Source organism: Triticum urartu, chromosome 3 (assembly GCF_003073215.2).
Source record: "Triticum urartu cultivar G1812 chromosome 3, Tu2.1, whole genome shotgun sequence".
Classification (NCBI taxonomy): Eukaryota; Viridiplantae; Streptophyta; class Magnoliopsida; order Poales; family Poaceae; genus Triticum; species Triticum urartu.
The window spans coordinates 553,009,654-553,081,742 of record NC_053024.1 but is presented as its reverse complement, the minus strand read 5'-3'; the positions used below and the strand labels follow the sequence as shown (position 1 = coordinate 553,081,742).

Here is a 72,089-nt window from a genome sequence, read left to right as displayed (position 1 = left end):
TTTTGTCAAGGGTGACCGACGCGTGGCATCAACCGTAACGGAACGCCGTTAAGCTATCGGGTCGGATTTTGGATCCGATAACCCGTTAACAGCCACGACCAATGCCGATTTTCCACGTGTAAAATTCTCATTGGCTGACGGATCCATGTGTCAGCTCCGCGTTGGCACAGGTGTCACTCATCCAACGGTCGAGATGGGCCTATGATATGTTGATACGTGGACCGGCCCAAAAGTGGCCCACAAAGATTAAATGGGCCGGCCCAACCGAAGGCCCATAAGATTTAGCGGACCATAATGGGCCGGCCCAGCTAAAGGCCCACAAAATTTAGTGGACCATAATGGGCCGACCCAGCTAAAGGCCCACACGATTTTGCTGACCATAATGGGCCGGCCCAGCTAAAGGCCCACAAGATTTTGCGGACCACAATGGGCCGGCCCAGCTAAAGGCCCACTAGATTCTGCCGACCATAATGGGTCGGCCCAGCTAAAGGCCCAACATTCTCTGTCAAATCGGCCTATCAACGGCCTGTCCTAAACTTGTCATCAACGTGGCCCATGGTCACTTCTGGCCCGTTAACAGTCCGCTAAGTAATTGGGCCGAATTACGGCCCGGTGTATTTCCGGCCTGTTAAAGGTCCGGCTTCATTTGGTCCCATTTACAGGCCATCAAAACTTTTGGCCCATAAATGACCGTGAAGGATTTGGGTCATATTCGGCCATGTCTGACATTCGGCCTGTTAGAGGCCCACTATAGCTTTGGGCCACTTTCGGCCTGTTGTCATTTTCGGCATGTTAACGCCGAACGTAAACCATGGGCCATATGTGGCCCAACGTCATATCGGGCCCGTTAACGGCCCATATAAAAATGACGATAATCTAGCCCGACCAAAGTTCCGGCCTGTTAAAGGCCCGTGTATTAGGTCGGCGCATTTACGGCCCGTCCGAATTTCGGCCTGTTAAAGTCCAGTGGGTTATTTGGCACAATCAGGGCCCAATCTCACTTTCGGTCTATTAAAGGCCCATGTATTTTATGGGCTCGAGATATTTACACCTGTAAACAGCCTATTTTTACTGAGGGCCCAAATTATCTTTAGGCCTGTTAAAGGCCCACTATGGGCACAGGCCTACCAGAAAAATATGAAAGCTTATGCTGATTTAGGCCCAGATATTTTTAGTGGGCTACATGCCAATTTCGGCCCGTAATCATTTTTAGCCCAATTGGAATGGGCCCAACGAATGTTGGCATGTTGGGCTCCTACGAAGGTTCCGGCTGAATACATTACTAAGATAAACCTACACTATACAAAAATAGCGTCGTAATTACTGCAGCCTGAGGCAGCATCATAAATGTTGTATCACAACAAAATAAATTCCAACCATACAACAAAAGGCCTGTTGGCATAAAGTTTACAGTCCTTCCAGATAAAAGCACCATCAGATGTATAGAAGCACAGATCATTTGACCTGAGTGCTAATGTTTCAGGCTGTAGAATCTGATGGAGCAGCACGATCTCCACCTTTTTTCCGCCATTGCTCTTGAACAACGAAGCGAATGTCTGATAGTCTGGTTTCAAAACCATTCATATCTTGACGACATTTCTCAACCACTATTCTTGTTTCCGAAACAACGTCCATTAGGGATTGGACTTGTGTCTGGAGCACAGATATATCACTCTATCTAGCAGGAAGATTTTGTTCAGTAGGCGATTTGGACGAGGTTACCTTGACAACCAACCCAGAATTACGCAGGAAGGTGCTTTTTGCACTGTTAGTGGAGAGATACTGACGCACTGCAGCAAGAGGTGACATTGTGCCTGTAGTAGCCTTGTCACCTTTAGGTGGTTGTGGTTGTTCAATCATTTGTTCCATAGCTTCCTGAAAGATTGAACTTGTAGATTAGTGTACCAGATAAGTTACTAATGAGATAAAAACAAACAAAGTAGGTTAAACGTTTATACATAACTTATTTTGGTGAACAATTGTAATACATTAGCATGTATTGTAGTGCCAACTACATAATAAAATCACTTTCGGAACATATGTCCATGTAGCATGCCTACTGTATTGTCTATTTCCTCACATTCATTGACATCTAAGGATAAAGAGACATGGTTTAAAGTAGGATGAACATAGTATGGCATCATTCCTATCATGGGCAAACAGATATAAAACAAACATGCTATTTTACCATTGTGTGCGCACGCGAACATAACAACTAGATTACAGATCAAGACCAAAAGAATATCCTTCATCTCTTTTAAACCATGTAAGGTGAAATGATACGTTAAGACAACTGTGAATAAAAGTGAATAGAGTAACTGACATTGGCTGCAAACCAAGTAGTTAAATGAACACATCACAGTACCAATCAGTTCAAGGCAGGAGGAGTAAGGACTTACAACAGCGGCTTGAACTGGTGTGCTCATGCCCTTCATCTTGCTGGTGTGGCAATCCTTGAAGATTTGCACTGCATTCGGTTCAGGTTCTTTTTGGTCCGCACGAGATTTCCTCTGTATTTGGAATAAGTCAATATAGATACGATAATATGGCACAAAAAAAGAAGTAGCAGCTATTTACAAGAGCCTCGCAGTGTGTAATATAGCTACGAGATCATGTGGTCTGTTGGAATTTCACTTTAGAACGGTTGGTTTTATTCTTCAAGCAGTTAGCCTAGAAGAAGATACACTTGTAAGGCACATACATAAATACAAGTTCAATATGTGGTCTGATCAAATACATATAGCCTACCTGATACTTTGGATCAGACCAGTGTTTAATGAGAGATGTCCAGTCTTCATCTGTAATATATTCCACTGGAGATGTTTGGGCGATTTCATTGTTAGCCTTACCTTCAAAGTGAGATTTTCTAAGGTGGTACCGATACTGTCGCAGAGCAAACAGAAAAACATGAGTGCATGCTTGTCTAGTTGCACCATCTTTTGGATCCAACTTGAACCTCATCTGTTGAAAAAAGAATGTGAGTCTTATTAGGAGGAAGCTAGAAAGTATGGGACAGAGCAAGACAATATTACTAATTGCGATGAATAACATTACTTACGGATAAATGGTCAAGGAAGGTGTTAAACTAGGTATTGTCTTTCTCATTCCTGTACTGGATCCACGTTGGGAGGATACGTGCATGACACCTAACGGCAACGGCTGCCTCTGATACTAACTTGGCTGACTCTGTAGCATCACGTGGCCTTTTTAAACCTGCCTCAAAATGGATCTCCATTCTTCCTCCTTTAGATTTTGTTAATCTGTCAAGCATTATCCCTGATGTCTGTTTCCGCTTGCGCCGTGGTGCTAGTTCAACAACGAATATGGAAAGTGTTAGTGTACATCAAACTGTGAGAGTACATATAAAGGAGCATGCAACTGCAACTTGACTCGGTCAGGTACCATCTTGGTGTTGATGCTCATGAGTTTCATCTGATCTTGCCAAGTCCTGTTGTGTCAGCAGTGCTTCGGAAGTAGTGTTAGGTGTGAAGGCAGCTTGGGAACTGGCCAGTTCCGGAGCAAACGAACGAGTAACTGGTTGAGATGCAGGTACAGTTGAAGCGGATGCTGCAGCTGGTGGAGCAGGTGATACTGTGTTTGCAGATTTAGCCGGTGGACATGGACCTTCTACTGCACTATAAGTACCAGCAGAATCTCGACGGCAGAACCTTTTCCGTTTCACCCGACAAGTAACAGCACTCCCTACTATATTATTTTCCTTGCTCTTTTTTGACTTTGCCATGTCAAGCTGTACCCACAACACAAAAGAATAAAATCACTCTTCAGAACTCATTGATGCATGATACAGACAAGCAATACTTTGATGTAAGACGACCATATGAGGATGGAATATGTAAGAAAAACAGGACGGCATGACATATTCACAGCTACGATGTGCAAACTAAGCAGAAGGATTTTCAAGAAAATAGAAGTAATACAAGCTAGACACCATATGAAAGATGCAACCAATATTACTCTGCCAAGTTAAAAGTGTCTTGTCATAAGTGGCAACTCGAAAAATTAGAAGCAGTACAACGTAGAAATCAATGCAAGATGCAACCACTATCAAACTGCCATGTTAAAAGCATCCAATCATGAGTGACTGATGCGGGATACACAACAGCAGTACTTTGATGTAAGAACATGGTATGATAGATAGATGCAGTGTATTCTAGACACAGAAAGTCATGTCATATGCACATGTATAACGTATAAACTCAGCAGGTGCAATTTAATCAAAATAGAAGAAATACAGGCTAGACAACATATGCAACATGAAACCAATTATCACACTGTCAACTTAGAGCAAGCACCTGCGATGGTGGAGTACGGGAGATGAACTCATCATGTAGACTTGGGACTTCAACTTCATTAGCAGTATCAGTGGAAAATCTAGAGAGTCTCTATTTGCGTCGGTGCGGAGGACCACCAACATCCCCTAACTTACTCTTTTCCTTCCTATTTTCTGATATTGCCTTATGAAGTCAAAACCACAAGAAGATGAATAAAATTAGCTCTGCATAACTGGTTGATGCATGATACAGACGAACACTACTTTGATGTAAGGCAAGCGCAGGATAGGAGGATGGAATATATACAAAAAAAGACAGTGTTTCATATTCACACGTACGATAGGAGGATGGAATATGTATGAAAAAACAGTAAGCGGAAGGCATTTCAACAAAATTAGAAGAAATGAAAGCTAGGCACCATATGAACATGCAACCAATATCACTCTATCAGGTAAAAAGTGTCTCGTCGTAAGTGCCATCTCAAGAAATTAGAAGCAGTACAAGCTAGAAGACAATGCAAGATGCAACCTACATCACAGTCCCAAGTTAAATGTGTCTTATGGGTAAGTGATTGTTGCAGGTATAAGTTGTAAGCTACGCAGATGCAATTCAACATAATCAGAAGCAATACAAACTAGACATCATACGGAAAACGCAACCACGTATAACAGTTCCAAGTAAGAGCAAGCACCTGTGATGGTGGAGTAGGGGAGATGTGCTCATCATGTACACGTATGTTCTAGAAACAGGAACACGTGTCATATTCACAGGCATTATGTGTAAAGTAAGCAGATGCAATTCAAGTTAGAAGCAATACAAGCTAGACATCATACGCAACATGCAACCACATATAATAGTGTCAAGTTAGAGCAAGCACCTATGATGGTGGAGTAGGGGAGATGTGCTCATCATTTACACAGCTACGTTGACTGTCCAGCCTTGTGTTGTCTTGCGAATATTGTTGGGAGGATGGCAGAGTAGAATCTGTAGAGACCCCCTGTTTGAGTTGCTCCGAAGGACCACCATCATCCACTGCCAGACTAATTTCCTTGAGCTGTAATGATTTTGCATTGTGAAGTCAAACCGATAAGAAAAAGGAATAAAATTCGCTCTTCAGAACTCATTCATGCATGATACTGACGAACACTACTCGGATGAAAGGCAAACACATGATGTGAGGATGGAATATGTATGAAAAATAGGATGGTGTGACATATTCACACCTATGATGTGGTAACTAAGCAGAAGGCATTTCAACAAATTAGAAGCACTGCAAGCTAGACACCATATGAAAGATGCAACCAATATCACTCTGCCAAGTTCAAACTGTATGGCATTTTAACAAATTAGAAGCAGTACATGCTAGAAATCATATGCAAGGCACAACCAATATCACAGTGGTGACTTAAAGGTGCCTTATCATAAGATGTAGTATGTACCAAAAACAGGAAAGCGTGTCATATTCACATGTATCATGTGTAAGCTAAGCAGATGCAGTTTACACTAATTAGGAGCAATAAGAGCTAGACACCATATGCAACATGCAACCAGATATCACACTGCCAAGTTAGAGCAAGCACCTTGGATGGTGGAGTAGGGGAGCAGAGACTTGGACCTTGTAATGCACTATCAGTACAAGGAGAATCGGTACAGATGCTCTGTTTACGTTGCTGCAGAGGACCACCATCATCGCCTTCCTTACTCTTTTCCTTCCTCTTTCTTGATTTTGCCTTGTCAAGTCAAACCCACAAGAAAAAGGAATAAAATTTGCTCTTCAGAACTCATTGATGCATGATACTGACGAACACTACTTTCATGTAAGACGAACACTACATATCACACTGCCAAGTAAGAGCAAGCACCTGCGATGGTGGTGTGGGGGAATTGCGGTGATCAACCAGAGAGCTACGTTGACTATCTTCATTTAGCCTTGCTGTTTCTTGAGAATCATGTGGGGAGGATGCCACTGCACTCTTTAAACGAGTATGGCATCTCATAGAAACCCACCCGGGTGACTGTCTCATCATAAGTGATTGACGAGGGATACAAAAGAGCATTAGTTTGATGTACGAACATGGTTAATAGACATATGTAGTATGTATCAAAAACAGGAAGGCATGTCATTATCAAAGGTATAATGTGTAAAGTCAGCAGATGCAATTTAACCAAATTGGAAGCAATACAAGCTAGACACCATATGCAACATGCAACCACATTTGACAGCGCGAAGTTAAAGCAAGCACCTGGGATGGTTGTGTGTGGCAATTGAGATCATCAACTGCAGAGCTAAGTTTACTGTCTCCAACTGCTGACACTGCACCAGTTAGAGCGCTGGAACACTTAGTGCTTATCTTCGAATTACACTGGAGCGACTTCTGTCTTTTCTTTTCTGCATTCATCAACACTACTTCGGAGTCTGAAATACCCATGCATAAAAAAACAATAGTGTGAGTATGGGTGAAGTGTGTGCACAATTAGTACAGTGTAAAGGTAGCAGATAGCAGGTCGGTGAGAAATAAATGACGGGAGACATATGATAGCTCTACAACATGCATGGCACACTAAATTACTACAGGACTCTATGAAAATAACAGTTAACTGAAAGCAAATAGGTCAGTCCATTTTTTCTGCACCGCCCGATGTACAAAGAACGGGCAGATCGCCTTCATCTACCTCCAGCGAGTCAGTGTTGACGATCTTCCTCGAAACTCCAGCGACCATCGGCCTAGTATTCCTCCCCTGCCTGCGCCCTCCCCTCGACCTCACCACAGTGATGTGCTTGGCACCGCCCCCCCCCCCGGCCATCCATTCAAGCCCCGCCGACCTCCAGATCGGGGGCAAGCAGCTCCTGCGCCCCACACCCCTATGATAGACACCGATGCGCCGCTTCCCCGGGGAACAGGCGGACTAGGTGCTCCGCGCGCCTAAGTGGGTGCTGCTTCTTTTAATTGCGGTTCGACTGACCCTGAATTGAAATCCAGGCAGGCTACTGACCTCTAGCAAAGGTGAAATAGTAAAAGGGAGGAAACCTTGTGCATTTAGTATCACGAAGAAGATGCAGTAAGAAGCGCTCAACTAGTTTCTTTCATGGGATGAATACGGTGTGAGCGGAGACGTAAGATTTGCACGAATAAGGGAAGAGGAGTACCTCTTTCTGCTGGCAGTGCTGTGTCCTCCTTCTGTTTTTCCGACGATCTTCTTGTTGTTCACCGGAAACCAGAAGTTGTGGAGGACGAAGCAGCCTTGGACGAACCCATGGCCAAGTTGTTGAGTGTGGTGCAGTGGCCGTCTGTCGGCAGCGGGGAAGCAGATCCAAGGCGGCAAACGACGGCGTAGCAGGAACAGCTCCGGTGCGGTGGATGGTTGCGACAGTGGAGCCGCAGTAGTGAGGTGCAGGACGGAGTGATCGGAGTGGTTCTGGTACGGCGCACGTCGGCGTCGGCGTCGTGGAGGCAGCTCTGCCTCGGCTTCAGTTGCTAAGTCCTTGAGGGCGTTGCGGTTGCGGTTGCGTTGGACGACGACGTCGGGGTACCGGCTCCGGCATGATGGAGGAGGGCGGCGGTGGATTGGCCGCTATGGGGTGGAGGACGGAGGAGGCTGGGGTTTCGTGGCTAGTGGAGAGGGCCTTTTCGCGCCCACGGAGTATGAATGGGGAAATGTAGGGAGGCGGGGAACTAAGGGGGAACAATGTTTCGGTTTGAGACGCGCTTGTTTGAAATTTGGGGAAAGTTACAAACTTTTCCCCCATCTAAAATTTCGGACATATTGCGGGTTGGGGGTAGGACAGTCATGTCAGGTGTCCCAAATGTGGGCGGGGTAGATTTTGGCCGAGCGCATGGGTAGGCGCCCACGGCGTATGAATGCTTCTCTGGCGTCTTGGTGAAGTTACAAACCTACCCCGATTTAGACCTTTGGACATCGGGCCGATAGGCTACACGGGCCAGAGTCAGGACAGTAATTTCCTACCACCAAAACATTAGTCTCACGTGGTTTCGGGTGACCAGAGGCCTATTTGGCGCTTCGTTCAATATTTGGGAGGCCTCCTTTGGTTTGTAGGATTTTTGTAGGAATTCTATAGGATAGGATTTGCAAAGGAAAAATTCCTTTGAAGCCCTTTGGTTTGTAGGAATGGATTCCTATTCCTATGTAGGATAGGAATCAATCCTTCATGTTTTGGAGGAAAAAAACATTAGCCTAGACTCAATGGAAAAAATCCTATCCTATGCACCAAATGACATCTCTTTCTCTATAGGAATTGACATGCATGTCATCTCACTTCCTATGATTTTCCTATTCCTATAAAATTCCTATCCTATGAACCAAAGAAGGCCTTAACGTTTTCGGTGCTCTTGAATTGAACTTTCAGGATTTGTCAAACTTCACAAATCTTTACTCTTGAAAATCCTAAAGCTACAATTATTTTGGAATGGAGGGGGTACATTTGAATATACATTGTACACGAGTATATATATTAAAAAATATGCAACTTACCTCAGTTCATGCATGGTTCCAGATATAATCTCCTTGGTTGCAAAAAAAAGTTAGATATGCGTATGAATATATATAGCATGTTCAAACTCACAACAAAGATTGATGCCCCCTTTTACATCTGATTTACAAATGCCATTATCTCGGGTTCAAATAGATGAATGCACTTCCTATGAATTCGAATCTTCGAAACCCCCTTTATGTTGAATTCGACATGTATTCTATTTCGTAGCTAGCAATTTGGAATGTATCCATGCAAGTGACAAATGTATAAAGTGCTTCACACTAACAACATGGAGTGCACTAATTAATGTTTATATATGAATTGCAAAAGCATCCATTGCCTGTATTTCAAACCACTCTCACTCTATGGATCGATAATATGAAATAAACACATGCACATGCTAGAATTCAATTGCAGTTGAAGAAAGAGCCTACTCCTGGTACTGTATATTAGTGATAGGGGTGTGTACAAAGTACACGTGAATACCAGGCATTGTGCGTGTGTGTATACTATCGACGAACTAGCCCCCAAGCTTCTATAACATACTAAGGGCCTAGGGTTACAAATCATATATAGTCAGCTTATCACCAGTGGGGATAGAGTCCTCCGTGACTCTGGTAGCTTCGTGTTGTACGCCGAGTCCTACACATGGGTCTTCGTATAACACGTCTCGGTCCAACCTATATGTGGCGCAGGATGGAACCAACCCATGAGTCTTCATGTTGACCCACCACAACTAGAAATGATGTGCCCACCACACCACACACGCAATTGGCCACTAAGAAAATAAGCATATACAATAGTACAACGGTATCTAGCTCACGATACGTCTCCATATTTTGTTGATGACACTGACGGACTTTGCATTTGATGCGTGCTCCGTATTTTGTTGACGACACTTACGGTCATTGTATTTGAAGTGAAAGCATGATATGGTCACTGGACTTCAGAATAAGCTCATCACGGTCACCACATACATTTTGTCGTGCTAACCAACATGTGGTTGGATGGTTAGAGGACAGTGGTTTCTCGAGCCCACCAAGGTTAAAGTCCCGGTGCTCGCATTTATCTTGTGTTAATTTCAGTATTTTCCGGCGACGTACGTTCAGTGGGAGGAGACGTTCCACTCGACTACGAGGCACCTATGGTGACTTCGTAAAATCTCAAGATCATATATGCTGGCCCACTCTCTCGAAGGTGCTCATAGGGGTAGGGTTCGCGTGTGTGCGCTTATAGCAGTGAGTGCTTGCGCGTATATATGAGCCCTTGCGTTTGTACCGTGTTAAACAAATACATATCATGATTATACGGTCACTGGCTCACCCGTACAACTCCGTATTTTGTTGATGACACAATCAATTGACCAGTCAAACGTTCCATGCGGCGCAACTAGTGTTGCACCATTGGGGCGCATAACCGTGGGGCCCACCTGTCAGCCCGTATATGAAAGAAAGAAATGGTAGTTTGAGTCTGTACTGTGTTAATAAAATAGGAGTACATTTTAGGGTGATCATACGGTCACTGGCTCACCATACAGCTTTGTAATTTGTTGATAACACGATCAATTGACCAGTCAAACGGTCCACATTTAGTAGCGCACATTACCATAGGGCCCACCCGTCAGCGCGTATATGAAGGACAGAAATGGTAATAAATTAGTGGTCGGTGGGTATTCGAAGTTGTGAGACCTCTGGTTGGCAGTCACCGGCGGTTGGGGACGTTCATTGGGCGGTGGGGTGGGGATCCCCGGAGAAAAAGCTCGGCGGGGGGGGGGGGCTAGAGGGATGGCCGGTGCGGCGGCGGACCGGCGGTGGGGAGTGGTTTCGGGGGGGGCGGGCCGGCCGCGGGCGGCGGGGGCTGGCGGTTCGGCCGGTGGTGGCTGGCGGCTCAGGGGGGTGGAGTTTGATGATAAACTGGAGGCCCTTGATTTCGTATCCAACGACTGGAAAATCTAATGACCAGAGATGAAGAAGTCAGTCAACTGACGTGTAGCCTCACCCCGCACGTACCCATGCACGCACGCAAGACACGCACGCATGTAGGCGTGCAACACTGACATGTACACACGCACGCATGCTGGCATGCAACACTGACATGTACACATGCACTCACGAACACACGCACGTACGCACCCATGCATGCAACACTGAAACGTACCCTTGCACGCACGCAACACTCACGCGCCTGCATGCACACAGCACACGACGCAAGACACACGTTCAACCTATACGTGCATGCACCCTTTGTTAAGGACATGGATTGTTACGGGTATTAATCAATCTTATCTGTGATAAGCAGAACATTGATGTTTGCAGCGGACTTTATGAATCACAACATATCAAACGGGCTATCAACATAGTAGGCTTATATACATGAAAAAGATGACGTCACACTCAATGAACAATCATCGGTTTATGAAATGACCGCTTCTGACCGCCCTGGCCCACCAAAGGTTCCTCTGCTGTGCGCTGCCTGCGTTGGGTCACTGACATGCATGCCATGCACCCAAAGAGCCCACATGTCAGTGGAAGAATGGCGCGGTGTCCTAGGTCAGAGTGGAGGGCGCCACTCGCGGCACGCCCGGCTGAACACGCCTCTGTGCCGCATTCAAACGCCTCCATGAAACCCGCCCGTGTGGAAGCCGAGAAACCCACTCTGGACACAGGTCCGTTCATGACCGGGCCGCTCCCCTATCTCCTCCACCATTTTTTCCACTCTTACAATGGCTTACGAAGAGTAGTTATTCAGCATCCAAGCCGGCTGGGTAGCCCGCCGGATACGAGCTATGCAGCTCGCTGATCCACCTCCCTCCCCTCGCCCGATGAAGCCAGTTGCCGCCCCAAGCCGGCGCGCGGTTCAGCAACTCGCCGCTCCAGGCCAGCTCGACGAGGAGCGGCACACAGGCGTCGTTGCTGCCGTCCACGCCGCCGCCTCGTACCACGTCTCCCGCTTCTGTGGCCGAGACTCCCATGCCAGCAGTCGCGCCATGCAAGCAGCGACAGAAGTCGGGTGCACGGAGAGCGATGAGTCGGTGGCCAGCGCCTCTGCGTCCGCCGCCATCATCAAGGAGAAGTAGAACACGGGAGGTCGCCGCCGCTTGGGTCCCATGAAGGCCACCGCGGAGGCGACGCCGGCGTACACAGCAGGTGTCTTGCTGGATCCTTTTTTTGCGAGGACCTTCGTCGACCCCGCATGGGCTCCACGGAAGAGGGGAATGTTAGGATGAACTCGAGCTGGTGCCGGCCATGGCGAAGTAGTGGTCGGTGATGAACTCGAACCGGTGCCGGCCACCATCATCTTCGGCACCAGCCAATGATATCAGTTGGGCAGTGGGGAAGCGAGCCGTCCTTTGCGCTGAAGCATATACCTCCGGGGCTCCCGGCAGTCCGGTGATCATGCTGCCGGACATGAGGAACACAAATCGATCGGCGGGCGACCATTTAGGCCAGGTATTATATACCTGTGCTGTCCAGAACTAGCACCGCGTAGTTCATTTGAATGTAATGAAATCCGTCATGTTTGTATGAAAATCCGGTATTTTATATGATTTCCGTTGTTGTTTATATGAAATATCAGTTTGTCTACGTGTTTGCGTGAATTTTGTCCGGTTGGTTGAGTTGTTGTCATAATGTGTGTGGCTACGGTTGGATGGCGTAATTTGTGGGTCGCCGGTCGGTCTGCAGGCGGCTCGGGCGGCGTTGTGGGACAAAAAAACACAGCTCGTGGGAGCTCGTCTCCAACGTGTGCGCTGGAGGATGCATGACAGCATGAGCACCCGAGCCATTCCTCGTTCATCGGTGGCAAAGGCACCGGTGGACAAAAGGGTCGCCAATATTTTGGCTACCCCGGGCAAGATCCAAACAGCCCCTCCCAATAGATTCAAATCCCTCATTCGCCGTGGAATTTTTCCATGTGTTGTTTTCATGGACTAGCAAGATGCCCGTGCATTGCACGGAACATCAAGATGCATTTTTTTTACAAACTCCTGCATGCATGCAAGGGATAATTAATGTCCTCATTTGCTAGTACCACGAGGCAAACACCATTAATATTGCATCGATTAGTGTTAGTGGCCTTGTATATCTGCAAATTGTAATTTTGATAGTGGCCCCTTGTATATAAAAATTGAGGGAGAAAGATGAGAGATAAGGTGAGGAGGAGTGGGGTGTGGTGGTGACTGGTGGTCGGACTGGGCGGAGGCATGGGGATGGATGGCGCATTATGTCTAGGTTTGTATCTCTCTCACACACACCCACGTAGGTGGGGGATGTGCACGAAGAGAAGAGGTGCACGCACGGCGCACGTACTGCCGTCTCTTTCCCAACCACAACCGCACGGGTACACGGTGGAGCTCATTTCTGTACGAAAAAGGCAGCCCACGTGGTAATTTGGCATGTGTACTGGTTGTCCACTTGGTGGAGGGAGGATCGTCTACCACGGGTGAACAAACAAATTGCGACTTGACGCGTTATGTTAAACTAAAAAAAGAGGCAAACCATGTGGGGCCTACCTTAGAGGCAAGGCTCTATACACTGGAGTACTTTTGATGTGTCCCATCAACTCGCAGAACGAGGAGAAGCTTGCTTAGTACATCGTCTCCCCCGCCCACGGGCGCGGTGGCTCGTAGAATGAGGTGAAGCTTGCTTACTATGCCTTACGCCCGCTCCCTCGCCCACGCACGCGATGGCTCGCAACACGAGGAGAAAATTTTACTACTCCCTCCGTTTACTCCTCATCCCTACTACGTACTTTGGTTAGTACTCCCTCCATTTACTTATACAAGGCCACTATAAAAAAATACATTTTGCATCTATACAAGGCCACAAATAGTAATCGAGACAAAAGTTACTACTCCCTCCTTTCCAGTTTATGGCCCAATTTCAAAATCTCTCCAACCAAGGTAGACGGTGAGTGGTCGAATTAATTTCGTATTTTGCACAAGTAATCAGTACGCTCGTTTTTCTCAAGAAGTTATGTTTACTGAGGCATTAATTAGAACGAATGCATGAATGACCACTAAATTTCCATGAACTTGTACATGCATTGGTTAGTTTCCTCTTGACACTGCTTGCGTCGGGTGATCTAACGCACCTCGAAATCCCACATGTAATGGTACTACTACTAGTATAGTAGAATTGAGACTTATCAAATGGAAAAACGAATGTTTTTTAGATGAGCCCTATAAACCCTAGTGGGTACGTACTCCGTAAAAACAGATTTTTCCAAAACTAAGTCACTCCTTTTCATGAATTCTGTAGTATACTCCTCCGTCGACGCTCCCTTTCATGAATTTTGTACTTCCTATCACCGACATGTGGGACATATAGCAACTGGGTCAACGTGTCAAGCACCAAATAACAGTGCAGAACAGCAGGGGGGACGCACCCCACTCGTACCGGCCCAGTAGTAGTAATGAGCAATGAGACGTCAAATCACAATGCCGCACTTTCCCAGACGGACGAAGCAACCATTATTTCATACTTTGGTTCGCCATCATCTCAAACCACGTACTAGTATTGCTTCTGCCTCAAGAGGGACACGCGCATCGCCTTGGTACATCATGACACGTGGGACCGCATGACAGGCCATGCTTCCCCGCCGGTCGCTCGGTAAAATCACCTCATTTTTACTATACTTCCTCCGTATCGGTTTACTACATGGCATGCACGTCGTTTGAGGTTGAGAATTTAACTGGCTATATATGTGATGAACAGTATTCTAGCCTTCTAAAAAATGTATACTTTTGTATGGTAGTACTATCGACGGATTGCGCCATGGAGCAAAAATTGAAATTAAAAAAAAGACGGTACATATAGAGAGCGCTCGTCACCAAATTATGCATATAGTACTATTAAAAAGGCTAGTCACAATAATGGTGTCCAGCACAACCCACCCCTCAAATAAAACTAAGAGGGTGCTTGGATACGTTTTAGTCCCATGACTAAAAGTAGTGGGACTAAAACATGCTAGCCTCACCCATGCTTGGATCCAAATACTAAAAAGGCTAAAATCAAGTTAATGAGCATTTATTATCCTTCAAACCCTCCAATCCAGAACTCGTCTGTGTTAAAGGAGAGGAGTTAAATGAGTAGAGAGAGGACTAATCCACATTTTAGTAGGGGTACCCCTGACTAAAAAATTTTAGTCTCAAGACTAGTTTTAGCCCCTCTTTAGTTAGGGGTGCTTTGAACTTTAGCCTCTTAAAGAGACTATTTTTAGTCAGACTAAAATAAGTCCCTTGGATCCAAGCACCCTCTAAGCATCCTGGAATTCTTTGACAAAACTAAGCACCCTGAAATTCTTTGACAACTAAACTGCTGGCTATATGATGTTGGCCATATATATTGTACGTATATAATGTTAAGAAACGAGTGGTAGTACTATACCAACTAAAAGATGAAATGTAAGAAATACTAGTATGTACGTACTGAAGAGTTAAAGTAACGAGAAGAAACATAACATAGTTCTGCTGGGGGCTCAGCACAACACACCCCTCAAATTAAATTAAGCACACCTGAAATTAAACTTTGCAGCTATTCTGATAGACACTGCATTAGAACCACCATGAGCAACGACACTGCCACCTTACTCGGAGTCCTCGACCACGTCCTCGACTTCGTCCTCGTCCCTCTTCCTCTTGGCCGATACTTCTTTGCTTGAACTGCACACTTGGCTGTTGCTCTTCATCCAACCCTTGTAGATATTGAAGCAAAGGTAGCCATCCATTGCAGCGTAGTGGATGTGGTCTATATCTAGTACATTTCGCTGCCATGCATGACGATGAAACGTGTAATGAGGTTTCACCAGTTTACCGTATGAAGGATGAACCATGGCTCCTGCTAGGGTCAGCATTGAAGGCTGACGAGAGGACACCAGCCAATTCTTCTGGAGGTCGAAGGTGTTGCCTACAACGAGGCCTATCCGACCCAGGACTTCTTTGTTTACCAAAGTCTACAGTAACGAATTTCACTGTTTTGTCCTTGAGGAAGTTCTTAAAATCCTGGCAGTCAACGTCGGCATGGCATATGTGGTAGACCAAGCAAACATTATGTACGCAAACCTGGATCACGGCGGGCTTCTTCCTCTCTTCGTCCTTTAGATCCTTCTCTTGTCCCAGGACTATGGTGTACTCAACATCTAGCCTAGCGACCCACTCATCATCTGAGTTTTCGAACATGCGGCTGAAGCGAGAAAGGCATCCTTTCACCGTCGCGGAAGAACGGGTGTAGATGACGTCGAACTCATCGCCGGTGATGGTTCTAACCTTGTACTCACCGCCGATCGTGAAGATTTGGGACGCCATGGATTTGGGAGGAGGGTTAGGATTAGTGGAACTGCCATAATGTGAATGGATGGGACGACTAGGAGCGAACCGCCATAGTATTGAAGGACGTGCGGGGACGAGTAGGAGCGAACTGCCAGCGTGCGAACGGCAGGGTAGTGCCTTTCCATTCTCCCATGATACGGGCTTCCGAGAGCCCTTGGATCTGAGATCGAACGGTTGCATGGCGTGATTCTAGACCTATGGGTGAATATCCTATCCTGGAGGGTTATTCTGCAAATTTTCAGCAACTTAGCATGCGACCGTTTGATCTCAGATCCAAGGGCTGCCAGCAGCCCGTATCATGGTCGCGCCTACCACGACCGTCGCGTCGCTCGCGCGGTCGCGCCCTTGGAGATTTAACACGGTGCGTTAGGCTATCTAATGTTGGCATGGAATACATAGTCATTGAAAGTGCTAGTGATCGACTAGAGGGAGGTGAATAGGCGATTTTTATGAAAGTCTTCAAAACATGGAAGTTTCGAAGACAAACGATAGACATAGACCTATTACCATGCAGCGGAAGGTAGACTACACTAGGCAAACCATAGTCAAGTATTCAATGAAGTGAAAGCACAATGACTAATAGCAGCTAGGCAGTAAAGATCAGGTAGGAAGATATTGTGAAGCCAATCAGAACAAGCAGTCACTTAGTGAAAACAAAAGATAATGCAATCATACAATGTCTTCACAAGGACCAACAGTAAGTAAAGGGAAGGGAAGGATGAAACCAGTGACTCGTTGAAGACAATGATTTGTTGGACCAGTTCCAGTTGCTGTGACAATTGTACGTCTGGTTAGGGAGGCTGAGATTCAACTCAGAAGACCTCGTCTTCACCTTATTCCCCTTGAGCTAAGGACACCCAGTCCTCGCCCAATCACTCTGGTAAGTCTTCAAGGTAGACTTCCAAACCTTGACAGACTTCGTTCACCGGTGATCCACAATGACTCTTGGATGCTCAGAACGCGATGCCTAACCGGCTGGAGGATTCACAGTCCTCAAGTGTAATAAGTCTTCAGATCACACAGACAGGAAGACTTAAGTGATGCCTAACACTCTTTGGCTCTGGGTGTTTAGGGCTTTATCCTCGCAAGGAATTCGCTCTCAAAGGCTTCAAGGTGGGTTGCTCTCAAACGACAAAAGCCATACTCTAACTCTGAGCAGCCAACCATTTATAGTTGTAGGGGGTGGGCTATTTATAGCCACTGGGCAACCCGACCTGGTTTGTCCGAAATGACCCTTGGTCACTAAGGAACTAGCACGTGTTCCAACGGTCAGATTTCAAACACACATGGCAACTTTACTTGGACTACAAGCAAAGCTGACTTATCCAACTCTGGACAAGATTTGCTCTCATAGTCTTCACTCTAAGACATAGGATTTTTGTTAAGCATCACTTCAGTCATTCTGACTGGTTCTCTTGGATCCCACTTAACAGTACGGTGGTTCCTATGACTCAACAAAGAAAAACACAGAATGACGAAACTGCTAAATCTTCGCGCTCCATAGTCTTCACGCGATGCCTTCTCTTATCATAGTCTTCAATGTGAATGTCTTCACATACCACCTCTGACTTCAATGTCTTCATACATTTTTAGGGGTCATCTCTGGTAGGAAAACCGAATCAATGAGGGACTTCTACCTGTGTTATCCTGCAATTCTCACAAACACATTAGTCCCTCAACTAGGTTTGTCGTCAATACTCCAAAACCAACTAGGGGTGGCACTAGATGCACTTACAATCTCCCCCTTTTTGGTGATTGATGACAAACTAGTTGAAGTTTTCAACGGGGAATATAATATGTGAAATTGTAAAGGATAGGGGATTGTCTTCATAAGTGGCAAAGGCTCCCCCTGAAGATGTGCATATAAGTAATTTGCTTTTGGTATGCAAATGCACATGGCGGGTTGTACTTGTGGAGATCCTCTTCAACTTATGATGACAATTCATCATGCATGAAAAGTGTGTGAAAATAATGACATGCATAATGAAAAATGGACGTCTGCAAAATGATCTAAGTGCGGAATTTATCGTCGCACATGCGGAATTTATCATCGCATCACAGGAAAGCAAATAAGTAGCAGACGACCATCGAGTTTGAGTGTTACAACTCAAAGAACCAAATATATCAAAATGCGAGAGTTGTAAACACTAGGCAAAAATATAAAGCCGCCGCCCATATGGACCCGCTTGAAGACTATCAAACTCATATGCTTCTCCCCCTTTTGTCAGTAAGGACCAAAAAGGTTTGAAGACATAGAGCACCTACTCGTTCCCATGAGGAGTTGGTGAAGCAGCGGGGTCGTCGGAGTTGGTTGGCGGTGCAGACGAACTCGGTGCAGTGGTGATTCGCACCGAAGGTGGTGAAGTAGCATCGTCTTCATCATCGATGACACGTGCATTCACTGTTGCAGCAAAGGGGGAGAACTCAGAGTCTTCAAGAGACGGAGTTCGTCGCAGCACAGTCCTTCTTGGAGGAGTTGAGTCAAACTTGAAGCGTTCAGCGAAGCCATCCTCTTGAAGATCATCTTCAGAACACATAAGCGTTAGCCCTTTCCATGTACGCCGACAAGTTTCATGGGCAACAAAGGCATTCTTGGTGGCAAGGTTGTGAATCATGTTTACGTCCACCAGGAGGCTTTGCATTTGGCGCTTCAGCCAGTCATGATGCTTATCCTGTTTCTGATGAAGGGCAACCAGAAGCTCTCGGTCATTGAGAACACGGGATCGCTTCTTGGGCCGTTGTGCAATGGTGCTTTCAGTGGCTTCAGTGAGGGCACGATGAGGTGCATGGGTAGTACCAGCCAGAGGATAAACATGAGCGACTGCTGGATCTCCGCCAATGTGTTGAGAGAAACTTTGCTTATCAGCATTCTGAAGACTAAGGGGCTCCTTGGCAGGCTCTGGATAGATGGCTTCAACTGACATATCAACGTCAGGCATAAAGATCCGATGATTGCGAGCAGAGGGCTGATAGGTGACAACTGAGTGTAGTTTGATCAGCCGCATAATCCATGGAGCGTAAAACTTCAAGCCAAAGATATCAGAGCCTGATGCAGCAAGTTGGCGGATGAAGAAGTCTTGTGCATTGAAGATTTTGCCATGAAGAATATGGAAGACCAAGGTCTTCATTGCACCTTCCAGCTTTGCATGTGGATAATGTCCTTTGATGGGCCAGAGAGTTCGCCTTATAATGTGATAGATAGTGTGTGGCAGATACTCAAGGTCTTCAACAAAGAACTCCTTAGGATATGTAGCATCTGGAGGCAAAGGCTTCATCATGCTAAGCATCTGACTCATGTTTGGTGCAGGCTTGTGAAAAATGCTCTCCATAGCTGCACTGTGAAGCTGACAACCAGGTTCATAAAGATCTCCTGGAGTGGGCAGACCAGTGAGCTCAATGATATCAAAGGCTTTGGCTTCGTGATGAACATTGTCTGTCATCCACTCAAGGACCCAAGTCTTTGGATCTCTGTTGTAGCCATGAATATGAAGAGTGGCATAGAATTGGAGCAGCAATTCTTCGTTCCAGTGCTCCTTGTCAGTGACGAACGGCAACAATCCAGACTCTCTGAAGCAATCCAGAGCTTCTTCCAAACAAGGCAGACCAGTTATGGCTTCAGTGTCAAGACGCATATGTGGGAAAATGCGACCTTGATTGTACAGAATGCATGAGTAATAACTGCGCTGCTAATAGCTCCAGAACCGATCAGAAGATATTCTTGCCTTGGTGTAGGGGTTCTTGGCGCTATCAAAGAAGGTGTTGTGTGCCTTGAAGCCATTGATATTAAAAGATCCGGGTGCAGATGTAGTACCTGGAAACCTGGGCAACCTTGGCATTGGCTTCTGAACCTGAGGCCTATGCTCAACGTGATAGTCAAACTGAGGACCAGCAGCAGGCGGAGGAGTCAGAAAAGGCCATTTGACAGTGATAAGTTGGCCATTGTTGAATGCTTGCTCGATAGTGTGTGGCCTTGGTGGCGAAACAGGAGCAGTGGTATCAACAGAGGCGTCAGGCTGCACATCTGTTGCAGGTGCATCATTGGCTTCATTGGCCTCTGGCACAGTGTTAGGTGCAGGCTCCATAGTGTCTTCAGCCATGACCACGTCATTGGCTTCAGTGGTGTTAGTGGTGGCAGCCTCAGGATTCTCAACCTCCACTTCAGAAGCTGGAGGGTCAGTCACGTTCTCCTCGAGAACAACATCTTGGTGAGACGGGGTTGTAGCAACTCTTGGGGCTTCTTCTTCATCGGCTGATGCAGTCGGAACATCTTCAGCCATTTTGGCTTCGGATTCAGAGACAGTCACAGTAGGAGTGGCATCTAGAAACACCTGACGTGCAACAGATTGGTGGTGCACTTCTCCTTCTGAAACGCTCGAAAGAGGGACTTGGGGCCTTGGTCCTTTACGAAGCCTGCGTAACGCTAGCGACGCCTGTGAAGATGGAGTTGGCTGGGCCTCAAAGTCATCCTCTTCTTACACTGATGGGGTTGCCTGCGGTTGGGGAGAGCTTGGAGTGTCTTGTCTCTATGGGTGATCAGCCCACGATGCATCCTGAGCAGTTGGCGTCAGAGGACGACCAATGCTGATGAGTTCCATGTTCGTGAGAACAGGCGATGATACCAGGTTGTGCTCGATCTGAGGAAGAACTACATCATCTTCAACATTGTCATGGTGACCAGTGTCTTCAGCAGCGGTGGGATCAACTGCTGGAATGTCTTCAGCTTCATGAGCCTCTGTGGAAGCAGGCTCATGAACAATCAGTTGGCGCTCTTGGTGTTCAGATGCAGGGCGAACAATTGAGATAGGTTCAACAACTAAGGGCTTTGTGGGAGCAGCCCGATCCTTCTTGGTTTTGTGATTCTTCTTGGAGGGAGCAACATCAAAGGCTTCAGGATTTTTCCTCTTTCTGGCTTCAGCCTCAGCAGTCCTCGTCTTCTTCAATTCTGAAGCGGTTGACCTGACCTTTGGCTTCGAGCCAGCCATGTTGCTTGGGAAGACTATGTGAGGTTCTTCCTGCCTTGAAGGTGCAGATTGGTCAGTTGAGGGCTTCTTCTTCTTTGCAGCCATTCTGGGGTCGATGCCAGGACGACCAAGAGCCTTGCGCTTCTCAGCCTCATTGTAGGCTTGCACACACTTGTTAGCCAGGCTCTTCATGCGCTCACAAGAACCTTTAGCTTCTTCACGCTTCTTGAGAAAGGCTTCCTTGAGCTCGTGCAGCATAATCTTGAAGTTTTTCACATCTTGCACGCTGAGCTTGGCCATGTGCTTCTTGAACTGAGCTTTCTCATAGTCGATCTTTTGCTTCAGTTCAACGATGCGCTGAGCTAGAGTTAGCTCAGAAGTAATGGCGCTAGTGAAGGCGACACTGAGGCCAATTGGAAGTTGCAGATCTTCAAAGCTGAGGTTGGGCGTGTCAAACCACTCATCAATGAAGTTATGGATGATTGCCACATCAAAGAGAGGAAAATCATTGAAGATCTCTGCTTCTTCCTTGCTCTTGATCAGTTGCTCAAGAACGTCATCTGCAAGATCTTCATCGCTGGACAGATCAATGGCGTCATTGCGCAGAATAGCAGCCGCAGTCAGTTCTTGGCTGGTGGGTTGCAAGGGCATCTTTACTCTCGAGGGCTTGGAGATGCGTGATAGATCTTCAGAATGCACACTGTCTTCAGGAGGTGCAGTAGCCAGTGGCTTCGCCCGTGAGGTTTTTGGTGCTGAGGCAGGCTTTGAAGCTTTAGGCTTCTTCAGTTTCTTTGGCTTCGGCGGTGCAGGCGCTTCATCAGATTCAGCGTCATCTGCAGGCTCATCCACGGCTGTCCCTTGAACCATGATATGAGTGATGAGACCTTCCAGGTTGTAGAAGGGCCCAACAAGATTGGGTTCAGCTTCGCGGGTACATCGGCACGGGGAGCAGAAGGACCAAGGTTGAAGTCTAGTCCCAATGACTTCTTGTTTTGCTTAGCCGAATTCTTGGCAAACTGGAAGTTGCGCTTGAACAGATTGTTGTCACGACACCATAGCAATGACGATGGATCTGCATCCGCAGGCTGTGGTCCACGGACCATGCAGGGATAGAAGCCTTGTTCAATGGCTTCATCTCTGGACCTGGGTTGAAGATTTTTGTATAGGATGTCTCCCCATGGTCGTTTGATGGCATTCTTCTCAGCATATTCCTGGGTCACAAACCTGTACTTGAACCATTGTTCTGCCCAATATCTTCGAATCCATTGGATTCGGGTCTTGCGCTGATTGTAATCCTCTTCTAGATCTATCTTGTAAAGCTCTGAGAGGTCATCAGGCAAATCTCTTGACGTTCCCCCACGACGCTGTCTGCCACCCTTCCTTACTGATTTCTCTGCAGCCATGAACTTCAAACTGAATGGCTTCAACACGTTCAAAGGTTTCAAAGGCTTCCGCTTGCTGGTCAAACAAGAACTGGCTTCGGGGGAGTTAATGTGATGTTGTAAGAATTCTGCAAACGAATGCAGACTATGAGAAAGACAATCAAATCAACATAGTGAAGATAATCATGAAGACAAGTTGACATTGAAGCCAAACCAAATGTGAAGACATACCAAACGTAACGCCATGAGTGAAACACTTCAAACAGAAAAATTTGGTGGTGGCGTTACCCAACGTATAGGAAGTATTAGACCCAGACACGGCGCACAATTATCGTGGCGCTCCAAAGTCAAATTCCATATTAATGTATTCACACTTAGAATGTAAGTCTTCATTGATTGAAGATATACTTTACTTTGTGTGTTGCACATCTAAGTCATCAATATGCATAAGTGTTAGGATGTGTGCCTGATCACAGGACATTTGAGGATTCCAAGATATTTAGCTCACACCGTAACTTGCAAAACCTCTTCTCATCCAAGGGCTTGGTGAAGATATCTGCCAATTGCTCTTCAGTGTTGACGTGTATGATATCAATATCTTCCTTCACAACATGATCTCTGAGAAAGTGATGACGAATTTCAATGTGCTTTGTCTTCGAGTGCTGAACTGGGTTGTTGGCAATCTTGATGGCGCTTTCATTGTCGCAGTAGAGTGGCACTTGCTTCAGATGAATGCCATAGTCTTTGAGTGTTTGCTTCATCCATAGAAGCTGCGCGCAGCAAGATCCAGCAGCAATGTATTCAGATTCAGCAGTGGAGAGAGATACACAGTTCTGCTTCTTTGAAGACCAACATACAAGTGATCGTCCCAGAAAATGACATGTGCCTGATGTAGATTTGCGATCCACCTTATCACCAGCATAATCAGCATCCGAGAATCCAACCAGATCAAACTCTGAGCCCTTTGGATACCATAATCCTAATGTTGGGGTGTAAGCCAAATATCGAAGAATTCGCTTCACAGCTAAGTGATGCGATTCCTTTGGTGCTGCTTGGAATCGAGCACACATGCAAACACTAAGCATAATATCTGGCCTAGATGCACATAGATAAAGTAAAGAACCAATCATGGAGCGGTATACCTTTTGATCAAACTCTTTACCAGTGTCGTCGGGACCCAGATGATGTTTGGCTGGCATTGGAGTCGTGAAGCCTTTGCAGTCTTGCATCCCAAATTTCTTCAGGCAATCTTTGAGGTACTTCTCTTGAGATATGAAGATGTCGTTGCGTTGCTGACGTATTTGAAGACCAAGGAAGAACTTCAGCTCACCCATCATGGACATCTGATATTGCTCTTGCATCATATATCCAAACTCTTCACTGTATTTCTGATTGGTGCAGCCGAAGATAATGTCATCCACATATATTTGGCACACAAACAGTTCACCATCATATGTCTTCGTGAAGAGAGTGGGGTCGAGGGAACCAGGTTTGAAGCCTTTGCTCTTCAGGAAGTCTTTGAGTGTGTCATACCAAGCCCGAGGGGCTTGTTTTGAGGCCATACAGTGCCTTGTTGAGCTTGTACACCATGTCAGGATGTTTTGGATCTTCAAAGCCAGGCGGTTGTGCAACAAACACTTCTTCTTCAATCTTGCCATTAAGAAAAGCGCTCTTCACATCCATTTGATACAGAAGAATGTTATGATGATTTGCATAGACCAGCAGTATGCGTATGGCTTCAAGTCTAGCCACGGGAGCAAATGTTTCATTGAAGTCAATCCCTTCAACTTGAGTGTACCCTTGAGCAACGAGACGAGCTTTGTTCCTGACAACTTGACCATGCTCATCTTGCTTGTTGCGATGTATCCATTTGGTGCCTATTATATTGTGCTTGCGAGGATCAGGACGCTTAACCAGTTCCCATACATTATCCAGCTCAAACTGTTGAAGCTCTTCTTGCATAGCTTGAATCCATTCAGGTTCCATGAAGGCTTCTTCAACTTTCTTGGGTTCAGATATTGAGACGAATGCGAAGTGCCCATAGAAATTTGCTAGCTGTGTTGCCCTTGAACGAGTGAGTGGACCTGGTGCATTGATGCTATCAATTATTTTCTCAATCTGTACTTCATTTGCAACACGAGGATGTACAAGATGAAGATTCTGCTCTTGCTGATCATTGTCATCGTTAGAAGGATTGTCTTCAGGCTGAGCATTGTCTTCAGGTTGATCATTGTCTTCAGGTTGATCAGGTGCGGAGATGATAAGTTCCTCTTCAGGCTAAGCTTTAGAAGGTATGATTTCTCTAGTTCCCATAAGTTTGATTGATTCACTGGATGGAACTTCATCTAGCACATTTGGCAGGTGCTCTCTTTGTGAGCCGTTAGTCTCATCGAACCGCACATCCACTGTTTCAACCACTTTATAGTGAAAAAGGTTGAAGACTCTGTAGGAGTGTGAATCCTTTCCATATCCAAGCATAAAACCTTCATGTGCTTTTGGTGCAAATTTTGAAGTGTGATGTGGATCCTTGATCCAGCACCTGGCACCAAATACTCTGAAGTAACTGACATTTGGCTTCTTGCCAGTAAGGAGCTCATAGGATGTCTTGTTGAGAAGCTTGTGAAGATAAACACGGTTGATGATATGGCATGCAGTATCAATGGCTTCAGGCCAGAACTTTCTTGGAGTCTTGTATTCATCAAGCATCGTCCGGGCCATCTCAATAAGTGTTCTGTTCTTGCGTTCCACGACGCCATTCTGCTGCGGTGTGTACGGAGCTGAGAATTCATGTGTAATGCCCAAAGTATCAAGATAAGTGTCTAGACCAGTGTTCTTGAATTCAGTGCCATTGTCACTTCTAATGTGCTTGATCTTGACGTCATAGTTGTTCATGGCTCGATTGGCGAAGCGTCTGAAGACATCCTGCACTTCAGTCTTGTAGAGGATTATATGCACCCAAGTATATCTTGAATAATCATCAACAATGACAAAGCCATAGAGACAAGCAGTAGTAGTAAGAGTTGAGTAATGAGTGGGACCAAAAAGGTCCATGTGGAGCAGTTCGAAGGGTTGAGTCGTTGTCATGATTGTCTTCGAGGGATGCTTGGCCCTTGTCATATTTCCTGCTTCACAGGCACCGCATAAGTGATCCTTCTTGAACTTGACGCCCTCGATGCCTATGACATGCTTCTTCCTTGCAAGGGTGTGGAGGTTCCTCATGCCAGCATGCCCTAGCCTCCGATGCCAGAGCCATCATTCAGAAGCTTTTGCTAGAAGACATACGGCAAGTTGTGGTCCTGCTGAGAAATCTACCACGTACAAATCATCTTTCTGATACCCTTCAAACACTAGAGACTTGTCAGATTCCATTAGAACAAGGCAACGATATTTTCCAAACATCACAATCATGTTTAAATCGCAAAGCATTGAGACAGACATTAAGTTGAAACCAAGGGATTCAACAAGCATGACTTTATCCATGTGTTGATCCTTTGAGATTGCAACTCTACCTAGACCCAATACCTTGCTTTTACCAGTGTCAGCAAATGTGATGTGACTTTTGTCAGATGGACGTAAGGTTGAGTCCATGAGAAGGCTTCGCTTGCCAGTCATGTGATTAGTACACCCACTATCAATAATCCATTCTGAAGCAGCTGGTGTCATACCCTATAGTGCAGTTAGGGGGGTAGGCTTCACGAAGAGAATTGTGAAGCATAAACATTTGATGAGCAAGTGGATTATGAAAACTTAGATCGAGGTTAGGACTGATAGGGCAAGTGGCAAGCGACTCAGGAACAAAATACATAATAAGACCATTTGGGCATTTGATCTTGTGCCCTACAAGATGTTTAAGGTCCCCAGCAATGGCTTCAGACAATTTTGGTTTTCGGCTGGAGACCTTTCCCTGCAAAAGAGAGTTAAGCTTTCTTAGCCACCCACATCTTCAAGGGTGGCTTCGAAGCAATGAGTCTAAGTGCAGCATCTGAGAACTTTGGCTTTGGAGCCCTAGCAAAAAGTCTTGCAGGTGGACAATAGTACTCATAAGGATAAGCAGAATAGTTTTTGGTCTTATGAACATGGTGGTTTGATGAAACGCGCTCATATTCATAGGCCTGAGTAAGGTTTCCCTGCAAAACATTTGCGTTAGTGCGACTCAGGTGAGTCCTCTGTCTGTATGAAGCCTTTGGACCATATGAAGCCTATGGTCTGGGGTTTGTCTTCTTCACTTGTGGTGTCATAACGACATTCACAAGAAGATTCTCCAAACACCTTTTAGGCACCCAGACTTTCTTCATAGGCGGCCCATTCCTGCAGTTACTACCAATATACCTGGCAAACACTTCACCATTCTGATTCTTAAATAGTTTATAGTTTGCATCAAAGGATTCATCAATAACAATGGGATTAGCACAAGTGAAGCCAGATAGGGTGGATGGATCCGCTGAAGGTTCCTTTGTAGCAACCCATGTGGTTTTGGGGTACTGCTCAGGTTTCCAGTAAGAGCCATCAGCATTCATTTTCCTTTCGAACCCAACACCCTCTTTCCTAGGGTTTCGGTTCAGGATCTGCCTTTTGAGGACATCACATAGTGTCTGATGCCCTTTGAGAATTTTGTACATCCCTATTTCAAGCAATGTCTTCAACCTAGCATTCTCATCAGCAATAGCAGTGGTGTCCTCGGCAGAGGGGTTAGTTACCACATCAACAGTTGAAGATATTGCAATAGTAGCAGCAGTAGAACACCCAGCTACAGAAGTAGCGTTATCACGCTCAAGGCATTTAAGACATGGTGGTTCAAATCCTTCCTGAGCGGGACTGATCTGTTCAGCGCGAAGTGACTTGTTTTCCTTTTGAAGATCTTCATGAGCCACTCTCAATTTCTCAAGATCTTGCTTCCTTAGAAGATAATCATAGGAAAGCTTTTCATGAGTTGTTGAGAGCGTTTCATGACGACTTCCAAGTTCCTCATACTTAACGTGAAGATTTTTTATGTCTTCAATTAAGGACTGAGATCGAGTCATTTCAGCGTCTAACAGATCATCGCTTTTGTCTAACAGTTTTTGAATATGTTCCATAGCTTTCTGTTGTTCAGTTGCAATTTTAGCAAGTGTTTTGTAGCTGGGTTTGGAACCACAATCAGAGTCATCTTCACTAGATGTTTGATAGTGAGTAGTGCGTGTGTTTACCTTGGCACCACGTGCCATGAAGCAGTAGGTAGGAGTGGAGTAGTCCTTGTCATTTGCATCGGTGTCAGTGATGAAGTCATTGTCTTCAGTGTTGAAGATGGACTTGGCAACGTATGTTGTAGCCAGACTCACAACGCCAGAATCGGACTCCTCCTCAGACTCCACCTCCACCTCCTCAGAAGCGGACTCCTCCTCTGAATCCATTTCCTTGCCAACAAACGCACGTGCCTTGCCAGATGAGCTCTTCTTGTGTGATGAAGACTTTGAGGAAGACTTGGAAGAAGACTTTGAGTATTTCTTCTTCTTCTTGTCGTCAGAGTCATACTCCTTGCTCTTCTTCTTCTTGTTGTTCTCATTGTCCCACCGCGGACACTCTGAGATGTAGTGGCCAGGTTTCTTGCACTTGTGGCATGTTCTCTTCTTGTAGTCATGAGCAGAACCTTCATCATTCCTTGAGCTTGATCGTGAAGACTTTCTGAAGCCTTTCTTCTTGGTGAATTTTTGGAACTTCTTCACAAGCATAGCAAGCTCCTTTCCAATGTCTTCAGGATCATCAGAACTGTTGTCAGATTCTTCTTCAGATGAGGAGACAGTTTTTGCCTTCAAGGCACGAGTTCGTCCATAGTTGGGACCGTAGATGTCTCTTTTCTCAGAAAGCTGAAACCCGTGTGTGTTGAGCCTCTCAAGTATGTCAGACGGATCGAGTGTCTTGAAGTCAGGACGTTCTTGAATCATCAGGGCTAGGGTGTCAAATGAGATGTCAAGTGATCTCAGGAGTGTCTTGACGACTTCATGCTTGGTGATCTCAGTGGCACCGAGAGCTTGAAGCTCATTTGCAATGAGTCGATCAAATGTGAGCTGGACATTCTCATTGTCATTTCTCTTGAAGCGGTTGAAGAGGTTGTGAAGGACACTGATTCTCTGATCTCTCTGGGTTGAGACGCCTTCATTGACCTTGGAGAGCCAGTCCCAGACTAGCTTAGATGTTTCCAAAGCACTCACGCGGCCATACTGTCCTTTGGTCAGATGACCACAGATGATGTTCTTGGCAGTGGAGTCCAGTTGAACGAACTTCTTAACATCAGCAGCGGTGACACCTTCACCAGCCTTGGGAACGCCATTCTTGACGACATACCATAGGTCAACATCAATGGCTTCAAGATGCATGCGCATCTTATTCTTCCAGTAGGGATATTCAGTTCCATCGAAGACGGGGCATGCAGCGGAGACTTTAATTATCCCTGCAGTCGACATAGCTAAAACTCCAGGTGGTTAAACCGAATCACACAGAACAAGGGAGTACCTTGCTCTGATACCAATTGAAAGTGCTAGTGATCGACTAGAGGGGGGTGAATAGGCGATTTTTATGGAAGTCTTCAAAACATGGAAGTTTCGAAGACAAACGATAGACATAGACCTATTACCATGCAGCGGAAGGTAGACTACACTAGGCAAACCATAGTCAAGTATTCAATGAAGTGAAAGCACAATGACTAATAGCAGCTAGGCAGTAAAGATCGGGTAGGAAGATATTGTGAAGCCAATCAGAACAAGCAGTCACTCAGTGAAGACAAAAGATAATGCAATCATACAATGTCTTCACAAGGACCAATAGTAAGTAAAGGGAAGGGAAGGATGAAACCAGTGACTCGTTGAAGACAATGATTTGTTGGACCAGTTCCAGTTGCTGTGACAACTGTACGTCTGGTTAGGGAGGCTGAGATTCAACTCAGAAGACCTCGTCTTCACCTTATTCCCCTTGAGCTAAGGACACCCAGTCCTCGCCCAATCACTCTGGTAAGTCTTCAAGATAGACTTCCAAACCTTCACAGACTTCGTTCACCGGCAATCCACAATGACTCTTGGATCCTCAGAACGCGACGCCTAACCGGCTGGAGGATTCACAGTCCTCAAGTGTAATAAGTCTTCAGATCACACAGACAGGAAGACTTAAGTGATGCCTAACACTCTTTGGCTCTGGGTGTTTAGGGCTTTATCCTCGCAAGGAATTCTCTCTCAAAGGCTTCAAGGTGGGTTGCTCTCAAACGACAAAAGCCATACTCTAACTCTGAGCAGCCAACCATTTATAGTTGTAGGGGGTGGGCTATTTATAGCCACTGGGCAACCCGACCTGGTTTGCCCGAAATGACCCTTGGTCACTAAGGAACTGACACGTGTTCCAACGGTCAGATTTCAAACACACACGGCAACTTTACTTGGACTACAAGCAAAGCTGACTTATCCAACTCTGGACAAGATTTGCTCTCAAAGTCTTCACTCGAAGACATAGGATTTTGGTTAAGCATCACTTCAGTCATTCTGACTGGTTCTCTTGGACCCCACTTAACAGTACGGTGGTTCCTATGACTCAACAAAGAAAAACACAGAACGACGAAACTGCTAAGTCTTCGCGCTCCATAGTCTTCACGCGATGTCTTCTCTTATCATAGTCTTCAATGTGAATGTCTTCACATACCACCTCTGACTTCAATGTCTTCATACATTTTTAGGGGTCATCTCTGGTAGGAAAACCGAATCAATGAGGGACTTCTACCTGTGTAATCCTGCAATTCTCACAAACACATTAGTCCCTCAACTAGGTTTGTCGTCAATACTCCAAAACCAACTAGGGGTTGCACTAGATGCACTTACAGTCATCACTTAGTCACTCATACTACAAACAAGGTTGGCTATAAGTGTATTTTTTACTCCTCTCTATCTCTTTCTTCGTACTCAAGGAAGAAACGGTGCTAAGCGCGTGTATTTATTGCATTTGCCAAGGAGTGACCTCTTCTAATGAAATGGTGTTGCTAAGTTTGCTTCATTTAATTAGCTATAGACTCAAAATTGTCTTTTCACCTAGGTACACGCGCTTAGCACCGTTTCTTCCTTGGGTCACCAAACTAGTCTCTCTCTTCTTGATTAACTTGACACATCAGACTTTATGCCTATGTGGCAGGCTTAAGCACCTGTAGGAGCAAGTAAAAGTAAGTACAATAGTGCGCTTTACATGGCATTTTTGCATATGTGGAGGAAAGAGAGGCAAGGAAAAAGTGGAGAAGTGGGCTCTCATGCAAGAGCCAGCCTCTACTACATGGTGGAGCATTGGGAGAGGCACCTGTATGGAGGTGGTCAGGAATCTGGGAGACTCACGCCGGTCGTAGCGCTGCAGTTAAAATGATAATGGCAAGTCAAATCACGGGGCCCCACCTGTCCAGCAGTAACTCGCTGTCAAATCACACAGCCCTACATTTGCAGCAGCCTACTCCCTCGTCTTCTCGCGTCTCTGTCGAACCGACTAGGCGGAACTGCCCCGCCGCCTACCGTGCAGGAAAAGCCCCGCCCTCGACTTTTAAATACAACTACATCCACTTAAGAATCCAATGATATACTTTTCGTGACATAGTAACTCATATTTAGTTAGTCAAATGGATGACCTAGAACTACGTGCAGGCCCTATAAACCGAGACGCCTAAAAATAAAAAAACCGAGACGGAGAGGGTAGTTCAGCACGTATCTTTTTAGATCAATATAGTCGGGATTCACCAAGGAGCAAAACCAAGTGGTAGGCTACTCCTGCCGTGTTGGCATAGCAACTCAAGCAGGGTCAGTCCGCACACGAAATGGCGACACACTTAACAGGACCCCTTTGGCCGACATGTGGCTCATCCACCGTCTTGTTCCACGTGCGATGCACCAAATTACAGTTCGGAGCAGCGGTTGGAATTGGAGGCACCCCGGTCGTAGCGCCGCAGTAGTAGAAAATGAGCGATGAGGGGTCAAATCACAAAGCCCCACCTTTCCCGCAATAAGCTGGACGGACGAAGCAACCATCATTTCACTCTAGGGCGCAAGAGCATAAATAGGGCGCAAGAGCATAAAGAAAAGAGAAAACAATGATGCGTGCGACAGCTACCTAGGGCACCCTAGGGTAGGGGTCTCCACTACAGATCCTTTTTTTGAAAGTGCCTCCACTACAAATCGGCTTCTCCCTCGTCCTCTTGAAGAAAACTGGTGATGAGTGCGGCGGTAGGGTTTGTAGGAGTACTACGGCGTGCGGGGCCACGTCGTAGTAAACGGGTTCGAGCCGACGCCTTAAATATGTGTGGGCCGCTTGGTTTTACGGGAACGAGGCAGCATTTTGGGTTCGGGGACTAGTGGAGATATAGTACGTACAAAAAATTGTGGACGTAGGTTCGACCGAAAGGCAATGATGCATGGGCCCTGCATTTTGATATACCCGGGGCCGCGTGAAATTTGCTACTCTACTCAAAACTAGTAAGGTACACATGTATTGAACGCATGAGATTTCGAAACCAAATTATGAATAAATACACACTATAGGATGTAAAGCTTTGAGTCATATATGCATGATGTAGATGTTCGTTTAGTTCTTATTGTTCATCTCATTCAAAATCAATAAGTTTTATAAAAATGTTAAGATTCATGGGGTTGTGCATTGTACTCCCTCCGTTCCAAAATAGATTACCCAACTTTGCACTAACTTTGTAGTTAGTGCAAAGTTGGGTAATCTATTTTGGAACAGAGGGAGTAAATCATAAAGTAAAAAACAAATAATGGCAATTCATTTAGAAAAAATAATCAATTATGATACAGAAGATTCTAGAACAAAGGAGAAGTGCTTGTGTTTTGAGGTTTGTGCATTATGCTTAAGTTCAACCATGGAGTCTTCTAAATTGTACATGTGGCAGATCTGGTGGAATGTTGATGATATCCAACGGCCAGTAGTGCTCGGATTTGCCTATCTCTGCACTATCGGGTTAGCTTCATCCAGCGACCATCTTTCAAAGTTATTGGCACACTATATAGTTCTTGTGCCATAGTTGCATGTTTTGGAAAAAAGCTACTAGTGGGTTGTACTATCTATTTAGGAATAGAAGATGTATACATGGAAGTTGTAGGGAAAGAGATGACATGGAGCATCTTAATTCCTATGAGTAGGGATTGGAAAAGAGATGTCATTTGGTTCACATCATAGGAACTTTTCTATTGAATATAGAGATGACATGTTTCTCAATTCCTACGAGGAGGGATTAGAAAAGAGATGTAATTTGGTTCATATCATAGGAACTTTTCTATTGAATATACGCTAATGTTTATTTTCCTTTGAAATTAAGGGAGTATAGGAATCCATTCAAAAGCTATAGAAATGATACCATGTTTATTTCCTTTGAAATGTGGAGTATATGAATCTATTCCTATGAACCAATTGGCTCTAAAGGAAAAAATCCTATAAAAATCATATCATATAGAGTTCCTATGATATTCCTCGACACTAAAGGATGCTTGAAATTGTTGCGGGTGATACGATGGTCTTTCTTTGTAGACTCCTCACCCAACTTTATAGTTACCTCTCGAAGATGAATGAAATGATATATACATGGTATTCTACATGTGCAATTTGGTACACGAAAACTCGGTAAAAGTTTGCTAGGTTCGAAATTTCAATAAAGCTATATGCAGTGCATTTCGGAACGGAGGGAGCATACGGCAATTGCTAACACTCATGTGGAAGATTTGTGTGTAGGAGGAGTGGCTGTTCTGTTAAATGACATGGCAAAACTGACACTGTCGGATGCCGATCTAATGGTCCTTACGGCGTTCGTCAGGAAAAGGCTGGTGGCGAATGTTTGTCGGATAATGATTTACGGACACATGCATTGCATTGATACGTGCCCAAATTCATGGTCACATGCACGGTGACATGCGGCCCAAATTCAAATTTAAACATTGCGAAAAAAATCTGAAAAAAATCATGCATGTTCACAGCACATACTAAGATAAGCCCTAAAAATTTCAGATCAAAATTCGAAACATACATTGAGAAACGAAAAAGAGAAATCTGTCATGAATAGTTCCCGAATGGTTCTCTGTAGACTATTCACATCTGAGTTTCTCTTTTTCGTTTCTCGATGTATGTTTTGAATTTTGATCTGAAGTTTTTAGGGGTTATCTTAGTATGTGCTGTGAACATGCATGATTTTTTCAGATTTTTTTCGCAATGTTTAAATTTGAATTTGGGCCGCATGTCACCTAGCGCATGTCACCTGATCCCAGTCCGCCCCCCTCTCTCTCACGCACACGCACCCTCACGAGTCACAACTCTCCCGAGTCCTCTCGCAGACTCGCACGTCGCACCCACCGTCTATCTGCAGGTAGACGTCACGCACATATGTGCTCTTCACACCCTACCCTCAGAACTTCTAAAAAACAAAAGACGGCACGCACATTTTATTTTAGCTCACACGTCACACACTTGTACTATTACTCTTGCAGCGAACGTTCTTTGGGCATAGTATATTGTACTCTCACGAAGAGAAGCGGTGCACGCACGCACTAGTTCTCTCACACCCACTCGCGGGTACATGTAGGAGCGCATTTTTTGAAGCTGGTACAACAAAATCACTCCACTATATATAAAAGCAGGAGCCTTAGCGCTTGCTTTACTAGGGTTCCTCTCGTTCACTCTCTCATGCTCTCCAGATCTAAGCAACACATAGGTGGCCACACTCTCTCTCAGCTCACGGCTGGTCACAAATCCGGCCGGACAACCTCGATCGGGGCAGGGGTGTAGGTGCATCGTTCACGCTGTCGGCGGCGGCGAGGGAGGAGACCAACGGCTGCCCGCGCGTCCCGATCAGCGGTCGTGTCGTTCTCTCCGAGAGAGCGCTGGCTCGGGAGGGCCTCCGACCCCTTCTTCCTCCCTGCGGTATTGTGGCCAAGATGCGGCCTCCCGACGCCGTCTTTGCGACATGCCGACGACCCTCAGGTATATATTCCTTCGAAACCAGCCTTGCTCTACTGCCCCAGCTCCCTTCGTGTGGATCCTTTTCTACTTCCGCCCGCTATTCCAAAGCCACCTAGACTTCTACTAAGGCACGTGCTTTGCACGTATGTTCTGTATGATAGATACTCATATACCTTCTTTTTAGAGAGAGAAATGGGTACTCGTATCTTGAGTAGATATCATAGTGTGTTTGTTTGCATGATCTAAGGACTATTCTGAAATAAGAAGCAAATCACTTGCACAAATCAAACTGAGTTCCAAGTAAGAATTTGATTACAAGATAAAAGTTGTAGTTTTATTATATGTTGTTTCCTGGGTTCCACTGATGTATAGTTCCAGAGTTGTTTGACGGTTTACATGCATGTTTACAGACTATTTTGTGCAACTAAATAAGTCATTTAGGTCTGACAGACACTCATGTCCTGTATTAGCTTGATGTATAGCTTATGTATGACTGAAATAAAATATTAAACTTTTTCTGCGAATAATAAAAATATTACATTTCTCGATGAAGCAGAATAAAACTTTAGCTAGCATCAGCCATGCAATGTTATGTTATGTGAACAGTGTAAACTTTGCGGTATAGCGGCATCTAAAAAATCCATTTTTACAGTAATCTAAAAAAATAAGTTAGTAGTAGAGTGTTTATTTCCCAGGTGACAACGGGGAACCAAAATGTGCTAGCTATTTGCCAACTTGTCGTACTTGCATGTGAGGAGGTGGCAGCAGTTTCTAGACATTTCTCAACTTTAGTAGGTGCAATCCAGATTCAATGGGGACTTCTTTATTTGTTTACTTGGAGAGCAGAGTCGGCCATGTGCACAAGGAGCGGGAGAGAATCCGGCAGCTCTTAGCCGTCAGATCATGTCATCCTTTGTTTGATGGACGGCAGTGATATGCATGGGAGGGGAAATGAACGATGGATTTTGAGCCAATGCTTGTTTGGGTGGGAGAACCGAAGATAGAGTGGTAAATCCAATTTCAAAACTGCCGCATTATAGTAGTAGTAGATTAGAAGTAAAGCTATTTCATACAGTCGACTCAAAGCGTTGGTTCAAACAGGGAAGAAAGTGGGAAAGCTGCAGCATGAATCTAGGACTTGGTTCTAAGAGGAAACGGGGGAAAGTAGTAATATTTGTCACTATTTAAATAACCGTATATCTTATTTGCGCAAACAGGGATGTCTGTCTCCATATCGTTTCGGGATGTCTGTCTCCGTATCGTTTCTATCCACGCAATCAAAAGCACACACCTTAGTTTTAGTACAACTGCGCAAAATGAGATGGCTATCCCTCGCTGCCGTCGTCTAACCTCCAGTCTTCAAGGTATCCCTACATTGGTAGTAACTAAGGTAGAATGACCAACACAATCTAAAAGAAGCTGATTCGTATGTTTTACTTCCTGATTGCAGTGTAGGGACGAGCGAAAACAACTGCATCCTAGTCCGGAATGCACTTTCTACCAGTTCATCCATGGACCAAGGACTAGCTGGCACGGCTGCACGGCGGTTTTTTGGACAGGTGCGCGGACAAGAGGCATTGTGGTCTGCTTATTTCTGCAAATAGCGGTGCTTAAATTTAGTGGAATGCACAAGCATTTCAGCTGGTCAGTACACTGCATGGTTTAGTTCAGCATTCCAGCTGATACCACAATTATAATTGGTTATTCTGGAATGAGAGAACCTAACCCTGAATGGTGGCAACAAGAAAAAACCAGAGTGAACTCCAGGAAATTTAAGCCTGCCGGGAGGCCCTTTGCTCAGAGAGAAGCATTGCTTGTTTTTTCCTGATTTATAAACCTTCTCACAACTTTGTCTTTTGCTGTGAACTAATATATGTTTGTTATGTTCTATGAATCATTAAGATGTATAAAATTGCTTAACTTCTGCTTTTCAAGTTTTTTATGAAGACGAGTTTAATGTGAGTGTTCCACATGAGCGCTGGACTAGCGTGTGAACGTTTGGAATTTATTACATTGTGGCCTCAATTAACTGCATGAACCACTGTTACAAGATACATAGTTGCTTATATGTCAGATAGCAGATTGTTGATTGTTAGCTGGTCGATAGCCTAGTGTTGAAGCGAGCTGAGCCAATGTGTCGTGTTTTGCACAACTGCTTACAAGTGGGGTAGCACCAACAGTGTTTACAAGTACTTATGTATATGTCGGTGCACGGTTCTCGACAAGTGCTCTATTTCATCAAAACACACACTGCTCGCATGATAAACCGTGACAACTTATGTCTTACCATGCCATATTCATGAAAAAACTAGTGAGGACGCATCTGTTTCGGCAACAATTACGATGGTTCTCACATGATTCACGGGCACACAAAAGTAGCAGCAGTTCCCATAGACGGATTCAAACAGAGTACTAGCCCCAGAGGGGTCGATAACAGACAAGGTTCGGATAATTAGACACGATCCAAACTACTATTAAACACTAGCTGGGGCAACTATTTCATGCCTCGATCTAATTTGGGCTGGACACAAGATGGACCTTGCCATGAACATCATCGAGACGTCCCGCAGCAGCTCAATCCTATGAACCTTCATGAAGACAACCTTGTGGCCTTGCCACTGATAAACTTGTTTGTGGAGGCATGCCACATCATCTTCCAGCATAAGCTTGACAAGAACAGTATTCCTCACAAACGAAGGAGTAGCTTTGAACTTCTTGTGCTTCAGTACACCCTGGACAACACGCCTGACAACAGTGAGGCTGGAATACAACTCTTCATTGGTATAACTGCAAATGGCTTCCAGGATCCAACAGCCTAAGAACTCTGTTTTCCCAGTGCGTATATTCAGGTCGTCCGCCTCATAGCGAGTGACATGTACAACCACACAATCCTTGTCTGCATCAGGGCTCTAATTGAAACATAAACAAATTCTGAATTACTTTTCAGTATAAGAAACACAAGTTATTTAAACCACTACGTATACCATGGCATCGAAGCTAATAAAATTTTGCATTATTAATCACCACACACTTCCTTTTCTAAAAAAATCACCACATACTTAGATGAAAAACAACAATCGAGATCGGCAAAGAAGGAAATCACCTTGGGCAGCTCAGCGGGGGGGGGGCACATCCTCGAAGGGGGAAAACTACTCCTGTAGTGCCACGGGGGTTGTAACCTCAAATGGGGCGTTGACCATCTCAGTATCTGGGGTCGCCTCGGTGGTTGCCTCCATCTTCTTGGAGCTCTCTGTCTCATGGGGATCAGCCTCCCGCGTCTGCTCCAATATCGACAGATCTTTGCCTGGTTCTCCTTGGTCCATCATGAAACTGACGAATACTAGGAGTCCACTGAAAGGAAAACACAATCGCAATGACAATGAAACAAAAAAGAGAGTGAGGATCGGTTACTGCTTTGCAAAAGTTCTTTTTTTCCTCTGAATGAAAATATACCAACATCACGGATCCGCTTACCTTCCCTTCGTTCGGAGAGAAGAACAGTGGCAGATGCAAGTGTTGCCTTTCTTGAAGACGGTGAGGGAGAAGGGGATTCAGCGAAGAGTGAAATGATGGTTGCTTCGTCCGTCAAACTTAGACTGCGGGGAGGTGGGGTTTTGTGATACGACGGCTCGTTACTGCCGCGCTATGACCGGGGTGACTCTCCGCCTGCATACTGCCTTCTAATTTGGTGGATGGAATTTGGGCCCCCGCGCTGCATGGCCCGCATGTCAGTGAACAAAAGTATAACGGCATTCAGTAGAGGGAGACGTTTCAATGACCTAGGAGGAGCCAGAAGCGGTAGAGTGTCTCCACTGTACTAGTAGTAATTGTTTTTCTGGGTAGCTGTAGAATGTCTCCACTGTACTAGTAGTAATTGTTTCTCGGGTCCCAAGACAAGATAGCCATCCACACTAGTAAATAGTAAAATCAATTCAAAAACCTGGGTGCTCTTCTTCCTCCTCGCTCCACTCGTACCCCCAAATTCCTCACCTCACTCCTATAGAAAACCCTAGCTCCCTTCTTCCTCACTCCTACAAAAAAAACCCAACTCCACTTCTTCTTCGCTCGCACTACAACTAGGCTCGTCATTCGTTACTCTGCTCAAATCAGTGAGCGCGACGCGACGCCCTCGAGGAAAATGGAGTCGGCTGACCCCAACACCAAGAAGATGAGGCTCTAGCCAGCGGCGACACCTGTTGTAGATCCCGCACCCGGCAGCGCGGGGAGAAGCGGCGACCCCGCCCCCACCGGATCGCAGGAACCCGTAGAATCTCGAGTGGACCGCATCAGCGATCTCCCGGATGCCATCTTTGGGGAGATCATCTCGCTTCTCCCCACCAAGGATTGCTGCCGCACCCAAGTCCTCTCAATTCGGTGGTGCCCTCTATGGCGCGTCGTTCCCCTTAATCTCGACCGTCGTCAGCTATCTCTCTTCGATGGTTTTGAAATCCCCAGAGCCATCATCTCCTCCCACTAGGGCTCCGTTCAAAGCCTCTGCATCCCGTCATGCTACCTGAGCAAGCATACCATGCCCTGCACGGTGGACGCATGGCTAGAATCCCCTGAATTCACAGAACTACAGCTACTTGAGTTCTACTATTCCCCTGGAAATCACATACCACATACCGAATGCCACTTGTGCCCTCAGCACCGATGTCCATCTCGGGGTTTTCGTCCTCTTTCCACACCGCCACCTTTGCGCAGTGCTACCTATTAGACAATCTGGTACTAAACCTTTGACTCCCATTTCTCAAGAAACTTTCACTTGTGCGGGTTCGTATATCGGAGGCCTCATTGCACAGCATCATCCACTCTAGTTGCCCTGCGCTGGAGTGCTTGGTGCTTGTTTTCACAGTTAGAATCGGTTGTGTCCAAATAAAGTCGCCTGACCTTGTAAGAATTGGAATTTCTTTTGACGGAAGGCAGCTCATCATCCAAGATGCCCCTTCACTTAAGGTTGATCCTTGATTCTAGTTATTCACCGTTGCAAATAACCGTCCTCTCTGCGCCTAAACTGGAGACCTTGGGTGTAATACATGATCTCTGTGCTCATTTTAATATGGTGTTTGGCTCCACAGTTCTTCAGGTACTTTATATTATCATCTACACTTGTAACCATAAGCTGCATTTTAAATTTCTGCGCATAATTTATATATCATCTTGGAGTACACATTTTGTACTAATATTATGTTCTATGCTCAATGAAGAGTTTCTCCATGGATGGCCTATCAATGGTGCTGGATTCTGTCAAGATCTTATATATCCAAATGAATAGTTTTGATTTGAACAAGATTATTGGCTTGCTGCAATGCTTTCCATGTCTGGAGAAGTTGTATATAAAGGTGATAATTTCACGCACATTGGAAGCCCGCATATAGTGTACTAGAATTAACCGTTCAGTTGTTGCTCTTTCGACACTCTTATTTTAGACCTTAACTGTTTTCAATCTTCATGTCTATTTAGGCAACGGGACGGGGTAAGAAAGTTATAACCAATCGGTGGATTCGTAAGCATCAGGATTTTCTCACTTCTCATGAGATTCGATTGAAGACAATAACGCTAGAACGATATGTAGCCAACCGTGCAAACACAAGATGTGTCACATTCTTCCTGCTGAATGCGAGGTTACTATTGTCCACCAGGCTTAAGTTTATCAGCAGCATGGTTTTGATGGATGGGTATGTAGAAGAGCAAAAAAAGGAGTTTCAGGTGGGCAAAAGAGCTTCTGAACGTGCCGGGCTTCTATTTACAACATATTGTGGTCATAATCCAGTAAATTTTACGACCCAGGATGTTCATTCTATGGACCTGACCGGTCCATTTGACTGTGACTGCCGAAAACAGTGCTGAAGTTAGATGTTGTTGCCCTTTTCAATCTGGTTTTTTTTGTAAACCTGATGAACAATTAACCCTCGTGCTTTTGTACAGTTTGTAAGCTGGAGTTAGATGTTCCTACCCTTTTCAACTCGACTGTGACTGTCATATTTTCTTTGAAACAAGGCAAATGGTTTGCCATTCATTTAATTTAGAGTGAAATATTGTAACAAATCCAAACCAAGGGAAATAACATCACTCTCGTCGACTGCTTGAGCTCACTGTGCATTACAGAAGCCAAGTGATTAGCCCCCACCAGCACCCACAAACTTATTTCGAACTAGCACATCAAATGGGCTGTAAATTTTCATAGGAAAGGCTGCATGACCGTGACAGATTTGGATTCTGGCATTTGGGACCCGCGAGGAAATAGCCTATCCAAGGTGGTGTCGACTTACTAGCCAGTCAACAAACGATTCTGCCTACCAGCCGTTGGATTGACATCCAACATCTGTCGTGTATCTTCTATCTCTTGTCTTCTTCTTCCTCCAATCGCCCAAACCAAACCACCTCGTCGGCTCCGCCTGCTCCCGCCTCCCATGGCTGGCTGCGCCTCTGCCGCCCTATCGTACGTACCCTCCAACGTTGGCTAGTCCCTCCCTCTATTCCCCCACACGTCCTGTTATTCTCCGGCGATGTCAGCCCCAACACGCACCCGCGCCCGAACCAGTCAACCCTCGTACTCCCCTCCGCCTGCGACTGGACCGGCGCATCTTCAAAGGCTCCTCTTCGCTCCGTCCGAGGCCTCGCCGCCGTCCGCCTTGCGGCCTTGGTTCGCTCGCCGTGCGCGGTGCGCCGCCCTCTTGCGTTGTCAACGTCGTCAACAACCGAGAGGAACAAGGAGATGACTGTACGTGGAGAGGATGACAGTAGGGACCCACCAGCGTCATGGCAGTACGCAAGCAAGTGCCTCTATAGTACAAGCCCAAAAAGATGGTTCCTCCTAATGGTTGGACATCTGGGGCTCACGCCATTGTCAACGTAGTCAATAAACGAGAGAATTACACTACGAGCGGTTGACACCAGGGACCCAGCAAGTCGCGCAGTTTTTTTTGAGGAACAAGCAGTTGTTATTTATACTAGTTTTAGCGACGGATCAGGGTAACAACGGGGCTGTGCGGGGGCTGTGGCCCATCTAGCCAGGGTTTTATTTATGTTTACCACATCATGAGCCCAGTTGTGTTTTTTTCTTGCTGAAAATGGCTAGCCCAGTTCTATTTTTTAAAGAAATACCCAAACAAGGCCTACTTGCTTTATCGGCCCTGATGGGCTGCAAATCTTTCAAGACGAGGAGAGTTTCATTCGGTTTGCCCAGAAATGGGCTGTACATTTTTAAAACACATCAAACCGGGAATTAGTTTCAATTTTTTTTCATTACAAGATCTTAAATTCCATTAATTTTTATGCGTAGACAATTATTTGGATTTTATATTTATATAAATTATTTTTCAAAATAGTTTGAATATGAATCGATATTTCTGGATTAAAAACAGTTGACCACACCGAAATATGCAAAATTCCGTATACTTTTTAACCATGGCCACAATATGGGGTGTGATGCTAACAAAAAGAAGATGGGCTCCAAAAAAATTCTTAAGAATTAGCAAATGGGTTGTACATTATTAGAAATAATGGCAGATGGGCTGTATGCTGTTTTCCACAGATTTGAGGCTGACTTGTGTGCCTACTACAGGTTGACGCGTATGCTTTCATAAAAAAAGGTTGACGCACACGCAACGCCCTGTCAACTTAGTCAACACACGAGAGCAGTGACTGTTGGATGTCCATCCAACGACTGTCGTGCTTCTTCAGTCTCTGCTCTTCATGCTCAAGCCGCTCAAACAAGCGCCGGTGGGACTGCCTGCTCCCTCCTCCTGCGGTCGGCTATGCTACCGCGCAGGCCTCACGGCCCCATCGTACTCCCATCGCTGGCCTAGCCATCCCTCTACTCACCCACACATGTTGTTATTCTCCAGCGACGGCAGACGAACCAGTAAACCCTCGTACTCCTCCGCGTGGGAAACAACTGCCGAGTATTCCCTGGCTCCATGTCGTTCCCTTCCTAGGCCTCGCCGTCGTCCACCGCCCTGGTGCTCTCGGCGTGGCCTGGTCAACGTGGTCAATGAACGACATCCATCGGAAGTGGACTGTACGTGGAGAGGCTGACATCTGGGTCCATGGCAGCACGCAAGGAAATGCCTCCTTATTACCCGCAAAATAATGATTCCTCCACCTGACAGCTAGGATCCATAGGAAGGGCCTCTGTATTTCGTGAAAAAACGTTCCCCCCGCTGACAGGTTGGACCCACCAGCTATATCTTCGCACGCAAGGAAGTGCCTCCTTATTACGCCCAAAAAAATGAATACCCCTGCTAGCTGGGACCCACCATATTGTTGGGCTGACTTGTGGGCCTACTAAGTTGATAGGGACGGAGAGCTTTGTCAACTTAGTCAATACTCCAGTGACTGTATGATGTCCATCCAACGGCCATAGTGCGTCTTCAACCTCTGGTCTTCTTGCTCCAGCCGCCCAAAGCAGCGCCGGTCATGCCGCCTGCTCCTGCCTCCCGTGGCCGGCTGTGCTACCGCGGAGGCCTCACCGCCCCCATACTACTCCCACCACTGGCCAGGCCATCCCTCCACTCACCAACACCCCCTGTTATTCTGCGGCGACGGCAGCCTCACACCGCAGCCGAACCAGTGAACGTTCGTACTCCTCTCCGCGTGGGCATCCACTGCCGCGTCTTGCATGGCTCCACGTCGTCCCCTTCCTAGGCCTCGCTGTCGTCCACCGCCGTGGTGCTCTTGGCGCGGCGTGGTCAATGTGGTCAATGACCGACTTCCATCGGAAGAGTACTGCACGTGGAGAGGCTGACAGCTGGGTCCACGGCAACCGCAAGGAAGTGCCTCATTATTACGTGGAAAATAATTATTCCTCCACCTAACAGTGGGGACCCACCGGACGGGCCACCAGTATTTTGTGAAAAAATCGTTTCCCCCTGACTGCTAGGACCCATCGGACGGGCCACCGTATTTCGTGAAAAAACGCCCCCCCCCCCCCGCTGTCAGCTCGGACCCACCGGAAGTGCCTCCTTATTATGCACAAAAAAATGAATACTCCCCCGGCTAGCTGGGACCCACCTTGCTGGGAGGCTGACTTGTGGGCCTACTAAGTTGACGGGGATGAAGGGCTTTGTCAACTTAGTCAATATGAACGATTCTAGCTCCAGTGATCGTACGATGTCCATCCAACGGCCATAGTGCTTCTTCAACCTCTGGTCTTCTTGCTCCAGCCGCCCAAAGCAGCGCCGGTCGTGCCGCATGCTCTTGCCTCCCGTGGCCGGCTGTGCTGCCGCAGAGGCCTCACCGCCCCCTACTATTCCCACCGCTGGCCAGGCCCTGCGACAACGGCAGCCTCACACCGCAGCCGAACCAGTGAACCCTCGTAGTCCTCTCCGCGCGGGCTTCCACTGCCGCGTTGTCCCCTCCTAGGCCTCGGTGTCGTCCACCGCCGTGGTGCTCTCCGTGCGGCGTGGTCAACGTGGTCAAGGAACGACTTTCATCGAAAGAGTACTGTACGTGGAGAGGCTGACAGCTGGGTCCACGGCCACAGCCCAGTTTTTTTGTGATTTGCCAAGTAAGTCGCTTTGTCAGGCCTGTTGGGCTGCAAATCTTTCAAGACGAGGAGAGTTTTCATTCGGTTGGCCGAGAAAATGGCCCATCAGTAATGAGAAATGGGTTGTACATTTTTAAAACACATCAAACCGGTAATTAGTTTCAAATATCTTTTTTTCATTTCAAGATTTTAAATTACATTAATTTTTATGCGTGGAGAATTTGTTGCATTTTATATTGATATACATTTATTTTTAAAATCAGTTTGAATGTGAGTCGAAATTTCGGGATAAAAAACAGTTCGATCCGCACCGAAATATGCAAAATTTCATATAATTTTTTAACCGTTGCCACAATATGGGCTGTAATGCTAACAAAAAAAATGGGCTCCAAAAAAACATTAAGAATTAGCAAATGGGCTGTAAATTATTAGAAATAATGGCAGATGGGTTGTATGCTGTTTTCCACAGATTTGAGGCTTTCCTAAAAAAAGGTTGACGCACAAGCACTGACTGTTGGATGTCCATCCAACGGCCGTCGTGCTTCTTCAATCTCTGCTCTTCCTGCTCCAGCCGCTCAAACAAGCGTCGGTGGGACTGCCTGCTCCCTCCTCCTTGCGTCCGGCTGTGCTGCCGCGCAGGCCTCACCGCCTGACCGTACTCCCATCGCTGGCCTAGCCATCCCTCTACTCATCCACACCTGCTGTTATTCTCTGGCGACGGCAGACAAACCAGTAAACCCTCGTACAGTCGTACTCCCCTCCGTGTGGGAAACAACTGTCGAGTCTTCCCTGCCTCCGTGTCGTCCCCTTCCTAGGCCTCGCCGTCGTCCACCGCCCTGGTGCTCTCGGCGCGGCCTGGTCAACGTGGTCAACGACCGACATGCATCTGAAGTGGACTTTACGTGGAGAGGCCGACAGCTCGGTCCACGGCCGCACGCAAGGAAATGCCTCCTTATTATGCGCAAAATAATGATTCCTCCACCCGACATCAGGGACCCATCGAAAGGGCCTCTGTATTTCGCGAAAAAACGTTACCGCCGCTGACAGCTCGGACCCACCAGCTATATCTTCGCACGCAAGGAAGTGCCTCCTTATTACGCACAAAAAAATGAATACTCCCCCTGTTAGCTGGGACCCAGTATAGTGGCAGGCTGACTTGTGGGCCTACTAAGTTGACGGGGATGGAGGGCTTTGTCAACTTAGTCAATATGCACGATTTTAGCTCCAGTGACCGTACGATGTCCATCCAACGGCCGTAGTGCTTCTTCAACCTCTGGTCTTCTTGCTCCAGCCGCCCAAACCAGCGTCGGTCGTGCCTCGTGCTCCTGCCTCCCGTGGCCAGCTGCGATGCGGCGGAGGCCTCACCCCCCTACTACTCCCACCGCTGGCCAGGCCATCCCTCTACTCACCCACACCCCCTGTTATTCTGCGGCGACGACAGCCTCACACCGCAGCGAACCAGTGAACCCTCGTACTCCTCTACGTGTGGGCATCCACTGCCGCGTCTTCCCCGGCTCCACGTCGTCCCCTTCCTAGGCCTCGCCGTCGTCCCCCGCCCTGGTGCTCTCGGCGCGGCGTGGTCAATGTGGTCAAGGAACGGCTTCCATCGGACATGGACTGTACGTGGAGAGGCTGACAGCTGGGTCCACGGCCGCAGCAAGGAAGTGCCTCCTTATTACGTGCAAAATAATTATTCCTCCACCTGACAGCGGGACCCACCAGACGGGCCACCGTATTTCGCCCCCCTGACTGCTGGGATCCACCAGCTACATCTTCGCACGCAAGGAAGTGCCTGACAGTCGGGACCCACCTGATCGAAGCATACGTAGCGTTGTCATTCTGGTCGTGAACGTGTACGTACATATATACTGGTCGATGTAGAGGCGCACACGTGTCGTAGTAGAGGCGGCCAGGGTGCAAGAAAGAAAATACGGCCACGTATGTGTACATACGGGCGGGGGCTCGAATGCCTACTCGCGCATACGTACGGCCAGGGCTCCTGTACATGGCTGGGTCGGAACGGAGAAACAGCGTCGTCGTCGTGTTCATGGGGAGGCAACGAAATGCGTCGTGTTCATGGGGAGGCAACGGAATGCGTCGTGTTCATCGGGAGGGCTTGGACGGAACAGGCAATGGAAACGAGGCCTGGCGTACCGCAGAACGGAGGAAACGGCCTTGTGTTCGACCGGCCACGTTCGAAACGGGATCCTGTTCATCGGGAGGGGTCTGGTGTACCGCAAAACGGAGGAAACAGACCTCCTACGGTCGAAACGGGGGTCCTGTTGATCGGGAGGGGTGTGGCGTACCGCAAAACGGATGAAACGGATTTGTGTTGGAGCGCTACGGTTGAAACGGGGGTCCTGTTCATCGGGAGGGGTGTGGCGTACCGCAAAACGGGACTCCACGGGATACTGTTCATCTCCACCGTCGACCCCCTCCAGCCTCCACGAGCTACTGTTCATCCACCGTCGACCTCCTCCAGCCTCCACCTGCGACTGTTCATCCACGGGCTCCTGTTCATCCAGCCTCCACCGCGCGCTACTCCACCGGCTACTGTTCAACCAGCCCTCTCCACGGGCTCCTATTCAACCACCCCTCCACGGGCTACTGTTCATCCAGCCATCCACCTTCTACTGTTCATCCAGCCCTCCACGGGGTGGTCCTATTCATTCAGCCCTCCACGGGGTCCTATTCATCCAGCCCCAATCGGCTCGATCGATCGGGGTCCTGTTCATCCAGAGGCAACACCACGGGGTCCTGTTCATCCACCCCCACCGGAAACTGTTCATCCAAACCCCCTCGCAACGCTCACTGTTCATCCAGAGGCAGCATCGATCGGCTTCAGTTAGCAGCAGTAGCGAAGGAATCGCTCGATCGGGTTCAGTTAACAGCCATTGATCGATCGCTCGGGTTCAGTAACGCGTAGCCTGCAGTGCAATCGCTCGGGTTCAGTTAGAGCCCAATGCCTCGCTCGGGTTCAGTTAGAGCCAACGCCTCGCACGCACGCGCGTACGTGTACGAGAGAAACGCGCATCGCTCGGCCCCCGACCTCCCATCGTAACCGGGAACTCCTCGAAATTTTCCTCCCCCTCGCTTCTACCATGGTTTTTTCCGTCATGGACGGCCCAAAGAATGTCATGCAGCTGCGTCTCCGGCCCGCCCAGGATGAAAAGCCCATTTTCTGTCATGATTTTTTGTCATAGAAGTAGGAGCCCACCACATCTATGATGATACCGGGTTTTTTCACAATTATCGTCATAGAAGTGTCATATGTATGACAGAAAAAAATTTCGTTCGGCCCAAAATGTCACGAATGTGTCTTTTTTTGTAGTGCTACCTCTCTCAATATGTGTTTCTACAATACAGAGAATAGGGGGGGGGGCAAATTTCTCCGCTAGCTCGCGAAGCTCGTTAACTGTCGCGGCATTGCCCACTCCGCGACAGTTCCAGCATAGGGTATTCATTGCGCCCGGCGACCCTCCAGAGTGGAGGACGCTGTTGAGTCGTCTTGAAACTTGGCTGTTAAGGACATCTTTGGAGTATTCTATGAAGCTGCATCTGTCTTGGCCCTCTTGGGTTCTTGCTTGGAGCTCGGGCTGATCGGCAAGGGCGGCGCTGGGAGCATGAGAGGTGTCTCCCCAAGCGTCATGCTTGAACCCGCAGGTGCCACCTGCGCCTGGGGGTTTACAGTTTGGTTCTTCTCCATCGGATCGCCTTTGGTGCGTTTGCAATTATCGTCAACTTCTGTCATAGTGGTGTCCCGAGTCACGTCATCTTCGGAGAAAACAACCGGCGCTGAGGCTGAGCCCCGTCTGCCTGACTGGTTGGCACGTCCCGCACCTCTACCTTGGCCGCCACGGCCTCCCCTTCCAGCTGTGCGGTTCTGACCAGAGCCTGGGCAAGCCCCTCGAAACCAGTCTGCGCGAAGTTCCTTAAAAACCAGTGCCGATTTTGCATGAATCCCATCTCCGTGTTCCTTGAACTGGTGCCCTAGGTGGCCGCAAACTGCACACCAATTAGGGAGCCTCTCGTACTTGACCTTGAAAATCTGCCTTTCTTCCTTATGAACCAGGCTAATCGCATTCTTTAAGGGGTTAAACACATTGATTCTGACCTGCAACCTGTAAAAGTTCCCCTCAAAATCTTGCGACTTAGGCTCCACATAGATGACCTCTCCCACTTTCCTGGCAAGAGTTTTCAGAAGCGGATAGAATCCATCCGGCAGATCGTGCACTTGCATCCATATTTCTAGAGTATCCAGCTTCATCAGCGATGGTTTTGTGAATCTGTCGTACTCTGCCATGATCACTACATTACCTTTGTAGTTCCAGGGTCCCTCTTGCATCGCGCGCTCCCAGTCACCGAGGCAAGCAAACTGCATCGTATACAAATTTTCCTCAAGAGGGCGAATCTGTACTGGCTGCGCAAGATCCCGCGCCGCTCTCATCGTCTTGTAGAATCCATATTGTCTATACTTCTTCTCCGTGTGGACTCGCGCTATGGCCATCCATCTAGTCGTCTTCGGCGGCAGTAGATCTTCCTGTTCCACCACCACATCGTCCATGCCCTCCTCCTGGAGGCCCAACTCGCTCATCAGCGCTTCCAAGTCCCCCATTCTGGAGTTTGAAGCCGACGCCGTCATGCTTGTTCCCTAACCCGAGAAAGATTCGATCGGGTGTTGAGCGAAACCCTAGCCTAACCCCAAGCCAAGGGAGACAAGCACCAAGGACTCGCAGCACTGAGAGCGCCCCCTGATCGGCCTGAGTACAGCCCTACGGCGAAGCGGGGGGAGGGTAGTAGGAACCCTACGGTGGCGCACAAGTCGCCGCCGAGGGTAGGAGAAACCCTAACGAGAGGGTTAGAAAAGACCAAATACGGAGTTGTTTCTAGGTATACTCTTTACCGTTCCAAATACCGGCCAAGCCCAGCAAGGCCCACGACCAATCTTGCCAGGGATCCAAACGCGCCCTAAATTTCTCTCCCCTGCTTTACCACCAAGCCCTACACCTGCCGCCGTGCCGTTCCCCAGCGGCGTCACCGCCGGCGCCTCAATCCCATACCCCATGCCCCCCGCCCCCACCCACCACGGCCTCTCACGCGCGCGGCCGCCATCGCCGTTCCCGTTCTTCCTCGTCGGGACATCGCGTTCCTGCCGTCTCCACCCCGTCCGCAGTTGAGTTTTGAGGTATGCGTTTATTTTCCATCCAGCGATTAGTAAAGTCCCACTGACCTTCACGAGTTCTGGCTGTGCAGGCGCGCGCCCGGCAGAACTTCTAGATTCGCCCCCGCGGCGGCGCCCGACATGTCGACCCCCTCCGGCTCCGGGGAAGCCGACGGAGCCACGCCCGCTGCCTCTACGTATTACGACGTCTTCGGCCCCGACGTACGTGCTTTCTTCCCATCCTTTTCTCTTCTTCACTGTTTTAGAGAGGCAGAACCATGGAAGTTTTTAACCAACTGGAGCTGTGTTAGTCTGCCGCTAGGAAACTCCAAAATAAGTTTTGGAGTTTTAGTTTGTTGGAATAGAGAGTCATGCCATTGCAACATTATACTGTTCCTTTAATTTTATAGTGATATATTGACTCATGGTGAAGATGGCATTTTTGGGTAACTGTTGCTAGTGGAGCTGGGCCAAAATATGTATGAGGCTTCGCTCCATATTTTGGGAGAGATTTCTCAAAGGGTTGAAGTGTGGATACCTATAGGTGGCGATATGGTACAAATACGACACAGAGACATTGGCTTTTCCCACTGAACTTCTGTGAGGCAAAAACCTAGACTGATTGCTTGTTTGGCAGAAGAGTGTCTTTCTTCCGTCAAATAAAGGGAAGTCGCCCCACCTGGAATTCGATGAATACGACGTGAATTTTGTTATCAGAGTTTGCTCTTAACACTAGAAACCTTGTATGTTTTCTCTGTGATCAAATATTTGAATTACGTCTACATGCTATAAATGGACTATTAGGTGAAGAAGCATGTAAATTTTGTTTATATTCAGTAATTTTATCACAGACGTGTGTCTTGTTGGACATGTGGATATTTTCTTATTTGTTATCTGGTCAGAGTACTCTTGTGCTGCTTACTTTACTGATTAATACATTTGCTACTCGAAGCTATGCCTTATTTCTTACAGAACTAATCCTTATCTTTTTTTTTTACATTCTATCCAGGCTAAACCTGATGTTATTTTTAAGGAGGCCACTTCAGATTCCACATTGAATCTGCAGGTTCTTTCATAGCAAAAACACGATGCAAATTAACCACTGACTTTTCTTTCTTTGTTGTAACACACCATTTGGTTGTAACACAGGATGTCCAGGGGCTAGTAACTTGGGTTATTGGTGAAGGCATGCCGCCTTCATGGGTGTTTGTTAAAGTAAATTCTGTTCCCTTACCCTTCTTACATTGTGGTGAACATGATTTTCTTTTTTTCTTTCCACTGTTTTAGTCATTATCAATGAAAAATAAATGAGTTTTTCTGGCCCATAATTTTCATAACTGCACTGAGGGCTGATAACAACCTGTTATGTAACTACTAAAGTATTCCATCTGGGTCACTAGTACCTAAAATGTCTACATTTGTTTACAGAGGGAGTATCTCAAAAACATTTGCAGCTTTTTTTAACCTAGTGAAAATCATAGAATAGTAATTACTGGCAACTCTTGATGACAATAAGTGAATTATAGATGCCGATTTGGTAAGCATCGATATGCACACGTAATATGGACTTCCATGAGTATTATTTGCTGCTTTAGAAACCCTACCTGTGCTTAGCTCTAAAACTATGTTTTCTTTGGTGTTCAGAACAAGCCTCTTATCCCAAAAGTTATCCTTCTCTATGTTCCTGGCCTCGATGCAGCTTTATACATGTCTCAGTCCCGCCTCCTGTCTTCTTTGAAAGAATTGTGTGGCAATCCAAAACCTGTTCTAGCTTCAAGGTTTGTGTGTTAAACAGAAGACTTTGAATTTTCTGTCCACAGTTTTTTGTATTCTGGTGTATTATCAGTATAATAGCGACACTGTTCTCATATCAATTCACTACACTCATTATGGCTAACTTAATTTTCTTTTGGCAGTTGTGTACCAGATGAAAGGCATACCATTGACGCACTCCTGACATGCAGAGTAAAGCGAAAGCGGCAGTCACAAACATCAAACCAACCATCTGAATCTGATGGAGGTATGAGATCATGACTCCTAAAAATTGTGTCTAGTGTACCTTTTCGGCCCCGCACTATGTGATTTGGTCTGCTATTATGGGAGTAGTCACTACTCACTAGGCACTGACAAGATCTGATGTTGGATTTATGGTTAAGATTCTAGTTTGGAAGATCACATGGTTCATTGGACTATTCCCATCCTTTTTTATGACGTTTATTTCCTACAAAAATGCCATTTTAATTGTAATATGAACAGTTGTTACATTTTCATTAATACACTGTTTTTACTGTCGTCTACTTGTGCATTTCCCAGTCATATTCCTTTTTATATTTTAAATGTCACATGGCAGCTAGCATAATCTAAAGTCATGTCACATCAGAAGTTTGTCACCAGGCCGGAGTTGACAGTATAGCCAACTAACTGGATATATTTCTTGCTGAGCATCTATCATTTATTTCCCTAAGCTCAGTTCTTCTATATATCTGTTGTTATGTACATTTAGTCATTTACTAAAATTAGTGTATTAATTCCTTTCCTATGACAAGTGGGCACTACTGATTCCTGAACCAAATCGATTTTATAATTTATTCTGGATGATTTGTTAACCTTTTTTTCGTTTCAGGTAAATTATCAAGTCTGGCGGACCTAAAAGATATACCATTTCCTGTTAAATATTACACACTTTCTAAAAAGGATTTGGAAGATAATGGCTACTCTCTCAATTTACCAGGTTAGTTTTTTATTTATTTGTTGACTCTGCCTTCCAATTTATGCCCTCACGTTAAAATGGGTGTTTGTTCTTTTTTCTGCCAAAATTTTCAGGTTTTGTCCCTACGATTGCAGCTCCTTCAGGCTCTTCCCCATATGAAATTCTCGCTCTTGATTGTGAGATGGTAATAAGATTTTCTGTTTCTTGAATTTTAAAATACTGCTGTACATTTTGAGGCCCTTGTTTGATTTGTTCATCCAAGATTTTTTTTTGAAATATTAGGTTTATCTAGTTGATAGGTTCGTAGGTACATTTATGCCACTTTATAATTTTTCACTTTTCAGTGTGTGACAGCAGCTGGATTTGAACTTACAAGAGTGACATTAGTCGATATTAAAGGAGAGGTATGTGTACTTCCCTTCCCAAAGCTTGGTTAGAGCATTCTAACAAAAATCGCCCCTATCACAATAATGCTGGACTCAGATTTCTGTCTTCTTTTGATCAAAGTGATCTTAATAATTTGACAAAATACATAATTCTTCTTTATAATATGTGTTGGCATGAACCGTTATTTTTCTTCACACTTCAGTGTCCATAGTATTTATTTTTTTGTAATCTCTTCAGGTGATACTGGATAAACTAGTCAAGCCTACCAATCCAATCACTGATTACAATACAAGGTATATGATGCCTTCACTTTCCTTTCTTGTAGGGCTAGCTAGCCTGAACCGGAACTATGCTATATTTTTCAGCCAGTTTTTCTCGGTGTATTTTAGGTTATAACTTGGTTGTGATTTATGAGGATGCTAGGATTTGGTACCTCTATTTGAAGCACATGTATATTAGTAACATTATTACCAATTTCTTATTTTGATTGACATTCCACTTTCCTAATTTATGCCTTTATATTCCTGTACATGATTCTGTTCATAGTATTCTTAGGTGCTGAATGATAGCTTTGACTATAATTATTCTTAATAGTGCAGGTTTAGTGGAATCACTGCTGAGATGCTATCCGATGTGACAACAACCCTCCAGGAGATCCAGGTCAGCTGTTTCTAATTTTTTTTCATTATCTTTTAGTTTTTGTCATCATTTCATCCTATTTTAGCTGAGACCATTGTGTCTCTTTCAGGAAGAGTTTATTGGACTTGTGTACAAAGAAACCATTCTTGTTGGGCATTCTTTGGAAAATGACCTTTTGGCATTACGGATATCTCATGACTTGGTCATCGACACTGCTGTTTTGTACAAATATAATCGTGGCACCCGCTGCAAAATTGCTTTACGTGTCCTGGCAAACAAATATCTTAGCCGGGTGATCCAGAACACAGGGTCTGGGCATGACAGCGTGGAAGATGCAAGAGCTGCTCTGGATCTTGCCTTTTTGAAAATCAAATATGGTAAATCATACTTTTCAGTACTGTTTTTATTGCTTTTCCAACGGTTAGGCATAGATTAATCATTACAAGCACGTGGTTTTTGGTATTCTATTTGTCTGATTTGTTGCCTTTCTGTGGTCATGTTTATCATCTTATTTTCCAGGTCCTGATTTTGGCTCTCCACCGTCGTTTTCACGAAGAAAGTTGTCTTCCATTCTGCATGAATGTGGGAAAAGGAGTTCCCTCATTGATGAAGTGTTTGTTCTTGACCGCTATTCAGATGCTTCCTGCAATTCAATTGCAGTTTTCTCAGATGATGATGCCCTCTCCAGATCAATGAAAGAGGTTAATACTATTGTTTTTTGTTAGTGGTAGCATTGCTTTCAGTAATTTTTTACAAATTCTCATTAGTTGCTAAAATCATTCTGCAGGTAAAGAATGACAAAATCAGCTTTGTCTGGACTCAGTTTTCAGGATTGATCTCTTATCTACGTAAAAGAGCTGAAAATCCTGAAAAACTGAAATCCTGTGTTGCGGAGGCTATTGCATTGAAAACCTGTGACAGAAAAACTGCCCGGAAAAGAGCAAAGCAAATTTGTCCAGAGCTGAAGGCAATTTTGAGTGAATTGGACAAGAAAATAAAAAAACTATATGATACACTGCCTGAAAATGCAATGTTTATTTTATGTACCGGTCATGGGGATACTCCTTTGGTCCAAAGGTAAATTCATATTCAGAAAAAAAGCATTTCATGTTTTCCATTCTAGTCTGTTACTTAAACTGTGTGCCATGTTACCTACTAACCTTTAGTAACCGTGGTATGACATGCAGATTAAAGAAAATGCTCAACCATGGAGAAGAAACAGTCGATAGCCGGGAAAATATTGTCCATGCATTGGAAGATTTACAGGCTCAAGCAGAAGTTGCTCTATGCTTCTGCTGTGTCAAGCATTAGCTGTAAGCAACTTGTCCTTTTCCCCACGTTTTCCGGAGTTGGAACTCGATGCACCATTCAGCTTGCACTGTTAACACCATTTTTGAAGATGGATGTAACTGACAAACACCCCTTCAGTAGTTGCAGCCTTGCTGGAAGGATGGATTCAGGTGTGCATCCTGACAGTCACTATCACTTTTGAAGATTGATGATGTACCTGCAAACGGCTTCGTTAATTTTAGGAAGGATGGAGTCGTGCATGGACTGGATCCTAACCGACTGACATGAAAACTTGAGGCTATTACACGGATTCAGCTTTGAAACACGGCTTTGAAGTCCGAGGTGTGCCTTATGATTTTTTGTGGGCTGGGACGATAGGTTGTACTGTAGATCATTTGCATCACTTTTCGGATTTCAGGCATACTAATTTGGTGGGCTGGGATGGTAATTTCCAGTAATTGTTTGTATTTCGCACCTGGGTAAATTCTGAAATCACCCAAAAACTAAAATTGCACTGATTTTAGTCTAGTAATGACAATGTAGTGCACGTGCCTCTACGAAGTAGTCCCGAGCACGACGGCGCCACAAGCCCCCGCGCTTTCTTCAGAATATTTGGGCGTTTGTGGTGCAAGCTTCAGACTAACCGTTTGAAACAAAGTGAGAACGAACATACAGGTTATTACTCCCTCCGTTTCAAAATAGATGACCCAACTTTATACTAAAGTTAATATAAAGTTGAGTCATCTATTTTGGAACAGAGGAAGTAGGTGCTACGGATGCTTGGGTTGGTGCTGCAATCAACAGAAAAGCTAAGCATGTAAGTATGTAAATACTTGGCACCATGAATTTATTGTCAAACCAACACCGGAAGTATTCTGTAGACTGATCTGAAAGCATTACCAACAACGGCTGGCATGGTATGTGGCGTTGGCGCGCGTATTCGGACAATTTGGCCCAGTTTGTGGTTGCTGCCTCGGAGTACTTCTCGTATGGAAACAAGCCAACCGCCGTGACCAAACTGAGATAAGCGGGTTAAGGGAATCTCCAAAATGGACCCTTAAATCGCTTGTAAACGTTCAGACCGTTTTGTTTGGATACACTTTGCCATCCAACGCCGCAAGCATCGGTTTGTGGACCAGTCTGTTTTTCACAAACAGAAAGCAAATTAAGAGTTTTTGCGGGAGTCTAGACCGTCATCACGTAGTACTCCGACACCTCAAGCCCACCTAAACCCCGTCTGGACACCGCGTTTCCATCCTTCCCTCTTTCTTGGCATCCTTTTCCTCCCCCGCCGCCGCCGCTCTACCATACCAGCCGCCCGCCAAGCCTTGGACCGTCGTGCCCTCCATTGCTACACACGGTTGCCACGCTATTTGTCCTCCGCCGCTAGTCCACACCTCTAGTCTGTCTGCTGCACATGTACCATCCGCCCTACAGGGATCACCATGCATGGCAAGTGTTTGGTGAAACGCGATGGACGACTACTTTGCCCCCAATGCCCTTTTCACAGACGATTTTTGTAAAATGTCTTCGATGGCCTCTACAATTGCGTTCGGTCCTACAACAATGACTACCTCATCTTGAAGAAGAATGTGGTAGGAAGGATTGGATTCTCTGGTCATCAGAAGTGCATGGCTGAATTGTAGATGCTTGCATATGGCACGACCGCAGATAAGTGGGACGAGTACGTGCGGTTGTCTAAGAGCACATGCAGAGATGCCACAGTCAGATTTTCTACAACAGTGGTTGAGGTGTTTGGACCTCAGTACTTGAGAGAACCAACTGAAGCAGATACCGAGAGACTCTTGGCAACGCCTGAAGTAAGAGAGTGGTCAAGCTTGCTCGGATCTCTTGATTGCATCCACTAAAGATGGAAGAAATGCCCAAAAGCTCTACAAGGGTAATGTCACGGCCATGCTACGAAGACCAACATCATTCTTGATGCAGTTGCATCACATGACCTCTGGATTTGGCACGCTTTCTTTGGCATGCTTGGGCCTCACAATGACATCAATGTGCAGTAGCAGTCTCCATTGTTTGCTAGGCTGACTGAAGGGCAAGCTCGTCCTTGCAAGTATGCTGTCAATGGACATTAGTACAACATGTGCTACTATCTGGTTGATGGTGTTTATTATACGTGGGCTACCTTTGCCAAGACCATCTCTAAGCCAGTTGCGCAGAAAAGATCTCACTGTGCCCAAAGATGAGAAGGAGCTAGAACTGATGTGGAGAGGGCATTTGGAGTGCTCCAAGACCGTTTTGCAATTCTTCGTGGACCCGCTAAACAATGGGACCCAAGAACCTTGTGGGAAGTGATGACATGTTGTTTGATCATGCACAACATGATAGTGAAGGATGAGGGTGAAGATGCCGCCGAAGGTTTGGAATTTGAGAACATGTGTGATCCTATCCAACTTCCGGATCAAAATATGGACACGTTTGATGAGTTTGTTCAAATGCATCAACAAATTCAGCATCGACCAACTCATGAGCAAATCAAGGAAGCTTTGATTGAGCATCTGTGGGTAGTTAAAGGGGACAACTAGAACCTATATACTAGTTGAATTCAAGTTTGAACCATTTATTTGAAAACTTTGTTGGATTGTAATATTTAAATTAGAAATATTGTCACATTTGAATGTTTTCAATCATATACGATTTGATATGTTGTTATTTTGAGCTCGCGGACTTAGAAAACAAAAAAACAAGGCGGAAGTTTTAGTGGACATGGTTGAATGGCCGGCTTTGCATCACTGTCTGCGGACGGATATCGTGTCCGTTTTGAGGGTCGGCATTGGAGATGCCCTAAGCAAGCATGGTTGATGACCCACAAGTATATGAGATCAATCGTAGCCCTTTCGATAAGTAAGAGTGTCGAACCCAAGAGGAGCAGAAGGAATTGACAAGCGGTTTTTAGCAAAGTATTGTCTGCAAGCACTGAAATTATTGGTAACAGATAGTTTAATAGAAGGTCATTTATAACGAGCACCAAGTAGCAATTGTAACCAAGGTGCAACAAGGTATCCCAATCCTTTTTGTAGTAAAGGACAGGTCAGAGCGGTCTCTTATAGCAAGCAAAGCGTTCTTGAGGATACACTGGAATTTTATCTAGTCACTTTCATCATGTTTGGTTGATTCACACTCGCTACTTTGATAATTTGATATGTGGGTGGACCGGTGCTTGGGTGCTGTTCTTACTTGAAAAAAAATCATACTTATGATTACCCCCCTCTCGAAAGCATCCACAACTACGAAAGAAGAATTAATATAAATCTAACCATAACATGAAACATATGGATCCAAATCAGCCCCTTACGAAATAACGCATAAACTAGGGTTTTAACTTCTGTCACTCTAGCAACCCATCATCTAATTACTACTCCGCAATGTGTTCCCTTAGGCCCAAGTATGGTGAAGTGTCATGTAGTCGATGTTCACATGACACCACTAAAGGAAGCAACACCATACATATCATTAAAATATCGAATGAATACCAAATTCAAGCGATTACTTATGACAACATTTCTTCCATGTCCTCGAGGACAAAAGTAACTACTCACAAATCATATCCATGTTCAAGATCAGAGGGGTATTGAATATCATTAAGGATCTGAACATATAATCTTCCACCAAATAAACCAATTAGCATCAACTACAAGAAGTAATCAACACTACTAGCAGTCCATAGGTACCAATCTGAGGTTTTGAGACAAATATTGAATACAAGAGATGAACTAGGGTTTGAGATGAGATGGTGCTGGTGAAGATGTTGATGAAGATTGGTTCTCCCATGATGAGAGGGTTGTTTGTGATGTCGATTACTTCGATTCCCCCCTCCCGGAGGGAAGTATCCCCGTCGGAATCTCTCAACGGGAGAGCAAAAGTGCTCCTACCCAGGTTTCGCCTCGATACGCCGACGCTTCATCCCAAGAGTCCTCTCCTTATTTTTCTAGGTCAAAACCCCTCATATAGCAGAAGATGGGAGCCAGAGGCCAGCTGTGGGCCCTACAAGGTACATGGGCGCGCCCATGTGCCTAGTGGGCAGCTGGTGGGCCCCCTCTGGTATTTCTTTCCTCCAGTATTTTTTGTATATTTCAAAATAATTCTCCGTGAAATTTTAGCTATTTTGGAGTTGTCCAGAATAGCTGTCTCTGATATAGTTTTTTCATTTTCAGAATTCCAACTGTTGGCAATCTCCCACTTCATGTAAATATTACAAATTAAGAGACAAAAGGCATTAGAATTGCATCACAAAGTGTTATAATGACCAAAAACATTATAAATAATAGTAGGAAAACATAATGCAAAATGGACGTATCAACTCCCCCAAGCTTAGACCTCGCTTGTCCTTAAGCGGAAGCCGATATCGATAATCACGACCACATGTTTAGAGAGAGAGAGAGAGGTGTCGATAAAAACCAAATACAGACATAGTAGCATCATGATTATTATATATCAGCAATATATATTATCATAGAACTTCTCATGAGCAAGTAAAAATTCATCACAATAGCGAAGTATAAAGCATAAACTTTCTTGAAAACCAACAAAGTATGTTCTTAGTCAACAAGGCAATTACAATTCATCATATTTCCAGGAAGGGTCTCATGTAAGAGATTTTGTTTAGCAAGTCCACATACTCAACTATCATTTAGTCTTCTATGATTGTTGACACTCTATATATATATATATATATATATATATATATATAGGGAAAATCCATCCTACCACCCGGTGGTAGTTACCCCACATATCTCATATACTACCATGTGGTACTATATATACTATTTTATTATTTTAAATATGTTCATATAATATATCTAAGATATTTCAAAGCAAGTTACATGAAAAAATTGCATATGAGCCCATAGTTTTTGTTATATTTGTGAAATACGTACATATTTGTACGTAAAAAAGAGCATACTCAAAACATGGTACATACTACCTAAAAATTAGTATATATACTACCTAATCATTGTTATATACTACATACTACACGTACATACTCTTGGTTTCGATAGATACTACATACAACATACAAAACGCAAGTGGTGGTAACTACCACTACTTGTAGGAAACATTTGTCCTATATATATATATAGAGTAAAAGTTTCTGTCAGACACATAGAAAGATAGAGGCTTATAGTTTCGCCTCCCAACTCATTTATCTCAAGGGTAATGTCAACAATAATAACTCATGATCACTCATATCCAACTGGATATATATACCTAGATCATTCCCCACCACATGATACTTGCAAAGAGAAAAATGAAAAAGGAATAGAGGAGAACACTATTGACTCTTGCATGAAAAGTAAATACATAAAGGTAAAAGATAGGCCCTTCTATGTTTGTTAACTTCCATCAAATTTATCACTTATACTTTTCTTTATGTAAAGTCATTACTTTCCATGGGATTAGTATATGATCTTTTTATTATTTTCATTGCTAAGATTGAAACATAAAAATAAAGAAGCAAAACTCAAACTACTCTTTATTATAGAATTGTCAACTCGATTACATAGACGGATAAATCACGAAACTAGCACTCGAAAATAGATCATATTAAACTTTTATTCTTCTAAATCATGAAATAACTAAAGATCGAATTAAGATAGGTAAATATAATAAAAGTGATGGTGATACGATACCAGGGCACCTCCCCCAAGCTTGGCGCAAGCCTAGGGTGGTGCCCATACCCGTGTACTCAAGTGTATTTCTTCAGGGATGGTGGTGATGATGATGAGGTAGGCTTGTCCTCCATCTTCCATGGCATAGGTTCCTCATCATAAAAGGATGAACGAGTCTCTGGGGTCCTGAAACTTGCAGCTAAGCTCATACCTTTAAATCTTGCCTCATACTCAAAATTTTGGATTTGGAGATCGTAAATTTGGGCCTGGAGATAGTCAATTCGACCGTTGAGCTTGAAGCAGTGTCTCTAATCTCCTTGCCATCCACCTTGTGCCCACGGGTGAATTCTGTGATCATGGAGTGGTTGGCATTGAGTCCATGTTCCATCATCCCTTGGCATTTGAAGATCTCCTGCTCTACTGCTTCGAGCTTGGCCTCCACGCTTTCGGTCTTCTTAGGTCCTTGAACATACCAGATGTGAAGGACCCCCTCACGAGCTTGAGGGTGTTTCATCACCTCCGGTAGGTAGGGGTTGATGACCTTCTCGTATAACTTGTCCTTGGAAGAGCTTGGTGGAGCCATGGCAATTTTGATCTGCCAGAAAAATAGCATGAAACAAAAACAGAGGAGATTTCTGCGATATGGTGGCAAAAAGATCCGGGAGTATATATATAAATAATTTTTATCTTGCAAAACAAGAATTCCATATGAAAACAGAGTCGGGAAGGCACACGAGTGGCCCACAAGGCACCAGGGCACGCTCAGAAGGCGGGCGCACCCATCTGCCTTGTGGAATGCTCGTGGGTCCCCCTGGCTGTTTCTTATTTTGGTATTTTTGTAATATTCCAAAACTGACAGATTTTTTTTGGAATTTTCGAAGTCGGTTTACTTACCGTATCACATACCTACTCTTTTTCAGGGTTCTCGAGTGTTCCGGAAGGTCTCGCTTATGTGTTCCTCTGGTGTCATAGTCTGGACAATGTGAGTTTCAACATTAATAGGTGCACCTGAGATATAATGCTTAATTCTTTGTCCATTGACCACCCTCGTACTAGTGCCCTCGGAGTTGTTGAACTTGATAGCTCTAGAACGATAAACTTCTTCGATCATATATGGTCCTTCCCATTTAGAGAGAAGTTTTCCTCCAAATAATCTGAAACGAGAGTTGTAGAATAGAACATACTCACCCACTTTGAATTCCTGTTTTTGAATTATTTTATCATGCCATCTTTTAACTTTTTCTTCGAACAACTTGGCATTTTCATAAGCTTGGGTTCTCCACTCATCTAACGAGCTAATATCAAATAACCTCTTTTGACTGGCAAGTTTGAAGTCATAATTAAGTTCTTTAATTGGCCAATATGCTTTATGTTCTAACTCAAGAGGCAAATGACATGCTTTTCCATAAACCATTTTATACGGAGACATACCCATAGGATTCTTATAAGCAGTTCTATAAGCTCATAATGCATCATCAAGTTTCTTAGACCAATTCTTTCTATGTCTATTAATGGTCTTCTGCAAGATTAATTTGATTTCTCTATTCCTCAATTCAACTTGGCCACTAGATTGAGGATGATAAGGAGATGCAATTCTATGGTTAATGTCATATTTAGCAAGAAGTTTAGGGAAAACACCATGAATAAAATGTGAACCACCATTAGTCATTAAATATCTAGGGACTCCAAACCCCAGGAAGACAATTTCTTTAAGCATTTTAATAGAAGTGTTGTGATCAGCACTACTAGTTGGAATATCTTGTACCCACTTAGTTGAAGGAAATATGCCCTAGAGGCAATAATAATGTTATTATTTTATTTCCTTATATCATGATAAATGTTTATTATTCATGCTAGAATTGTATTATCCGGAAACATAATACTTGTGTGAATACATAGACAAAACTAAACGTCACTAGTATGCCTCTACTTGACTAGCTCATTAATCAAAGATGGTTATGTTTCCTAACCATAGACATGTGTTGTCATTTGATTAACGGGATCACATTATTAGGAGAATGATGTGATTGACATGACCCATTCCATTAGCTTAGCACCCGATCGTTTAGTATGTTGCTATTGCTTTCTTCATGACTTATACATGTTCCTATGACTATGAGATTATGCAACTCCCGTTTGCCGGAGGAACACTTTGTGTGCTACCAAACGTCACAACGTAACTGGGTGATTATAAAGGAGGAGCTCTACAGGTGTCTCCAAAGGATGTTGGGTTGGCGTATTTCGAGATTAGGATTTGTCACTCCGATTGTTGTCGGAGAGGTATCTCTGGGCCCTCTCGGTAATGCACATCACATAAGCCTTGCAAGCATTGCAACTAATGAGTTAGTTGCGAGATGATGTATTACGAAACGAGTAAAGAGACTTGCCGGTAACGAGATTGAACTAGGTATTGAGATACCGACGATCGAATCTCGGGCAAGTAACATACCGATGACAAAGGGAACAACGTATGTTGTTATGCGGTCTGACCGATAAAGATCTTCGTAGAATATGTAGGAGCCAATATGAGCATCTAGGTTCCGCTATTGGTTATTGACCGGAGACATGTCTCGGTCATGTCTACATTGTTCTCGAACCCGTAGGGTCCGCACAATTAAGGTTTCGATGACAGTTATATTATGAGTTTATGAGTTTTGATGTACCGAAGTTAGTTCGGAGTCCCGGATTTGATCACGGACATAACGAGGAGTCTCGAAATGGTCGATACATAAATATTGATATATTGGACAGCTATATTCGGACACCGGAAGTGTTCCGGGTGATTTCGGAGAAAACCGGAGTACCAGAGGGTTACCGGAACCCCCCCGGGAGAAGTAATGGGCCATATGGGCCTTAGTGGAGAAAGAGAAGGGCAGCCAGGGTGGGCCGCGCGCCTCCTCCCCCTGGTCCGAATTGGACTAGGAGAGAGGGGGGGGGGGGCGCCCCCCTTTCCTTCTCCCTCCCCACTTCCTTCCCCCTCCTAGTAGGTGTCTGTAACACCCCGGATGTAATTTACCCAATATGTACTCCTACTCTTGCCATTTCCGGCATTAAGTTATTTTATTTTCTCGGGTTTGGGTTTTTGTCTCCGTGTGTTGTTGTCGTTTGTCATGCATCTCATATCATGTCATCATGTGCATTGCATTTGCATACGTGTTCATCTCATGCATTCGAGCATTTTCCCCGTTGTCCGTTTTGCATTCCGGCGCTTCGTTCTCCTCCGGTGGTCAATTCTACCTTTCTTTCGTGTGTGGGGATTAAACATTTCCGGATTGGACCGAGACTTGCCAAGTGGCCTTGGTTTACTACCGGTAGACCGCCTGTCAAGTTTCGTACCATTTGGACTTCGTTTGATACTCCAACGGTTAACCGAGGGACCGGAAAGGCCTCATGTGTGTTGCAGCCCAACACCCCTCCATTTTTGCCCAAAACCCACCAAAACCCTCTCCATCATCTAGAGCGTTCGATCTTGATCGCGTGGCCGAAAACCGTACCTCATTTGGACTCTCCTAGCTCCTCCTATGCCTATAAATAGACCCCCCACGAAAAATCCGGATCTCTTCCCCGTCCAAACCCTAAAATCGCCCCGCCGCCACCGGACACGTCCGGCCGCCGCCGGACAAAGTCGCCGCCGCCACCCGCGGCCACTGGCAGAGCGCCACGTGGCCCGGCCACCTCCCACCGCCGCCGGCCCGCTCGGGCCCGAGGCCGGCCCCCGCGGCCCGCCTCTCCGTCGCCGCCGCCCGCGGGAGACCGCGCGCCCCCGCCGCCGTCCGACCACCCGACGCGCCCAGTGCCGCCGCCTCCGTCGCGCTCCGCCGCCCGTCGCCTCCAGCCCCGGCGAGGGAGCAGCTCCGGTGGCCCGCACCGAGGTCGCCAAGCCGCCGCCCGGCCCGCTCGCCGCCCTCGGCTTCCGTGCCCGACCACCACTCCGGCCACCTCGCCGGCCAGCCCATCCTCCCGGCCGGCAAGTCCCCGACGACTCCGGCGACCTCCTTCTACAGTGCTCCGGCGGACCTCATAAATCGCGCCCGGATCCCGATCTGGATCTAGATCTCGGTTGACTTTCTCCCGAAACCCTAGTTCATATTGTCATGTTCGTCATGCTGTAACTTTGCATCCGTAGCTCCGTTTTGCACATATAGCATATCAAAATGTTCGTCTCAGAGAGTACATCATTTCATCTCATTGCATCATTTTCATTTGAGTTCATCTTGATGCCCGAAATGCTGTTAGAAGAGTGCTATTTGAGATATTTGTCAGATCTGCTGCTCCAATTAGATATTTGTCATTTTTGCCATGATTATTGTGTGCATGTTATGCCCCTGAGCTCTTCATGTGTTTTGTTATATGTTTTGCCATCTATCCAGAGGTGCAACCCATGTATTTTTGTGATGTGTGTGGTGACTAGCACAAGCTTGCAAAGTGAGGCACTTGGTAATGCTGATTTCAGGGACTTAGCATTTCCACTAAGTCCTTGGACTGTTTATCTCATATTGCCATATGTTCATGTTGTTTCCTAGTGATCCGTGCCTCTTTTGAGGATGATCAGTAAGGATGTTTTGTTAATATTGTAGTGCTCTATCCATCCATGTCTTTGTTTGTAATTATGGAGCACCCTAGATTGAGTCAATCGAGCTCAACTTTTGTCATTTCGTGAATCTGGGCAGATTGTCTACTTGTTAGCAATTTTGCCGAGGATGCTGTAGTTGATCCGTGCATGCTATGTTATTGTTCTTGCCATGTCTAGCTTGTATTTTGTGTATTCTTGATGGGTGCATGCTTAGATTGTCATGAATTGCTCTGTAGTGAGTGCATCGAGCTCGTAAACATGCCTACTTGATATCTGTTTCAGCATGCTCCAGTTTTCACTAAGTCTGAGAACTGATTATGTTTTTGCCATGTTCACATGCTTACAAATGTATTTTCTGATCCCTTTTGGCTCAAGGTCACTAAGGGACTTTTGTTAAGCTCTTTGAGTAGCCCCATGCCATGCTTTACTTTGCCATGTTCAGGTCCTGTAGCATGTAGTTTTTTTGCTCCAAAGTGTGCTATCTGATCTGAAATTCCAGACAAGTGTTAATTTCACTAAGTCTGAAATCTGTTTACCAAATGCATTTTTGCCATGCTTGTTTGAACCTGTTAATGGATGAATTGGCCGTCGCTCAGTGCTAGACTTTTGTTAAGCTTCATGAATGGATCCCTACCATGTATTTTGTTGTCATGTTTGGGTGCTGTAGCATGTTCATCTTGTTGCATTTAGGTGGCTACTTGCTGTAAATCGCAGACCGGTGTCATATTTGAATCGCTTGCCATTTCCAAACCGTAACTCCGATTCCGGTGATCTTTATATCGTTTTCAAGTGATTTCATCTCATCTTTCCAGTGGCACCCTTGGATTTCCTTGTTGAGGCCAGATTCATGCATTCCTTGTCAAATCTTGCATATGTTGGAAATATGCCCTAGAGGCAATAATAAATTAGTTATTATTATATTTCCTTGTTCATGATAGTCGTTTATTATCCATGCTATAATTGTATTGATAGGAAACTCAGATACATGTGTGGATACATAGACAACACCATGTCCCTAGTAAGCCTCTAGTTGACTAGCTCATTGATCAATAGATGGTTACGGTTTCCTGACCATGGGCATTGGATGTCATTGATAACGGGATCACATCATTAGGAGAATGATGTGATGGACAAGACCCAATCCTAAGCCTAGCACAAAGATCGTGTAGTTCGTATGCTAAAGCTTTTCAAATGTCAAGTATCATTTCCTTAGACCATGAGATTGTGCAACTCCCGGATACCGTAGGAATGCTTTGGGTGTGCCAAACGTCACAACGTAACTGGGTGGCTATAAAGGTACATTACAGGTATCTCCGAAAGTATCTGTTGGGTTGGCATGAATCGAGACTGGGATTTGTCACTCCGTGTAAACGGAGAGGTATCTCTGGGCCCACTCGGTAGGACATCATCATATGCGCAATGTGACCAAGGAGTTGATCACGGGATGATGTGTTACGGAACGAGTAAAGAGACTTGCCGGTAACGAGATTGAACAAGGTATAGGGATACCGACGATCGAATCTCGGGCAAGTACAATACCGCTAGACAAAGGGAATTGTATATGGGATTGATTAAGTCCTTGACATCGTGGTTCATCCGATGAGATCATCGTGGAACATGTGGGAGCGAACATGGGTATCCAGATCCCGCTGTTGGTTATTGATCGGAGAACGTCTCGGTCATGTCTGCATGTCTCCCGAACCCGTAGGGTCTACACACTTAAGGTTCGGTGACGCTAGGGTTATAGAGATATTAGTATGCGGTAACCCAAAAGTTGTTCGGAGTCCCAGATGAGATCCCGGACGTCACGAGGAGTTCCGGAATGGTCCGGAGGTAAAGAATTATATATAGGAAGTGCTATTTCGGCCATCGGGACAAGTTTCGGGGTCACCGGTATTGTACCGGGACCACCGGAAGGGTCCCGGGGGTCCACCGGGTGGGGCCACCTGCCCCGGGGGGGCACATGGGCTGTAGGGGGTGTACCTTGGCCTATATGGGCCAAGGGCACCAGCCCCAAGAGGCCCATGCGCCAAGAGAAGAGAAAAAGGGGAGAGTCCTAAAAGGGGAAGGCACCTCCGAGGTGCCTTGGGGAGGATGGACTCCTCCCCCCCCTTGGCCGCACCCTTCCTTGGAGGAAGGGGCAAGGGCTGCGCCTCCCCCTCTCCCTTGGCCCTATATATAGTGGGGAAAAGGAGGAGCAAACCAATCTAAGGCCTGGCGCCTCCCTCTCCCTCCCGTGACACATCTTCCTCCTCCCGCAGCGCTTAGCGAAGCCCTGTTGGAATCCCGCTACTTCCACCACGCCGTCGTACTGCTGGATCTCCATCAACCTCTCCCTCCTCCTTGCTGGATCAAGGCATGGGAGACGTCTCCGTTCCGTACGTGTGTTGAACGCGGAGGTGCCGTCCATTCGGCGCTAGGATCATCGGTGATTTGAATCACGACGAGTACGACTCCATCAACCCCGTTCTCTTGAATGCTTCCACGCGCGATCTACAAGGGTATGTAGATCCACTCCTCCCTCGTTGCTAGATGACTCCATAGATTGATCTTGGTGACACGTAGGAAAATTTTGAATTTCTGCTACGTTCCCCAACAGCATATGCATCACATATTGCATCCCGCATAGCATACCATGTTTGCATCATATTGTTTGAGCTTTGCACGTGGTTGATTGTGTCCTTGTTGCTTGTTTGTCTTGTTTGGGTAGAGCTGGAAGACGAGTTCGCTAACGAGGAGCCCGTTGAGTTTGCTTTCGAGGATCCAGTCAACTCTGACAACTTTGCAGGCAAGATGATCATACCCTCAAAATCACTACTATCTTTGCTTTGCTAGATGCTCGCTCTTTTGCTATGCCTATGCTACGATGCCTACCACTTGCTTATCATGCCTCCCAAATTGCCATGTCAAACCTCTAACCCACCATGTCCTAGCAAACCGTTGATTGGCTATGTTACCGCTTTGCTCAGCCCCTCTTATAGCGTTGCTAGTTGCAGGTGAAGATTGGAGACCGTTCCTTGTTGGAACACTATTTACTTGTTGGGATATCATTATATCGCCATGTTATCTTAATGCATCTATATACTTGGTAAAGGGTGGAAGGCTCGGCCTCTCGCCTAGTGTTTTGTTCCACTCTTGCCGCCCTAGTTTCCGTCATATCGGTGTTATGTTCCCGGGTTTTGCGTTCCTTACGCGGTTGGGTTATAATGGGAACCCCTTGATAGTTCGCCTTGATTAAAGCTTTTCCAGCAATGCCCAACCTTGGTTTTACCATTTGCCACCTAGCCTCTTTTTCCCTTGGGTTTCCGGAGCCCGAGGGTCATCTTATTTTAGCCCCCCGGGCCAGTGCTCCTCTGAGTGTTGGTCCAACCGAGCGATGTCCGGGGCTACCAGGGGCAACTCTGGGCTGGCCTACCCGACGTCTTGCTCATCTGGTGTGCCCTAAGAACGAGATATGTGCAGCTCCTATCGGGATTTGTCGGCACATCTGGGTGGTGTTGCTGGATTTGTTTTAACTTGTCGAAGTGTCTTGTAGAACCGAGATACCGAGTCTGATCGGAACGTCTCGGGAGGAGGTCTATTCCTTCGTTGACCGCGAAAGCTTGTCATGGGCTAAGTTGGGACTCCCCTGCAGGGATTTGAACTTTCGAAAGCCGTGCCCGCGGTTATGGGCAGATGGGAATTTGTTAATGTTCGGTTGTAGATAACTTGAACCTTAACTTAATTAAAATGTATCAACAGTGTGAGTTACCGTGATGGTCTCTTCTCGGCGGAGTCCGGGAAGTGAACACGGTGTTGGAGTAATGCTTGCGTAGGTTTTCCTTTAGTTACTCGCTCGTGCTTTGCCTTCTCTTCTCGCTCTCTTTTGCGAACAGGATAGCCACCATATATGCTAGTCGCTTGCCGCAGCTCCACATAATTGCCTTGTCTTACCCATTAAGCTTAAATAGTCTTGATCGCGAGGGTGCGAGATTGCTGAGTCCCTGTGGCTCACAGATTACTTCCAAACCAGATGCAGGGCCTGATGATTCCGCTCCAGATGGCGCGCTTGAGCTCAAGTGGGAGTGACGAGGACTCACGCCGATACTACGTGTCTTTCCCTGATGATCAGTAGTGGTGCCCAGTTGGGGTGATCGGGGCCGTGTCGCATGTTGGGTTATCTTTCATTTTGGCGCCGTAGTCGGGCCATGAGTGTTTGAATGTTGTAATGCTATTTATGTATTTTGATTGACGTGGCGAGTGTAAGCCAACTATGTATCTCCCCTTTTATTATCTATATTACATGGGATGTTGTGATGATTGCCTAACTTGCGACATTGCTTTCAATGCGGTTATGCCTCTAAGTCGTGCCTCGACACGTGGGAGCTATAGCTGCATCGAGGGCGTTACAAGTTGGTATCAGAGCCTTCCCCGACCTTAGGAGCCCCCACTGATTGATCGTTTTTAGCAGCCGAGTTGTGTCTAGAAAAATGTTTTGAGTCATTTAGGAATTATATATCGGAGAGTTTAGGAATTCTTTTTACTTCCCAGTCTCCTCATCGCTCTGGTAAGGCATCCTGACGTAGAGTTTTGACTCTTCTCTTCTCAAATTTCACTAAATTTTTTTTAGGATCACACGGGTATCTTGGAATCGTTCCGATGGTTTTGTGACAGGAACATTGTCTTGGTGCCTCCTGTCTGGGGTTTTGTGGCAGTGTCTCGGGGAGTTGAGCTCCGAGGTGTTGTCGTCACAATTTTATCGTTGCAATTCTGGAATACCTGAGTTTAGTACGCCGACATCGAAAATCTCTTTTATGCAGTTCGTTGGTGAGATAACCTCGACGCCACCCAGTACTGGGGCGGGAGTTCGGGAGTATCGCCATAACTTGTATAACGAATGCTTTTCGAAGGTTGAGGTAGATGGCTTCCGAAGTTTTCTCAGTTATGTGTTGAAGGGTGGATACAGCTGGATGTAGGATTTGCTAGATTTGGGTGAGATATTATGCTTCCCGTGTATCCCCAACACCTGATTGCATATCCGGAAAGGTTCGGGAGTTTCATAGGTGGGAATTCTTGTAGCTCTAGCTCTTCTTCCACGGATATTTGGTTTGAGATTGGGATTTCTTACCGAGTATTCGTTCTTGATCCGTACCTTGTTGATTTATTTCTCTACCTAAATTCTAAGTGGCTTCTCAATTTATGGATATGTGACCATTTCAAGAGGAATGCATTCGTTCATTTTGTTCGGATGTGAAATTTTCATTCCATTGGATTCAGCTTCAATATTTGTCTGTCAATGTGCTAACGGTGGTCAACCTCTTCAGGATGGCTCCCGCTAAGAGCACCAATCAGAATCAGAATCAAGATCCGCCACCACCTCCACCTCCTCCGGAGGCATGGCAAGCTGTGATGGCCGCAACCAATGCAAACACATAGTTGATCATGCAAATTCTTCAAGAGCGCAATCAAGCGAACCAAGGCAACAATCAGAATCACTTTGCTACACTCAACCAGTTCCTTGCTAACGGGCCAAAGACTTTCAGCAATTGTGTTGAGGCAACTGATCCTGATGATTGGCTCGTGGATCTGTGCAAGCATTTCGAGTGCAGTAACGTCAGGCCTGAGGACTTCGTTAAGTTCGCATCCTTCCAACTCAAAGATCAAGCTGCAGAATGATTCCAGCAGTACAAGGATTCCAGAGGTGGATGTGTTATTACCTGGGATGAATTCCGTCAAGATTTCAGAGCTCACCATATCCCTTAGAGCGTGGTTGAAAGCAAGCGTGAGAAATTCCGCAACCTGAAGCAAGGCTCTTTGTCTGTCTATGGCTACAACAAGTTGTTTCAGAAGCTCGCCCGCTTTGCCAAGCAGGACGTCCCTGATGAGAAGAGCATGATATACCAGTTCAGGGGTGGTCTCAGAGAAAAAATTCAGCTAGCTCTTGTTCTCTTTGAGCCCTTGAGGTACGATGAGTTCTACAACATGGCATTGAAGCAAGAGGCCGCTCAACTGAGGTGTGATGCTTCCAAGAAGCGAGTCAGAGATGCTACTCCTTCTTCCTCTACTCAAGTGGCCAAGCAGCAGAAGTATTGGCTTCCTCCTCCTCCGTTTCGTCAGCCGTATCAGAAGAGCAAAGGTGGCAGTGGATCTTCCCCCCCCCCCAACCCTGGCTTTCAGAACAAGACCTCGTCTCAAGCTCCAAGATCGAGTGCTCCGTATCACCGTCCGCTTTCAGAGGTCACGTGCAACAAGTGCCAACAGAAGGGTCACTATGCCAACAAGTGCTTGAATCAGAGGTGTCTCCCTCCTCCTCCTCCTGTGAGATCGGCAAGTACAGCTGTGGTCAAGCATAACCCCAAGCACGCCAAGGTCAACTTGATGAATGCAGCTCAAGCAGAGGACTCGTCAGATGTCATCATGGGTAACCTTCCTGTTAACGATGTTCCAGCTAAAGTTCTTTTTAACACTGGTGCATCACATTGTTTCATCTCGAAACCTTTTGCATCTAAGCATGAGTTGACTTCCCAAGTTATGCATAAAATGTTAGCAGTTGTCTCTCCAGGCAAATGTTTGCTCGCTAACCACGAGATTCCGGATATTTCTATTATGATGGGTGATTTTGTTGGGGAACATTGCAGAAAACAAAAAATTTCCTACGGTTTCACCAAGATCCATCTAGGAGTTCATCTAGCAACGAGTGATCGGATTGCATCTACATACCTTTGTAGATCACGCGCGGAAGCGTTCAAAGAACGGGGATGAGGAAGGCGTACTCGACGTGATCCAAATCACCGGAGATCCTAGCGCCGAACGGACGGCACCTCCGCGTTCAACACACGTACGGTCAGCGTAACGTCTCCTTCTTCTTGATCCAGCAAGGGGGAAGGAGAGGTTGAGGAAGATGGCTCCAGCAGCAGCACGATGGCGTGGTGATGATGGAGCTGCAGTACTCCGGCAGGGCTTCGCCAAGCACTATGGAGGAGGAGGAGGTGTTGGAGAGGGAGAGGGAGGCACCAAAGGCAAGGGTGAGAGGTCCTCCCTTCCCCCCACTACATATAGGGGGCCTAGGGGGGGGGCGCCGGCCCTAGGAGATGCAATCTCCTAGGGGGGTGCGGCCAAGGGGAGGAATCCCTCCTCCCCAAGGCACCTAGGAGGTGCCTTCCCCTCCTAGGACTCTTCCTTTAGGGTTTCCCCCACCCTAGGCGCATGGGCCCTAGGGGGAAGTGGCGCCCCAGCCACTTTGGGCTGGATCCCTTCCCACTTCAGCCCATGGGGCCCTCCGGGATAGGTGGCCCCACCCGGTGGACCCCCGGGACCCTTCCGGTGGTCCCGGTACAATACCGGTGACCCCGAAACTTGTCCCGATGGCCGAAATAGCACTTCCTATATATAATTCTTTACCTCCGGACCATTCCTGAACTCCTCGTGACGTCCGGGATCTCATCCGAGACTCCGAACAACATTCGGGTTACTGCATATACATATCCCTACAACCCTAGCGTCACCGAACCTTAAGTGTGTAGACCCTACGGGTTCGGGAGACATGTAGACATGACCGAGATCGCTCTCCGGTCAATAACCAACGGCGGGATCTGGATACCCATGTTGGCTCCCACATGCTCCTCGATGATCTCATCGGATGAACCACGATGTCGAGGATTCAAGCAACCCCGTATACAATTCCCTTTGTCAATCGATATGTTACTTGCCCGAGATTCGATCGTCGGTATCCCAATACCTCGTTCAATCTCGTTACCGGCAAGTCACTTTACTCGTACCGTAATGCATGATCCCGTGACCAGACACTTGGTCACTTTGAGC

General features: G+C 46.0%; 1 protein-coding gene across 3 annotated transcripts; it reads left to right on the top strand.

Annotated features, from left to right (window-relative positions):
- Nucleotides 1-48,842: 48,842 nt before the first annotated feature.
- Nucleotides 48,843-54,641, top strand: LOC125544952 (small RNA degrading nuclease 5). Of its 3 annotated transcripts, none has more exons than XM_048708755.1 (16): nt 48,843-49,072; nt 49,153-49,282; nt 50,070-50,126; nt 50,210-50,275; nt 50,705-50,838; nt 50,977-51,080; nt 51,684-51,791; nt 51,884-51,954; nt 52,115-52,174; nt 52,395-52,450; nt 52,757-52,817; nt 52,906-53,173; nt 53,316-53,497; nt 53,584-53,873; nt 53,984-54,109; nt 54,228-54,641. In XM_048708755.1, the coding sequence occupies exons 1-15, from the start codon at nt 48,963-48,965 to the stop codon at nt 54,105-54,107; spliced, it is 1,821 nt and encodes a 606-aa protein (XP_048564712.1). In that variant the 5' UTR covers nt 48,843-48,962; the 3' UTR covers nt 54,108-54,109; nt 54,228-54,641. The 3 variants fall into 3 exon arrangements, with proteins under 3 accessions (XP_048564712.1, XP_048564711.1, XP_048564710.1); XM_048708754.1 differs by having other exon boundaries at nt 54,225-54,641; XM_048708753.1 differs by having other exon boundaries at nt 53,984-54,641.
- Nucleotides 54,642-72,089: the final 17,448 nt, after the last annotated feature.

Coding starts and splice junctions, on each gene's coding strand:
- LOC125544952 (XM_048708755.1), top strand. CDS start 48,963: ATGCCCCCCGCCCCCACCCACCACGGCCTCTCACGCGCGCGGCCGCCA. Junction 50,127..50,209: donor ATTCCACATTGAATCTGCAG/GTTCTTTCATAG, acceptor GTTGTAACACAG/GATGTCCAGGGGCTAGTAAC. Junction 50,276..50,704: donor CTTCATGGGTGTTTGTTAAA/GTAAATTCTGTT, acceptor TTTGGTGTTCAG/AACAAGCCTCTTATCCCAAA.